Consider the following 72,089-nt stretch of genomic DNA (forward strand, 5'->3'; position numbering starts at 1 on the left):
GCCTGTAATCTCAGCTACTTGGAAGGCTGAGGCAAGAGAATCACTTGAATCCAGGAGGCAGAGGTTGCAGTGAGCTGAGATTGCACCACTGCACTCCAGCCCAGGCAGCAGAGCGTGATTCCATTTCAAAAATAATAAAATAAAATAAAATAAAAAGAAAGTTAAATTTCCAAAGCAAAGAAAAAATTCCATGTGATTATTTCTATCTTAAAAACAAGACATAAATTGTTTTCAGATATGAGACAAGTGAAAATTCCACTTAGTCTTGAAAAATTGGCAGTCTTTACAAATGTACCTAGCATCCCTAGCTTTCCCAAGTGACCCAAAGAGAATACCACAAATCTAATACCTCCCTTCCATAGGAACAGTTTCTTTAAAAAATCAGTAAAAGCAGTACATTTAACTAACTCTACCTGCAATGCACTATTTTTAGTAGGCTCATTTCTTATCAGTAGGCTGTTTTGTTTTCAGATAGGACCAGAGATTTCCAAATATTTAATTTTCATGTTTTCTTTATAATAGACTTATAATTTGCCTTGCTTTGGTCTGACCAAATAACTCTGCAATGCAGAACTTATTTGCTTCTTAAGTATTGGCTAGTATACTTTAAATTACATGCTCTTGTAATAAATTATGAGACCATGCTGTGTGTGCATGTTGCATGTGCATGGGTGCTTTTAAAATCAGGGTCCCTTCATGTTGTGTTTCTACATAATACCTCAATTAAATGGGATAAGTTGACTAAAACTGTTGAAAATCAGAGAGATATTTTTAAACAAATAAGACATTGAAACTTGTAAGTGATTTACGTTTATAGATTATCCAGTGCAAATGTGAACCTCTATGTAATTTTTCTGTTTTATAAGAAATAATTTCCACATTGGAAGGTGCCCTTTAAAAAAGACTTTCAAAATAGAAAAATGTAGAAATTTAGGCACTTAGCAAAATAGAGAAGTGCGTCCTGAAATTCAAAGGAAGAATCAGAAACATTTTCTTAGACTTTTTACACAGTGCTGGTTACCATGGTCATATCAATTCAAGGTTATTTAATGGCAAACAACATGAAAAATTGACACATGCAATAAAAAATTATAAACAATTCCAGAAATACTCTGGCACTCTTTAGTGAAGTCCTATTATAATCTGTTTGACTTCATTTTAACCTTCTACAGAATAACTGTAAGCATGTGTCTACCTACATCTGAGGGTAGCTTTTGGGATGCTCTAAAGACAGCTGATCTTAATAAAAGACTATGAAAACTCCTAAACTCTGTGATTATAAAAATTCTCCTCAATTCTGTTTAGATATGAATGAGGAAAAGGTAAAGGGCCAGTGCTATCATAATCATGGCATCATGGCAATAAGTTTTAATGTTAATTAATTTATTCATTTAATTAGTTCATCAATTTATTTATTTAATGTTGAGTACCTAGCAGGTAGTAAGTACCTTCTAAATACTACATCTTTAAATATTAATATGGCACTTTGCATAATCTTCAGAGGCTGATCTAGTGGAAGAAAAGATGTATGAAAAGTAACATAGATGATAAATGCCAAAAGAGAGATCTATCTGTACAAGGAGCCATGCAAACACGAAGAATGAATGGAGTTTGGCATGGGAGGAAGAGAGAAGGGGAGGACATGGCGGGATTTCCAGAGGAGGTGTCATTTAATCTGGACCTTCCTTATTCTGTGTAATAAAAGAGAAATAAAGGGCACTTAGAGAGAGAAGCTAATCTGAACAAAGTCATGGCATATCAATTTTTAGGTACAGCAAATATTTTGATATGACCGGAAGAGGTCAGATTAAGGAATATCAAGAAAAATAAGTTGGTTAGGGCTGGACTATAAGGTGATATATTTTGAGCTGCATTGAGGAATATGTTTTTGCTTATATGGGCAATCAGAAGCTATTAAATATTTAAAACAGAAAATACACATTGGTGCATATGTATTTTAGAAAAGTAAACAGAGTATATGTGTGGATTGAAAGTGTGAGACCTGGAAGCAAGAAATCTAGTCCGGAAAGACAAGTTCAGGTGGGTGATAGTGAGAGCCTAAGTTAGACACTGTTGTGTTAATAGAAAGAAAGGGAAGTTGTAGGGATTTCTTGGTGATCAACTGAACATGGCTGGGAAGAAGAGAGGCAACCATAGACAACTGTAGTTTCTAATACCATAGGGATACAAAGGTTTTCGTAAGTAAAGTCTATCATTTTTGTCTAAGAAAGTTATATGGGTAATTGAAAGAAAAATTGACTAGTAAAATTTTTGGTATGAAAGTAATTCAAGAAAAGCAGATGTTATTTATATTTTCATTTTAACCCATATTTTATTTGGCCAAAATCCCTTTTAAAAGAACTGAAACACAAAAGTTCATCCTTGTTTAAAGGGTTCCAACTTTCAAAGTAATGTAGAGGCTGAGTCTAGAATGGTGATGATGTTGTTGATACTGGAGACAGTCATTTTAATATTACTGTAGCAACTCAAATAAAAGGCCAAATATACTGCCAAGTATAAGAGTTTTGAAAGAATGAGTCTCTAAGAGAATAAAATTGAAAATATAGCTGATAACATACTGTAAATTAAGAACTAGAAACTAGGAAGAATGAATCTGGTGAAACCCCATCATTACATTTTATAATGCACAAGATGGTACATATTGGAGTGTTTGATGAATGCTGCAATATGAGTAAACTTAAAAAAAAAAAATTAGGGACAAGGATCTCACTGTTACCCAGGCTAGAGTGCAGTTGTGTGATCATAGCTCACTGCAGCCTCCAACTCGGGGACACAAGCAATCCTCTAGCCTCAACCTCTTGAGTATCTGAGACTACAGGTGCATGCCACTGTGTCCAGTTAAGTTTTTAAATTTTTTTAAAGATGGGGGTCTCGCTATAGTGCCTAGGCTGGTCTAGAACATCTGGTCTCAAGTGATCTTCCCATTTCAGTCTCCCAGAGCACTGAGATTACAGGTGTAATCACCATGCCTGGCCTGAGAAAACTCTAATTCAGAATTAAAACTTTATTCAATATTCTTAAAAATCCATACTAAGTAGAAATCTTCTAAATGTTGTATCACTCCCCAAACTAATACCACTGGCCATGTTTCTATTTTCCTAACTCTTCAATTAATGCCATCTTTCTGTAAGCTCCATCTTATCCCAGTTTCTATCATGAGTCCATCAAGGATGAGGTATTCTTACCATCTCAGCCTTTTTGTCTCCATTCTGGGGAGGGTTAGCACAACCACAGTATTTAAGCCAGCGACATGTGAGTCTGGGAGCCATCTCAGATTAGTCCCGTCAGCTGTGGACTAGATTCACATTCTGAATCAAGTGCCTCGGCAATGATTACTTGTGTTGCTCCCAGAATTGCAACTCTTCCTGCATTTTAAGGCTTATTTTCAGAAGTGAGCTTCTCATCTGGGTCCCTGTGTTCTCGTCATTCTCCCTTCTGGACTGCAGTGCTCCTTCCCAGAACATGGAGCTGTGTCCCTGAACTCTATTTTGGTGCCTGGAACTCTAATTCCCTGTGTGTAGACACCTGGGCAGCGACCAGCAGCTGCTGCCCCAAGATTACTTGGGCTCTGCCCATCTGCTAGAACCCTTAACTCCTTACTGGGTGCCAACTGCTTTTTTGAATTGTTCTTAATATGTTGGCACTCTCACTTCTCCTTGCCCTGCCACCCCAGGACTCCACATTGTTTATCTTCATGCCAGGTACAATCTTCATCCTTTGACTTGTTCCAGTTGATCAGGGATTTGCACCAGTCCTGGTCCCGGTTCCCTTACCCTCTTTACTTTCCTTGGTTTGCTATGTGGAGACTTCATAGTTTATCCTATAGCCAAAAAGAAAATGAGCAAGTACAAAAGAAAAGAGAGAGAGTGAGAACGAGAGCGAGAGCGAGAGAGAGAGAGAGTAGATGGCTTTTAATAAGTTTAAGCATATAATCTACTCTTCTTAATCCCACCCCACAGGACTAGGCCTGCAGTGACAGATTGCCAGGACGCACTCCTCTGACAAAATTGACCTTTTTTTCACAGTCCAAGATGCAGTGGAATTATGGGGCTGTGCGTGGAGCTTTTGTGAGCCCGGCTGCCACTCTTATCAAATGTGACAGGAAGGTCTGGCTCCTCATCCATGGCAAGGTGAGACATGTGGGCAGCAGTTGCTCCATAAAAACGTACTGGGAAGCTACCTTCTACTTATAATCCTGGTTTTGCTTCATGGGGAACAGGTCCTTTCCATTCTAATCTACTTAACACTTCTTTGAATGTTATTCAGGCCCAGTATGGAGAAACAGCAACATGGAAGTTGGTGGTGAGAATAGATGAAGCCCACTTATCTCTCAAATAAGGAGACAAAGACTTGATAGCTAAAAATTGATATACTTAGTTGGCAAAAAGATAGTACATATAGGCTTGATCGTCTCTTAAATATATAAAGATAAGTGGGAGTCCTTGGAGAACATTTTGCATTGTTCTGCCTTCTTCAATTAGCAGACAAATGTATATGACCAATCTGCTAACATAATGTTCTCTTGGGTTAATCCTTATCTAAATGTGAAAAGTTGTAATTATCAACAAAGCTGAAGGTCCCATTCATTGTTTTTAAATTACTTTTTAATTATATAATAAAACATGAATACATTATCTGTGTAAAAATTAAAATACGCATAAGGCTAAAGTGCTATCTGATCATCTCTATCCCATTACTTTTGAAACTGTACATTTATTTTTTGAGGTTAAGTATCTTTCCTCTTCACAATACTGCTTAGTGTATCCATTTGGTATTTTACAAAAAGTGTTTCTTAAGGACCTCTGGAAAGTTAAAAATCCTTCACGATTTTAAGTTTGTTATAGGTAACTCAATTTTGTTTGTTTTGTGATCCCGATAACTTGCTTATATGCAGCTCTGTGGGGGAAATGTCAGAAAGACAGAGGAAGAGGAGGTGACAGCTCACAGCTGGATGTTGTGTTTGGATTTCTCTCCAGAAGCAAAGGAATTCGTGGAGGTAGTGCCTTTGCTAAGAAAAGTACACAGCGACATTCAGTTGACAAAAATCTCAAGTTGACTATTGTATTAGATTTCTAGGGCTGCCTTAACAAAATACCACAAACTGGGTGGCTTAAAATAACAGAAATATAATCTACCTTCTGGAGGCTAGAAGTCCAAAGTCAAGGTGTTGGCAGGACTGTTCTCCCTCTGAAACCTGGAGGCAAATCTTTTCTAGTCTCTTTCTAGCTTCCGGTGTTTGTTGGTATCTTTGGTGTTCCTTGGCTTGTTGCATTACTCCAATCCCCCATCTTCACATGAGATTCTCCCTGTGTCTCTTCACATTGCTTTCTCTCTGGGCATGTTTGTGTTTGTGTCCAAATTTCCTCTTTTGACAAGGACATTAGTTATATTGAATTAGGGCCCATCTTAATGACCTCATCTTAGCTTGATCATAACTGCAACGATCTATTTTCAAATAAGGCCACATTCTGAAGTACTTGGGGTTTGGACTTCAACATATCTTTTGAGGGGTATACAATGCAACACGTAAAAACTAGAAAAACAAGTAAATCAGTTGGCTATAAAAATAAAGTATTTTTATCTAATAAGAGAACCTGAGAGAAAGCGGCCTTTAATTAATAATAAAACATTCTTTTCCAAAGAAGGGAAGCAATTCTGTTAAGTCTGCATGAAATTAATTAGGATTTTAACGGGATTCCAATCTCTTGAAAGTCGTATTAAGCATTATGTGATTGATACCTCAAAAGATTTAATGTTATGGAAAATGGAAAACCATTAAACTACATTATACAATAAAATCATTGTGAAGAGTTCCTATTCCATTACTCAGGTAAAAGTAACTTGTGAAGAGCTCAAATATGTCTTTGCTATAATGAATGTTCATTTGTTTTCTTCTGAAAAACTAAACTTAAGGGATGCTATTTTTATTTCAGAAGTTTACAGTAAATTATTAAGTATGTAATTTAGCCTGTGAATTGGTTTCTGAAAAATTTGTGTTTCAGCACAAACTAGACAACAAGATGAATGCACTGATATAAACCTGACAGATGTGAATGATGGATTTTGTGCATTGTCAATAAGTCCATTCCATCTTCTGGAGATATGGCACAGTACTCTGGTGTAAATGGCTAACTCCCACATTACATTTGGGTGTTGAGTTTACTATGAAGAAATCCTAACTGGCACACCAGCATTTGTTCTGGGTCCCATCAATTTCACAAGCTGTTTTTTTGTTTGTTTGTTTGTTTTGTTTTGTTTTTTTAGCAATGCTTTGTTCAGACTTCCTTTCCAAGGAGGCTGGTCACCTTGAACACACTAACTGATATTATATTGGCCTCTAGTTTACAAAAAACTGATTGCAAATATGTTCTTTGTCCACAACATGTGGGGTTTTCACACTGCCATACCACATGCCTAAATACAGAACCTAAGCCAGTTCTAACCTGCGTGTCCTATAGGATATGTAGCTTTCATTATGTGAAGTCATCCTTACTGGCCAAATCTGGAATTGTGTCCCACCTTTCTTAAATTCTTGCTCTCTTATACCTCTTGTATTTATTTTTGGTTACCTGGCCCATGCACTTAATCCTTCTTTTAAACCCTGAACACTCACTGTATATTGAATCAGAGCATTTAAGGGGTTAATTTGTCTTATACACCATTTCTGTGGGAAGATATCTGCTGCATTCCAAACAATTTATAGATAGACTTAAAATCACAGTCTGTGGCTATGTTTTAAATTTTTGAGACTTTGATTGGAAAGTCATTCAATGTGAACAAATGGATACATGATTATGTAAAGAAAGCATAATATGGCAACCAAAGAAACTTAAAGTTGATCTATCATAGTCATTTTAATTGGATTTTGTTCTATAGTAATTGGAAATAAATAGCAAACATCTGATTAAAGTGACTAAAAGTCTTTTACTTTGAAAAAAGAATTTGTGACTGGGCGCGGTGGCTCACGCCTGTAATCCCAGCACTTTGGGAGGCCGAGGTGGGCGGATCACCTGAGGTCAGGAGTTTGAGACCAGCCTGACCAAGATGGAGAAACCCTATCTCTACTAAAAATACAAAATTAGCCGGGCGTGGTGGCACATGCCTGAGGCTGAGGCAGGAGAATTGCTTGAACCTGGGAGGTGGAGGTTGCAGTGAGCCAAGATCGCGCCATTGCACTCCAGCCTGGGCAACAAGAGCAAAACTACACCTCAAAAAAAAAAAAGAAAAGAAAAAAAAGAAAGAAAAAGAAAAGAAAAAGAATTTGTTCACCTAATCTTGCAGAAAAAAAGAGAACCAAACATAAGAGAGGCTATTCTGATGTGTCTCTGAAGATTCCTGAATGCCCTTTCCCTTTTTTTCCTTTGAGCTAGGATACTACCTAGGATACTTCACTTAAGTGGGGCCTTCCTGGAAAGAGAAAGAGGGGCAAAAATCGTGACTTGCAGATACCTTCTTCCAGCTAAGTGGAGAAGATAAATGGTGGGAGATTCTTTAGAACAGTTATTTTGATGTCCAAAGGCAAGATCTTGGATATTTAGCCTAAAGCAACCCACTGGCATACTCCCACTTTTCCTCCACAGAGAATCCCCACTTCCTGAAATATTAGCAATTGATTCCTTTTGTTTACCAATATCCTAAGGAATCATTCTCATAGTATATATTAATTTACTTATCTTTGTTTCTTGAGTTAGATACAATACTCTGGAATTTTGGTGATAGGTGGGGTGCCAAGTCGGGAAATGATTAAGGATGAGTAAAAACTAGTTTTAGAACATCGACCATTTCAGATGCAGTCAGAGTAGGCTGGGATCCTCAGTAGCAAAAGCTGAAGGCATCCCAGTGGGCCACATGAGGTACTGGGTCCAAGAGAGGGAGTGAAACCCAGTTTAAGCATCTTGCTGTTCTATCTGGTCTGCACCTTCTCAAGTGAGAATTCAGTGCAATTGACCTTTGAGGAGAAGCAGAAGAAGGTGTGTCTAGTCTGAGAAAGGAAGTTTCCTGCCCTTTCCTTCACAGCAGGACTAGAGGAGCCATTCTCATGCCCATGCCTTCCAGATCTATTTCTTGATTTCCAGTATCTCTTACTAGACTCCCCTGTGACTCTGACATTATTTTCTCATGAAGGAACAGAATAGGGGAGTATTTTGCAGGAAATGGCTTCTGGGTGCTGAAAGAGTGAATATAGGATTGTTCCTCTTCCAGAGCCCTACAAGCTGCTTATACCTTGTGGTATACACATATACACATTATACACATGTGTATAATGTATAATATACACATGTGTATATTATACACATGTTATATATAACACGTTATAGCATGCTCTATATAACATATATGCATAACACGTATATGTTATATATACGTGTTATACACATGTATCATACACATGTATAATATACACATATACACATGTGTATAATGTATATGTGTATTATGTGTATACATTATATGTATACATATATACATTATACCTTGTGGATGATGGTACAGATTGCCAAGTTTAGTCAACTACAGAGATAAACAGAGAAATAAGAAAGGAAGGGGGAGGGGGGTGATGGCCAAAAAAACTACCATTGAGTACTATGCTCACCACCTGGGTAATAGTATCATCTGTATCCCAAACCTCAGCATCAAACAATATACCCATATAACAACCGTGCACATGTACTGGCTGAATCCAAATTTTTTTTTTAAAGATTTTTAAAAGAAAGTAATATAATTTAAATAATTTTTCTTCAAAGGAAAGAAAAGTTAAACCTGCCTCATCAGAACTTTAGATGTGCAAGTAAAAAATTTAAAAGAGATTTTAACGTCTACGAATCTAATTTTGAGCCCTTGTCTCCCTGAGTTGGTGGAAAGTTCAATTTGGAGTTCTGTAGTCTCTGAATTCTCATGAAGGGCCAAAACGTTAAGGAGGCCCTATTGGGCATTGATATGTTCTCCACTGGTTTTATCACCAAGATAACTTCTGTATCAGCCTGCATTTTCTTTCCACGGCTCGTGTTCCAATGATCTCAATTATGCTTGGGGCATAAAAATTGATAGTTCAATAAATAATTCTTCCATATTGTTGAAAACATTTTTAGGTGTTAGGTCTTTGAGGAGTACTGCTCCTCAAATATTAAAGACAGTGTAGTATTTACAATATTGTCTCAAGCTTTTCCTATAGATTACATTATAGATAATTGGAAAAGCAAATTCACTACATATGGTTTTTAGTTTCTCACTAAATTTACTGTCAGTCTTTTTGAATGGGAGTGGTAACAAATTTAGTCGCTCTTACATTTGATTGTAAGCCTCTGAAATACTGGAGAATGTTTAATATTTCTTTATCCTCAAATCAATAAAGCCTAATAAGTGTGATATTATGTTGAAATAACCTGCTATGGGCACCGGAGAAAGGAAGCCATAGCTCTGATCCCAGAACTCAGTACAAACTGCACCAGACCACCCCCAACCCATGTGTCATAAGGGATAGTAATGACCCTTATAATTGAAGATCTTGCTGTTGGGCCTGTAACTGAACCCCTGAAATTGTGTTTAAAATGCTGTATTTATTTGCATTTCTTTGGGGAATTCGTCAATAGCTTTTCTTAATATCTCAAAACTCCCATAAGAGCCCTATATAATTGCAACATTTTTCCAAGGGTCCCCCATGCTTAGTGGATTATCATGCCTGCTTATGTTACTCAGCACTCTTAAGTGTGAATTTATTCTCAGACAATGATCCTTATAAAACTGATGATTAAATTGGATGAAGCAGCATTATTTTTGCTAGCAGAATCTAGAGGTCTGAAAATGTGCTTGCAGTTCTTGCAGTTACTGAAATGAATTCTTCTGGATTCTGAGGTGATTTAGTGTTTTTGTCTAGAAAACAAGAATCACATATCGTTCATCTTTCTAAGCCATAAAAAAGAATTGTGATGCATAGCGATATTAAAATTCTATGAAAGAAACATATGACTGCAAAGTATTTCTGTTACCAAGGACTCAGAGTCACACCTCTGTTATTTTGCTTTTATGCCAAGGAGAACAAGGTCATTAAATGCAGTCGAGACCCACATATTGCATTCCCACTGGCTCAAGAGGATGCTGCCTGCAAAGAATGTAGAACAATTTAGTAAAACTGTTGAGAGCTAGCTGAAAAAGAATTTTAAAATGCAGAGGGTAATTTGACAAAATTGAAATCTTTTATAATAACACTGCAAAGATTAAAATAATTATAGCACAAGATAATTCTGTCACACTTTATCATTCTGTTCTTAACATCTGGAGATGTTATGAGGTAGATTTGGCATTCTACTATAATTTCTACCAGCATGTGCTATTATTTCTTTCCATCAACCCTGCAAGGCAAAGCTCACCCAAGTGCATTAAGTCATTCTCTGGCACATGATTTCTTTCAGTTATTTTAGAGCAGGAAATTTAATGGTACTCTAGCACTCTCCTGTGACCAGCTGAGCATAACACCTCCAGGCACTCTATGCCTTCTTCCCATAAGTAAGCTTAATGACATTAATTTGGCAAAACAATCTAAAATTCTTTATAATCTGTCTCTCTCCTCTTTACTCATGCTTGCATAGGTATATACACCCACATCTGACTGAGTTATAAAATGCTTTCTAGTTGAAGGCAAAATATTTTCCTTTCATATGACACTGGAATGATAATTACTGCACCGTTGGTCATTAAACCAATAATTCTATAGGGAAATACTGCGATGAATGAACAAATTCCTTCTAAGACTTTTAATCAAAATATCTTCAATGAATATGAGTATGTGTCGTAGTAAAGTTGTTATTGAATTGCACATGTACATTTAAGATATTTACTATAATGTGGCTGGTCTATTTTCAAATAACAACAAAACAAGATACAGAAAATGATGATTCATTATTCTGCCAAAGTTGTAGAGTGCTGAAATATGCAGCCTTAGATTTAAAAAAGCAATATTCTCAGGCATTCTGTAAATACTCAGTGAGCTGAAACTGGACCCAATTTCTTCCACACTTCCAATAGTCTGTTATCGTACTCAGATTTTATATTGCAAAAAAAAAAAAAAAAAAGAGAGACTCTGCTACTGTGGAAAGCAGCTTGGAGATTTCTCAAAGAACTTAAAATGATAACTACCATTTGACCCAGCAATCCTATTACTGGGTGTATATCCAAAAGAAAATAAATTGTTCTACCAAAAAAACACATACACTCACATGTTCATCATAGCACTATTCACAATAACAAGGACATGGAATCAACCTAGGTGCCCATCAGTGGTGGACTGGATAAAGAAAGGGTGGTACACACACACTATGGAATACTACTACACAGTCATAAAAAAGAATGAAATAATGTCCTTTGAAGCAACATGGAAAGAGCTGAAGGCCATTATCCTAAGTGAATTAACACAGAAACAGAAAACCACATACTACATATTCTCACCTATAAATGGAACCTAATATTGGGTACTCATGGACATAAAGAGAACAATAGAAACAGGAACTACTAGAAAAAGGAAGAAGGAATGGGGCTAGGGTTGAAAAACTCACTATTGGGTCACAGGATCATTTGTACCCCAAAACTCAGCATCACACAATTACCCAGCTAACAAACCTGCACATGTACCCTCTGAATCTAAGATAAAAATTGGAAAAAATATGGCTTTACAAAAGTACACCTAGATAGGAAGAATAAGTTTTAGCATTGTATAGCACTATGTGGTGACTGTAATTAACAAAAATTAATTGTGTATTTTCAACTAGCTAGAAGAATAAATTTTGAACACTCCCAACACAAGGAAATAATACATGCTTGAAGTGATGAATATACTAATTACCCTGATTTGAGATCGTTACGTATTGTATACCTGTGTCAAAATAGCACACTGTGCCCTGTAAATATGTATAATTATGTGTCAATTGAAAATAATAAAAGCAAAAAAAAAGTAAGCCAAAAGTGACTTTAGGTTAGTTAACATTTCATCAACTTTTCTATACTGACAAATCTAAAAATGTAAAATAAAAAATACATACATTTAGTCATCAAATTAGTCTGTCTCTTGTTTCTTTTCTAGGTAGGAATAGGAATGCCAAAAAGAGAAAAAAAATGATTAGTTTTCTTTTTATTATTTGGGTCCCTATAGAAATGAATAATTTCTATAGGGACTGCTTTAGCTTTTAAGCTAAAGCTTAACTGCTTTGGCTTTTAAGATATCACTCTTCACTTCTCCCCTCTCTAATTTCTCCATTACTACATTATTCCCATTGTGTCACTTAGCAACAAACACCTGCAATAATAATACCTGCCATGACCTAAAAGATGGAAATGTAACTGTTTTCGGCATTTTAAATGTACAGCTAAGTTTTCAATACTGTCTACCATGGCCATCTTCCTTAAATCCATCAGAATTAAATGTCTGCTGAACTCCACATTCATTCCTGATTTGTGCAATATTACTCACAAACATCTCACCTAGAATGCCTTCTCTCTGCTTATCTCATCTTAGCTATTTCTTATCCTCCTTCCTCTGGCTGATCAGATTCTCTCTTCCTGACAAAACCTTCCCTCAAAGTTCAATCCAAAGTGATTTTTCCATAGTGAATTTCATTGGTCTCTTTTCCTCTTTAGGTAATCCATCATATTCTGTATTATGATATTTAAGAGAATAGAGAATTTTATTCACCTGAATTTCAGAAGAGCTGTTCTTCTTACAATAAGTGATCAGAGCAGGGAAGTGAAAGCACATCTATGTGGACTCTGTTGGTGGGGAAGGGTGAGAAACTGTGAGTGTGAGGAGCAGAGGACAAGAGGCAGAGGAGAAGGAGAGTGATATGGTTTGGCTGTGTCCCCACCCAAATCTCATCTTGAATTGTCGCTCCCATAATTCCCATGCATTGTGGGAACGACCCAGTGGGTGATAATTGAATCATAGGGGCAGTTTTCCCCATACTGTTATGGTAGTGAATAAGTCTTAGTTCTGATGGTTTTTATAAGGGGAACCCCGTTTTGCTTGATTCTGATTCTCTTTTTGCCTGCTGCCATGGAAGACATGCCTTTCACCTTTTGCCATGATTGTGAGGTCTCCCCAGCCACATGGAACTGTGAGTCCACTAAACCTCTTTTTCTTTATAAATTACCCAGTCTCCAGTATGTCTTTATCAGCAGCATAAAAACAGACTAATACACACGGGATTAGGGAAATGTGGTGATGAGGGGACTTCATGGATAGAGAGGAGAGCTACCATGAAAGTGAAGTACTAGAGAGAATTAAACTATCAGAAGATATTTAGAAAATTGTGTTGAGAAAAGCAGTATGTTATCTAATTTTCTATACTATTTCTAGAAGAAAGACTACTAGAAGGGTATTATTTTTCAAGGTTATCAAAATGAAATATGAGGTGTTTTGAATACACTGAAACTAGACACAAAAAGATGTAGGTTTATAAATAAGACATAAGATTTATTAATAAATTTTAAATATTTTATTTGAAGGAATATTTAAATATTTTTATGAGTTTATGATGTCATTCTTATTTACACTCTTGAGAGGAGAAAATGTATATATTTTGTTATCTTAGAATATGTAGTCTACAGAATAGGACTAATAATGTAAGATTTTCCTTGAGTGCTTCTGTGGAGAGTCCAGAAAACTTTTTTGAATAAAAGGTTTCTCAATGTCAAAGTTACTTCAGAAATAGAGTTTTGTTATGCAAATTTTTAAACTATACTTAATGACTCAAGGAGATGTCAACCTACCACTTTTGACTCAAGGAGATGTCAACCTACCACTTTTTTTTTTTTTTTTTTTTTGAGTCATGCTCTGTCACCCAGGCTGGAGTGCAGAGGCCTGATCTCGGCTCACTGCAACCTCTGTCTCCCAGGTTCAAACTATTCTCCTGCCTCAGCCTCCCAAGTAGCTGGGATTACAGGTGCACACCACCACGCCTGGCTAATTTTTGTATTTTCAGTGGAGACAGGGTTTCAGCATGCTGGTCAGGCTTGTCTCGAACTCCTGACCTTGTGATCCGCCCACCTTGGCCTCCCAAAGTGCTGTGGTTACAGGCATGAGCCACCGCGCCAGCCTCAACCTAACACGTTTAAGTGTGTGTGCGTGCGTGTGTGTGTGTGTATTTTCCTGGCCTTAAAAGCTTAAGGGACAACTTAGTTAAAATATCCAAAAAAGAATTAGGAAGCATATAATCTGCTCCTTTAGAAGAAGAGTTAGAATAAAGAGAGGCAGTAGTTGATAACATCAGTTCTGAGTTCCTTATGACATTTTTATTTTAATTCCTTCATTCAAATACCAATGCTGCTGGAGTCTATTCTGAACACATTGTGCCTAAGATGGAAGAACGTTCCCCCAAAAATGCAACTAGAGCATCAAGATCCATTTTTATGCCCGAAAGCCAGACAGTGGAGTACAGTGGGTAGTTTCCTATGGTGGGTAATTTTGTGTAAGAAAAATAAAAATTTTTCCATCTTCTTTTGTCAATGAAACAGTGAGTCATGGTCTAGGAGTCTGAGGAATAAAAAGAAGTGGGAAGAGCCAGAATCTATTCCTGGACCCACCCCTGATTCATGGAGTATATTTGGACAAATCTCTAAATACTTCTCTGTTTTAGCATCGTTAGAACATTGATTTATTAATTCACTCATTCATGCATGCAACATTAGTGAGTAACTGTAAGGTGCCCACATATGAAGATGAAAAGCCATAGTTCCCGAAACACACAGTCTGGGAAGAGTCAGATATGTAAACAAGTCATTACAATTCCTTGTGATAGGAATATAATACATGTACTCAAGGTACCGTGATGGGACAAAGATGTATGTTGACTAGGACATGCTAGGGTAGGGTTCAGAGAAGAAGAAACATCTAAGTGGATCCTGAAAGGTAGGTTAAAGTTTATTAGAAGGGGTCGGGAAAAGAAGATCCCAAGTACAGGGAACAATATGTGCAAATGCATGAAAAAACATGAGAGAACATTGTGGGGGGTACTGTAAATAGTTTAATATGAAAGCATAAGGGGGGTGGGTGGGAGGCAATGGAGGATGAAACTGGGAAGAGAAAACAGTGACAAATATTGGAGGACCTTATATGCTATGCAAAGAGTTTGGTTGAATGCTTTAATCACGATAATAATATAATCTTATTTCTGTTTTTCAGGAAGATTGCTGGTCATATGACAGCTAGATGGCAAGGTGCAGCTAGAGTTAGGCAAGCCGTTTAGAAGTAAATTGCAATAATCCAGGCAGTTGATGATATGACCCTGCACCAGAACAATGGGAATGAAGAGGCTGAAGCAGATATTAATGATGTTAAGGAAGTAAAATGTAAAGGAAACCTGTAGAACCATTAGAAATTGAAGAAATAAGGGGAATCTGGGGGAATACCTCCCAGATTTCTTGCTCAGCTGACAGGTTACTCGCTTATGTCATCAATTTATTACTAGAAGAAAGATAATAATATTTATGTGTGTTGAACTTTAGGTGTGTAAGCAAAAAAATGTCTTGGGAAATTTCATTTTTCTTTCTCAATAGAATTTTCTTTTTCTTAAATTATATTTTAAGTTCTGGGGTACATGTGCAGAACATGCAGGTTTGTTACATAGGTTTACACGTGCCATGGTGGTTTGCTGCACCCATCAATCCGTCATCTACATTAGGTATTTCTCCTAATGCTATCGCTCCCCTAACCCCCAACCCCATGACAGGCCCTGGTGTGTGATGTTTCCCACCCTGTGTTCATGTGTTTTCATTGTTCAACTCCCACTTACGAGTGAGAACATGTGGTGTTTGTTTTTCTGTTCTTGTGTTAGTTTGCTGAGAATGATGTTATTTTCTAAAGATTAACCAGTACATTTTGTAGAGTCTGGAGTGAGTCCAATGAATTTTATATTTACTCACTTTTCTCTCATAGAAGGTTTACCAATGGTCTCTTTCTAAAACTTCCTTTCTGTTCACTTTTTTCCCTTTAATTTTGGTCTTACAGGAGATGACTGTGTGGCAATACAGAATTATTACTGAAAAATTTGGAGGATGACACCTACAAATAACTTCATAAGAAAACACTCTGGACTTTCACACTGCCATTAATTGTCGTTAATTTTTAAAAAGGAGTTACTTTTGATTGTTGTTGCTATACTAAAGAGGAAATGTCAGCACTATTTGCCCATAGTTATACAAATTCTTCTAAATGAATGGGTTTATCATGTTCAAAATGAGATGATGTATGATACTGACTTAGGTTTTTCATGATTAAAAATAATTAATCCTGGTCAAAGGCTATTATTTTTGTCCAAGGTAGAAAAGAAGAAAGGGAGGAGAGAGGGAAAGCTGAATAGTGAAAGAGAGAAATAACAAAAACCTCTCTAAATTATATATGAAAATTGAATGAGAGGTTTATATTCTAATATTATTATTATTTTCTGGGTATTTTTGTATTTCTTGTTTACCCTCGGGAAAAAAAGTTCTGATTTAACATTTTCTCTTTGAACATCTTTTGTCAGTAATCAAGCTGACTTGAGTTGATTGCTCCAAATAAAGTATTTCTGTCAATTTGGAATTAATTGTGAAAAGGCATGGGATGCCATAACACAATTCCATCCTTTAATATGACTACAAGAAAGAAAGCAAATCATGGCTAATTCAATCCATAATAAGCTGACCACATTTCCTAAAGGGCATTATATTTATATACTCCAGTGTGTATTACATATACTAAACTTTCAAAAATACCATCAGAAAGAGTTGTGTTTTTAGTCAAAAATTAAGCTAAAAATAAATATCTATTTTAAGACTTACCAGACAAAACATCTCTTTATATTTTCCAATTCCACATTCTTAAAGCATCAGCTTTCCTTTTTCTGCATCATTACATCAGTTTTTGAATGCAATCAAGCTTCCATTATTTAAGATCTGATTAGCAAATTCTATTACTCCTGTTCTCTGTTCACCTCCTTCATCTCGCCCTGAAGAACATCACTATGATTTGATGAAAAAGTAGAAAAATATGAAGTCAAATATTAATCAGTCTAATCTGCAATTTTAATAGTCCTGGAAAAATATTTGGTGTGGAGGACTTTGAAACTAAATATTAAGGTTAAGGGAAAAAAAAGGATAAAAGACAAAAAAAGAAACCAAAAAAAACCTGAAACCAAAAATTAAAACCACCACATCTGCCTTAATATAAGAACTTGAGTTATTGTTTGCTCACCATATGCGATCAGCATAGAGAGTTGGCTTTACCTAGTATGAGTGGAAAAGTATGTTTTTTATACGAAATTTTCTATTCAATAGAAGTTATTGTCCTTTAGCTTCTCTGCTTTTTAACATATCACACATAAGTGTAAATTCATTATGAAAATTATACATTGACCAAATAATGCAATTATTACAAAAACTAGTAAATTACTTATTTAATATTTATTTATTCTCTCTCCTATATCTTTCTCTTGTTTTTTTTCTTCCTTTCTGTCTACCTACCTGCTTTACTTCTTTTAAAAAATGTAAAGAATAATATTTTTCTAACATTTGTTTACTTCCAATGGATAAGGTTTAATTAATTTTAAGAACATATGGACACAGGAAGGGGAACATCACACACTGGGGCTGTTGGGGGTGGGGGTGGGGGGCGGCGGGGGCGGAGAGCATTAGGACAAATACCTAATCATGAGGGTCTTAAAACCTAGATGACGGGTTGATAGGTGCAGCAAACCACCATGGCACATGTATACGTAAGTAATAAACCTGCACGTTCTGCACATGTATCCCAGAACTTAAAGATAAATTTAAAAAAATGTAAAAACTTTAAAAAATGAACACAGTAAAATGCTATTAAATGTTGTAAGCAATGGAAGTAAATTCTGCTGGTAGGATAATTTCCAGTTATAACTAATCTAGACCTATAATATTTTGGTAGGTTTAATTGAATATAAATGTATTGAAACTTCAAGTTTTATAGTAATAGATTATTATATTTTTAACAGATTGTGTAATACCAGAAGTTGTAACATATAATTTAATTTTATAACTTATTTTTTATTCAATGCAATCAAAAAGATTTTTTAAATTGGCTTTTTACAGAGATTCTTTTAAGCCTCTCTTAAGTATAATTTTCCTGAAGATTCTATAGTACATTATAGTTTACTACAATATGTCTTATATGTTATTATATGGCTACAGTATATTATTTAAAACTAGATTTTTTTTCTATTCTGAAGTTAAAAAAATCAATTCAAATTATATATAACTAAATGGCTTTATCACTAAGTGATAAAGAGCATGTGGTGTTAGCTAGTTCAACATTATCAGGTGAAGAAAAGGGTGATAAAAATAATAGCTTTACTCAGAAAAGATTAATGAGAAAATGAGGTTACCCTGACAAAATGATTTGGATTGTCTCACACCTTTTAAAAAATGCATTTAATCATTTTTATCTGAGTCTATGTAATTTATAAAAGGAAACTAATTAGAATAGCTCTCCAAAATAACACTGTTAATGCCTCAGTGGTTTTTTCATATAATCAAAGTTGTATAAATATGTTTATGATGGAATCATCTATTTCTAAAGGTTTAAATGTTATAATGATAAAATTGTGTTTAGACTTGAAATCCGGTAAGCTAATTCAAGTTAAGAAAATACGATTTGTAAGAAAACTTAAAAGAAAAATATGATTTTTTTCATAAAAGCTGATGACAAAAAAATTATATTCAATTCCAGCAGGAAAAGCCCACCATTGCAGCAGGGCTTGAATAAACCCACTCTGTGGGTCGTCTATCCTATTTGTAATTGTTTTTGTTGCATTTGCTTTTGGGTTCATGAAATCTTTGCCTAAGCCAATGTCTAGAAGGGTTTTTCCAATGTTATCTTCTAGAATTATTATAGTTTCAGATCTTAGATTTAAGTCCTTGATACATCTTGAGTTGATTTTTTTGTGAGGTGAGAGATGAGGACCCAGTTTCATTCTCCTACATGTGTCTAGCCAATTATCCCAGGTGTCATTTCCCCACTTTATGTTTTTGTTTGCTTTGTCAAAGATCAGTTGGCTGTAAGTATTTGGGTTTATATCTGGGTTCTCTATTCTGTTCCATTGGTCTATGTGCCTGTTTTTATACCAGTACCATGCTGTTTTGGTGACTACGTCCTTATAATATTGTTTGAAATCAGGTAATTTTATGCCTCCAGATTTGTTATTTTTGCTTAGTCTTGCTTTGGCTATGCAGGCTCTTTTTTGGTTCCATATGAATTTTATAATTTTTTTTCTAATGCTGTGAAGAATGATGGTGGTATTTTGATGAGAATTGTGTTGAATTTGTAGATTGCTTTCAGCAGTATGGTCATCTTGACAATATTAATTCTACACATCCATGAGCATGGGATGTGTTCCCATTTGTTTGTGTCATCTATGATTTCTTTCAGGCGTGTTTTGTAGTTTTCCTTGAGAGGTCTTTCACCTCCTTGGTTAGGTATATTCCTAAGTATTTTTTTTTGCAGCTATTGTAAAAAGGGTTGATTTCTTGATTTGATTCTCAGCTTGGTCGCTATTGATGTATAGCAAAGCTACTGATTTGTATACATTAATTTTGTATCCAGGAACTTTGCTGAATTTATTTATTAGTTCTAGGAGCTTTCTGGAGGAGTCTTTAAGGTTTTTGAGGTACATGATTATATCATCAGCAAAAAAATGACAGTTTGACTTCCTTTTTACAGAGGAAATAAAGGGCATTTGGATGCCTTTTATTTCTTTCTCTTGTCTGGTTGTTCTGGCTAGGACTTCCAATACTATGTTGAAGAGGCATTGTGAGAGTGGGCATCCTTGTCTTTTTCCAGTTCACAGAGGGAATACTTTCAACTTTTCCCCATTCAGTATTATGTTGGCTGTGGGTTTGTCATAGGTGGCTTTTATTACATTGAGCTATGTCCCTTGTATGCCAAATTTGCTGAGGTTTTTATTCATAAAGTGATGCTGAATTTTGTTGAATGTTTTTTCTGCATCTATTGAGATGATCATGTGATTTTTGTTTTCAATTCTGTTTATGTGGTGTATCACATTTATTGACTTAAGCATGTTAAACCATCCCTGCACCCCTGGTATAAACCCACTTGATCATGGTGGATTATCTTTTTGTTATGTTGTTGGATTTGGTTAACTAATATTTTGTTAAGGATTTTAGCATCTATGTTCATCAATGATATTGGTCTATAGTTTCCTTTTTTAGTTATGTCCATTCCTGGTTTTTGGTATTAAGGTGATACTAGCTTTATAGAATGATTTAGGGTGGGTTCCTTCTTTCTTGATCTTGTGGAATAGTGTCAAAAGGATTGGAACCAATTCTTTGAATTTCTGGTAGAATTTTGCTGTGAATCCATCTGATCCTGGACTTTTTTTTGTTTGTAGTTTTTTAATTGCTATTTCAATCTTGCTGCTTATTATTGGTCTGTTCAGAGTATTTAATTCTTCATGATTTAAGCTACGAGGGTTGTATCTTTCCAGGAACTTATCCATCTCTTCTAGGTTTTCTAGTTTATGTACATAAATGTGTTCATAGTAGCTTCAAATGAACTTTTTGTATTTCTGTGGTGTCAGTTGTAATATCTCCTGTTTCATTTCTTATTGGATTTTCTTTCTTCTTTTATTGGTTAAACTTGATAATAGTCTATTACTTTTATTTATCTTTTCAAAGAATCAGATTTTTGTTTCATTTATCTTCAGTATAAGAACTGCTTAAAGAAGCTCTAAATCTTGAAACAAATCCTGGAAACACATCAGAACAGAACCTCTTTAAAGCATAAATCTTACAGGACCTATAAAACAAAAATATGATTTAAAAAACAAAAACAAAAAGCAAAAAACAAAGGTACACAGTCAACAAATAGTACAATGAATGGAATGGTACCTCACATCTCAATACTAACGTTGAATGTAAATGGCCTAAATGCTCCACTTAAAAGATACAGAACTGCAGAATAGATAATAATTCACCAACCAATTATCTGCTGCCTTCAAGAGACTCACCTAACACATAAGTACTCACGTAAACTTAAGGTAAAAGTGTGGAAAATAACATTTCATGCAAATGGACACCAAAAGCAGGCAGGAGTAGCTATTCTTATATCAGACAAAACAAACTATAAAAAACAGCAGTTAGTAAAGACAAAGAGGACATTATACAATGGTAAAAGGGCTTGTCCAACAGGAAAATATCACAATCCTAAATGTATATACACTACTCTGGAGTATATACTAACACTGGAGCTCCCCAATTTATAAAACAATTAGTAATAGACCTAAGCAATGAGATAGACAGCAACACAACAATAGTGGGGAACTTCAATACTTCACTGATAGCACTAGACAGGTCATCAAGACAGAAAGTCAACAAAGAAACAATGGATTTCAACTATACCTTGGAACAAACGGACGTAAGAGATACATACAGAACAGCCTATCCAACAACCATAGAATATCCATTTTATTCCACAGTGCATGGAACTTTCTCCAAGATAGACCATATTATATACCACAAAATGAGCCTCAATAAATTGTAAAAAATTGAAAGTATATCAGGCACTCTGTCAGACCACAGTGGAATAAAACTGGAAATTGACTCCAAAAGGAAGATTCAAAACCATGCAAATTCATGGAAATTAAATAATTTGCTCCTGAATGGTCATTGGGTCAAAAATGAAATCAAGATGGAAATTTAAAAATTCTTCAACTAGTCGCAATAGTGACACAACATATCAAAACCTCTGGGATAGAGCAAAGGGAGTGCTAAGAGGAAAATTCACAGCCCTAAATGACTACATCAAAAAGACTGAAAGAGCACAGACAGACAATCTAAGGGCACACCTCAAGGAACTAGAAAACGAGAACAAAGCAAACCCAAACCCAGCAGAAGAAAGGAAATAACGAAGATCAGAAGAGAACCAGGTAAAATTGAATTCTTCATTACAATACTTATTATTTAAGTTCTTTATAGATTCTGGATATTAGACCTTTGTCAGATGCAGAGTTTGTGAATATTTTCTCCCATTCTGTAGGTTGTCTGTTTTTGTTGTTGGTAATTTCTTTTGTTTTGCTGTGGAAAGCAGTTTGGAGATTTCTCAAAGAACTTAGAATTACCATCCAACCCAGGAATCCCATTGATGGGTATATATTCAAAAGAAAACAAATTGTTCTAGCAAAAAGACACAAGCATCTATATGTTCATTGCAGCATATTCACAATAGCAAAGACATGGAATCAACCTAGGTGCCTAGCAGTGGTGGATTGAAAAAAGAAATGTGGTACATATACATCACAGAATACTATACAGCCATAAGAATGAAGTCATTGTGCTTTGCAGCAACATGGATGGAGCTGGAGGCCATTATCCTAAGTGAATTAACACAAGAAAAGATGACTAAATACCACATGTTCTCACATAAATAGGAGTTAAACATCGAATATACATAGACATAAAGATGGGAACAGCAGATACTGGGGACTGCTAAACAGGGAAGGAAAAGCGGGGGGCATGGACTAAAAAACTATGTACTGGGTACTATTCTCAGTACCGGGTGATGGATCCTTTGAAATCCAAATCTTAGCATCACACAATATACCCTTGTAACAAACCTGCACATGTACCCTTTAATCTATAATAAAAGTTGAAATTAACAAAAATAATTATTGTTAATAAGAATAACAAAAACAATTGACAAAATTTCTGAAAACAGACAAACAAGAAATTTCCCTTTCTCTCCAAGACTTGACTTAAATGACATGGAAAATACAAACAGAAGAAACCTGTTGTCAGTAGACGCTCAGAACAATATGCCATCCACATACCACAGACATTAAAGAATATTGTCTCTATATAAGATAAGGTAGATGGGACAAGATAATTAAGGGTAAGAAAACAGTGTGTTTCCTGGGGAAGGAGACAGGGGATCATCACTGAAAATGTGTAACTTTTCCTAATTTGAGTGATAAAGGATGGAGAAAAGTACAGGCCAGGAGATAGATGAGAGTTGCTAATTTCCAGGGAGAGGCCTATAGACAGCAAATAAAAACCCATGGGAGGCAAATTTCTTTCTCAAGAGTCTAATCACTGACCTGAGGGGCCTTTCTAATATGGCAGGCATCACTACCCCACGGGAGGTGAGGGAGCGCAAGGTTGTTTCCTGCATGCAAACACTGAACCAAGCAAACAAACTCTTATGCCTTTCCCCCCTATAAGGGAAATAATGGATGCAACTTCAGGCCTTGGCTGTCACCCACAGGCTTCTAGATCATGTACAGAAAACAGAAACTTACAGAAAGGAGCATAAAATTAGAGAATAATAAGAGTTTACAAGAAAGATTTCTCACACATTTGGGAAAATGCCCTGACTCACCTTGGTCTCTCCTCAAACAGAGTGAGAAAAATTATTGTGCCACAGCTAGCTTGTACTGGCTTCGAAGAGCCAATTGTTGTTAGCTTTTTAGGAATAGTGCAAGCCTCTTTTTGTCATTTCAGCAGTTTGAAGTCAGCTATTATGCAGTTGCAAAGTACAGTAACAACCAAAATGAAAAATTCTCTACAGAGGCTCAAGAGTAGATTTGAGCAGGCAGAAGAATCATCAATCTTGAAGATGGATAAAAAAGATTAGGCAGTCTGAAAAACAGAAAGAAAATGAAGAAATATGAGAAAACATGCTCAGATGATTTTGAGACAACATTGAATGCCCCAACATATGTGTAATGGGAGTACCAAAGGGGAGGCAAGAGGGAAAAGGGCAAAAAAAAAAAAAAATACTTGAAGAAGTAATGCCATTTACAATTTTGTTAAAAGAATTAAGTAAATAGGAATAAACTTAGGGAAAGAAGTGCACAGCCTTTATACTAAAAATTACAAAACTTTGTTGAATGAAATTAAATAGCTAAAGTAATGGAAACACATCCTATGTTTATGGATCAGAATACTTTACTATTGCTAAAATAGCAATACTTCCCAAATTAATTGGCACATTTAACATAATCGCAATCAAAATTTCCAGAAATTGAGAAGTTGATTATAAAATGTACTAAAAAGCAAAGGACCTGGAATAGCCAAAATGATCTAGAAAGAACAAAGTTGATGGACTCACACTTCCCAATTCCTAAACTTACTACGAAGCTAGAGTAATCAAGACAGTGTGGCTGGATGCAGTGGCTCACACCTGTAATCCCAGCATTTTGGGAGGCTGAGGCAGGTCAATCACTTGAGGCCAAGAGTTTGAGACCAGCCTGGCCAACATAGTGAAACCCCATCTTTACTAAAAATACAAAACTTAGCTCAGCATGGTGGCCCATGCATGTAATCCCAGCTACTTGGGTGGCTGATGTGGGAGAGTCACCTGAGCCTGAAAAGTTGAGGCTGCAGTGAGCTGAGATTGTGCCACTGCACTCCAGCCTGGACGACAAAGAGAGACACTGTCTCAAAAATAAATACATAAATAAAAAAGAGAGTATGGCTCTTGTGTTCATATGGACATATAGATCAATGAAATAGAACCAGGACTCTAGAAGTGAACCTTTATATTTGTCATCAATTGCTTTTTGACAAGGGTGCCAAGACAACTGAATGGACACAAATAGGCTTTTTAACAAATGGTTCTGGGACAACTGGATAACTACATGCAAAAGAATTAAATTGGGCCCCCTACTTTACTCACACCATATGCAAAAATTAACTCAACATGGATTATAGAACTAAATATAAGAGCCAAAACTATAAAACTCTGAGGAGAAAACATAAGAGTAAATCTTAGGACCTTGGATTAAGCAATTTTTCTTAGGCATGACACCTAAAATATAAATAACAAAAAAATAGATAAATTGAACTTTATCAAAATTAAGAACTTCTGTGCCTCAAAGCACACTATCAAGAATATGAAAAGACAACCCATACAATGGGAAAAATATTTGCAAGTCATATACATAATAAGAGTCTAGCATTCAGTATATACATATATAAAGAACTCTACAATTCAATAGAAAAAAACCCAATTTTAAAATTGACAAAGCATTTGAAAATATTTTTCCAAATAAGATATACAACTGGCCAATAGGCATAGGAAAAAAATGCGCAATATCTTTACTCACTAAAGAAATGAAAATCAAAACCACAGTGGGATGCCATTTCACACCCACTAAAATGGCTAAAATCAAAAAAAACAGACAATAACCAGTGTTGATGAAGATGTGGAGAAATTGCAACCCTCATGCATTGCTAGTGGGATTGTGAAAATGTTGCAGCCACTTTAGAAAATACAGTTTGGCAGTTTCTCAAAATGGTAAACATAGATTTATCATTAGTCCAAGCAAATGTATTCTTAAATGTTTACTCAAGAGAAATGAAAACATGTTAATAACTAAACTTGTACATTAACATATATGATATTAATCATAATATCCAATAAGTGAAAACAACCCAAATGTCCATCAAATGATGAGCGGATTTTTATAAATGCATCTTATTTGTACAATAGTGTATTATTTGGCAATAAAAATAGGGAAATGGTATTACATGCTATTGCACGAATGAATCTTGATACATCAAGCCAGCCACAAAGGAACATATGTATTATTGCATTTATATGTAACGTACAAAGTAGGCAAATCTATAGAGACAGAATAGTGGATTACTTGGTTGCTTAAGTCTTGGAGGTGCCAGGGTGGGGAATGCCTCCTAATGGACAAAAGGTTTTTTTGGATGTTGTTGAAAATGTTTTCAAGTTAGATTGTGATGATGATTATTGTACAACTCAGTGAATATACTAAAAACCATTTAATTGTACACTTTAAATGGATGAATTTTATGGTATGTGAAGTAGATCTCAGTAAAGGTATTTTTTTAAAAAATAAGTGAAGAAAGAACATTTTTCTGAAGAGAATTTTAGTGGTGATATTGAAAATACGACAACTGATGTTACAGGCACTGATTATTGAAAGAGAAGATGGCCTCAGACCTGAGCTGGAACCCGGAGGCCCCCTGCTGGCATAGCCATTCACTATTTTGGAACAGGTAGGTTTTCCAGGGGTTAGGGACAGAAGCAATTTGCCAGTGCACACAAGTATAGGCCCACAATCCTCAAGCTAAGTTTTTTAGGGCCAGATGTGTTTCAGAATTCAAAATTTTTCAGATCTTATAAAGAAACCATGGCTACTATATTCAACTACCAAGTTATAGAAAGTACAGGGGCCCAAGGAACAGCTTAAACTTTACCATGAATAGTCAATCAGCAAAATTTAGGCTGTGGGACAATCTATAAGACAAATGCCTGGATGTGTTTAATAAATACCTTATGAAGTTAAAACAAAAAAGATGGAGAGAAAACTATTGTTTTAAAAAGACTTGAGATAAATTAACCAATGACAATTAAATGAACCCACACACTCCCAGCCTCCCAGGGACCTCTCTCCATAAGCCATCCTCTATCTCTCTCTTACTTTCAAGTTCTCTCTCCAATTAGATCCTTTCCATCAGCAATTAACATGCTCAAAGCTTTTCAATCTTTAAAAAGCACTCTTCACTACATCTCATCCTGACATCTTATTAGTTGCTAGGTTTCTTAGTCTGTTTTCTGTCCTTTTTAACATAATATCTGAAACTAGATAATTTGCAAAGAAATGGAATTTATTTCTTACAATTCTGGAGGCCTGGGGACACTAGGTTAAGGGGTACATCTCGTGAAGGTCTTTCTGCTGGTGAAGACTCTCTGTTGTGTCCTGAAGTAGCACAGAGCATCACATGGTGAGAGGATTGAGCATTATAACATGCTCACTCAGGTTTTTTTCTCTTATTAAAAAGCCACCAGTTCCCCTCCCATAATAACCCATTTGTCTATTAACCCATTAGTCTATTAATCCATTAATGGATTAATCCATTTATGATCCAATACCTGTTAAGGGCTCCACCTCTCAGTACTGTTAAGTTTCAACATGAGTTTTGGAGGGGACATTTAAACCATAGCACTACATCTCGGCATCTCTTTCATGCGAATGTCTCTTTATCTCCATCTTTACTGCGCTTCACTTAGTTTGGACTGCTATGGTTTTTACCTGAATATACAGTTTCTATACAGATTTCCTGTCTTTTGGTCTTGCTCCCTGCTATGAGCTGAAGAGTGTCCCCTCAAAATTCATATGTTGAAACCCTAACCACTAAAAAGATGGTATTTAAAAGTAGGGCCTTTGAGAGGTAATTGGGTTTAGATGAGGTAATGGGATTAGTACCCTTATAAGAAGAGGAAGAGAGACCAGAATTCGCTCTTTCTCTCTTCATCATCCAAGGACACAGCAAGAAGGCCACCATCTGCAATCCAGGAAGAAAGCTCTAGCCAGGAACTGAATCAGTAGGCACCTTGCTCTTGAACTCAGCCTTCAGAACTATGAAAAATAAATGTCTGTCGATCATAGTCTCTCCTACATTAAACACATCATTGATTTTCCACTCTCACAAAAATAAAAAAACAACAAGTTTAAATTCTTTTGCCTAGTAGACTCCTATTGTGGCTTAGATGAGCTCTCCAACCACTGGCACTCGTGCCAATTGCCTTCCTAATATTTCATATTCAGTCTCACTCCTGACCTTTACATCTACTGATTACCCAAGACTCCCAACTTTAACTCATTCTTCAGCTCTCAATTTAAATGTCACCTCCTCTGCAAGATTGTTCTGCCTTCACCACCCAAGACTGTCCTCCCAAAATGCTTTGTGTTTACTAATTCAAGGCATGTTCACAATCTATTAAAATAAACTATCTCAGAGAAGAATCATGCAGTATTTAATCTAAATGAATTAAACACATTGACATTTCATAAAACAAGCAAGCCAATAAACAAACAGTCTCCATCCCTCCCTCAACAAAACCAGAAATTCAAAAAAGTAAATTATTATTTGTATGACCTACCCTTTAATTGGTAGAGAACTATTTTATCTGGTGGGTAATTGTTATGTTTCAATGCTAAGAAAAGACAAAACAAACTAAATTAGGCTTACTGATAGTGGGTACAGGATAAACACAATAATGACTGCAATAATGACTACTACACTTTAAAAAATAAATTAAGGGGTCTTCAAAGAGATCTATTCAATACTACCTATCATTCCACATCTTTCTTGCTAAAGGAATTCTGGTTAGGAAATCATGAGTTTCACATTGAAATCTCTAGCCTTAGACAGCAACTCTTATACACCTAATCCAATTATAATTCTTTTCCCTTTGGAAGAGACTGGTTTGAGCACGAATATGTGATGCAACACTTACCAATAATATGTAAAGAAAGTCTGAGAAGCATTATGGAAATTTCCAGCTCTTGAGAGCAGGCGATAACTCAAATTTTGGTTCAACACAAAAACTTTATTCTAGCTTTCTCACTTTCCCCTCTTTCTCATGTATATCTTGTAAGTAACCAATTTCATTAGTTTGCTGACTATGCTTTCTATGTTTCTTTTTGCCCAAATGAGCAGATGCATGTATATTCTCTTAGTCTTTCTCATACAAATGTAGCAATCATACTTACTCTTTTACACTTTGCATGCTCTCATTTAATATTTGTAGCAATCACTCTAAATCAGTTCAATGAAGATCTTCCTCTTTGTTTCTTCATAGCTATATGATATGCCATTGTATACTATGTATATTATACCACAGTTTATTCAACCACTCTCTTATTTATGTCAGTTAGATCCCTTCTAACATTTTATAATACAAATCATACCGCAACAGATAACTTTATACATATATATGTTTTTATTGCTGGAGGGTGTATCCTTAGGGTAAGTTCCTAAAAGTGGTCAAAACATAATGTTTATGTAATTTGGTTAGACATTGTTAAATTTCCTTCCAAAAAGTTAGTATGTGATTAATTTCTGTCAGCAGTAAATTAGCATACCTAAGCGTTACAAACAATGCATTGTCTTACTTTTTTTTTTTTTTTGCCATTGTGATGGGTAAAAGATGGAAGATAAAAAACATTATAGAGATGGAGACAGAGCAAGATAACCAAATAGAAGCCTCCACTAATTGTCCTGACAGGAACACCAGATATAACAACATTTACACACAAAAGCACCTTCATGAGAATCAAAAATCAGGTGAGTGATCACAGAACCTAGTATTAATTTTATATCACTGAAAGAGGCACAAAAGAGGTTGAAAGACAGTCTTAAACCATTGACACCACTGCTCCTCCATTCCTTAGCAGTGGCTGCGTGGCACACAGAATTTGAGTTCTTGGAGGAAGGAGAATGCAATGATTATGGGACTTTGCATTGGAACTCAGTGCTGCCCTTCACTGCAGAAAGGAACCCAGGCAAAACTCAGCTGACACACATACAGGGAGTATTTAAATTAGCTCTAGCCAGAAAGGAACTGTCCATCCCAGTGGTTGGAACTTGAGTTCTCACAAGCCTCACCACCATAGATTAAAATGCTCTGGGGCCATAAATAAACTTAAAGGGCAGTCCAGGCAGCAAGGACTGCACTCTTAGATAAGTCCTGGTACTGTGCTGGGTTTGGAGCCAGTGGACTTGGGGGGCGCATGACTTAGGAAGATGACAGCCAGTGGGAGCAAGGGAGTGCTTATGCCACCCCTCCCCCAACCCCAGGCAGCACAGCTCCCAGCTCCAAAAGGGACTCCTTCCTTCTGCTTGAGGACAGGACGAGGGTGAGTAAAGAAGACTTTGCCTTGCAACTTGAATACAAGCTCAGCCACAGCAGGATAGGGCACCAGACAGAGCCATGAGGCCCCCATTCAAGGCCCTAGCTCCTAGATGACATTTCAAGACACACTCTGGGCCAGAAGGGAAGCTGCTGCTGTAAAGGGAAGAACTAGTCTTGGCAGGATGCATTACCTACTGACTAAAGAACCCTTGGGCCCTGACAATCAGCAGCACTAATGAGGTAGTACACGCCACGGGTTTTGGGTGAGATTCTGAGATGTACTGGCTTCAGATATGACCCAGGACATTCCCAGCTGTGGTGGCTATGAGGAAAGACTCCTTCTGCTTGAGAAAAACAGGAAAACGTAGATGGGACTTTGTCTTGCAGCTTAGGCACCAATTCAGCTGCTGTAGGGTAGAGCATCAAGGAGGCTCTTGGAGTTCCTGATTCCTGGCCTTGGCTCTTGGGTGGCATTTCTGGACTTGCTATGGCTAGAAGGGAATCCGCTTCCCTGAAAGGTGAGTCCCAGGCCTGGCAGCACTTACCACTACCCGACTTAAGAGCTCTTGGGCCTTAAGTGAACATAAACAGTAGCCTGCAGTAATCCCATGGGCCTGTGGTAGTGGTGGCCATGAGGAGAGACTCCTCTGCCTGGGGAAAGAGGAGACAATAGTAGAAAGAACTTTGTCCTGTGGTTTTGGTGCTAGTTCAGCCACAGTCGAATAGAGCACCAGGTAGATTTCTAATTTCCTAACTTTGGGCCCTGGCTCCCCAGTGGCATCTCTGGACCAGCCTGGGTCTGGGGGAACTTGTTGCCATTAAAGGAAAGACACAAACCTGGCTGGATTTGCCACCTACTGATTGTAGAGCCTTGGAGCCCTGAGTAAACATAGGCGGTAGCCAGATAGGGGTTAGAGCAGGCCTTGGCTGAGAGCCAGTGTTGTGCTGGTTTCAGGTCTGACCCAGCAGTCCTTGTGATGTGACCATGGGGGTGCTTGTGTTACCCCTACCACAGCTCCAGGCTGCTCAGCACAGAGAGAGAAACTCCCTTTGTTTGGGAGAAAGTAAGGGACGAGAACAAGTGTCTCTTCATGGCAATCGGAGAATTTTTCCAGATCTTATCGAACACCACCAAAGCAATACCTCTACAAGTCTGAAAGAGTCATATCACTACTGGGCTTAGGGTGCCCCCTAATGCAGATCTGGCTATAGTGACCAAAAACTTAGATCACAACACCCAAGTCCCTTCAAATGCCTAAAAAGCCTTCCCAAGAAGGATGAGGAAAAGAAGTCCATACTGTGAAGAGAAGAATAGAACCTAACTCTTCCATGCCCAAACACTAATTAAATCCACATACATCAAGACTATTCAGGAAAACATGGCCTCACCAAACTAAATAAGGCACTAGAGACCAATGCTGATGACCCAGAATATGTGACCTTTCAGACAGATGATCCAAATAGCTGTTTTGAGGAAGCTCAATGAAATTCAAGATAATACAGAGAAGGAATTCAAAATTCTATCAGATAAATTTAACACAGAGATTAAAATAATTAAATATAATCAAGCAGAAAAATGCAATTTCCATATTGAATAATGCATTAGAGTGTCTTAATAGCAGAATGAATCAAGCAGAAGAAAAAATTAGTGAGCCTAGAGATAGACTATTTGAAAATACACAGTCAGAAGAGACAAAAGAAAAAAGAATAAGAAGGGTCTACAAAATCTGTAAAATAGCACCAAAAGGGCAAATCTAAGAGTGATGGCCTTAAAGAAAAGGTAGAGAAAAAGACAGGGATATAAAGTATATTAAAAAATATAATATCAGAGAAGTTCTCAAACCTAGAGAAAGATATCAATATTCAAGTACAAGAAGGTTATAGAACACCAAGCAGATTTAATCCAAAGGAGACTACCTGAAGACATTTAATAATCAAACTCCCAAAGGTCAAGAATAAAGAAAGGATCCTAAAGGTAACAAGAGAAAAGAGATAACATACAAGAGAACTCTAAAACATCTGGCAGCAGGGTTTTCAGTGGAAACCTACAGGCCAGGAGAGAGTGACATGACATATTTAAAATGCTGAAGGAAAGAACTTTTACCCTAGAATAGTACATCCAGTGAAAATATTCTTCAGCCATGAAAGAGAAATAGGCTTGCCCAGGCAAACAAAAGGTTAGGGATTTCATCAATACCTCTGTCCTACAAAAAGTTAAAGGAGTTCTTCAATCTGAAAATACAAAGAATGTTAATGAGCAATAAGAAAACATCTTTACATACAAAACTCACTGGTAGTACTAAGTACATAGAAAAACACAGACAATTATAACACTGTAATTGTGGTGTGTAAACTGCTCATATCTTAAACAGAAAAAATAAAAGATGAACCAATAAAAAATAATAACTACAACTTTGCAAGACATAGTCCAATAAGATATAAATAGAAACAACAAAAGTTAAAAAGTGGGGGGTGTCAGGACAAAGTTGAAGTTTACAGTTTATATTAGTTTTCCCTTTGCTTGTTTGTTAGTTTATGCAATCGGTGTTAAGTTATCATCAGCTGAAAATAATGGGTTATAAGACATTATTAGCAAGCCTCACGGTAACCTTAAATCAAAAAACATACAATGGATACACAACAAATAAAAAGCAAGATATTAAAACATAATACCAGAAAAAAGTCATCTTCACCAAAAGGAAGGCAGGAAGAAAAGAAAGAAGGATGAGAAGACCACAAAACAACAAGAAAACAAATAAGAAAATGGGAAGTGTTAAGTCCTTACTTATTAATAATAACGTTTAATGAAAATGGACTAAACCCTCAATAAAAAGACAGAGTGGCTAAATGGATAAAAAGACAAAACCCAATGATCTGTTGCCTCTAAGAAACACACTTCACCTATAAAGACATACATAGACTGAAATTAAAGGGGTGGAAAAAGATATTCTATACAAATGCAAATAGAAACAATAAAAGAGCAGAAATAGCTATACTTAGACAAACAGATTTCAAGACAAAAAGTATAAAAATAGACAAAGAAGGCCATTATATAATGATAAAAGTGTCATTTCAGCAACAGGATATAACAATTGTAAATATATATGTACCCAAAACTGGAGCAACCAGATATATAAAGCAAGTATTATTAGAACAAATGAGAGAAATAGACTACAATACAATAACAGATGGAGATTTCAACACCTCACTTTCAGCAATGGACAGATCGTTCAGACAGAAAATCAACAAAGAAACAACAGACTTAATCTTCCCTATAGATCAAATGGATTTCATAGATATTTACAGAAAACTCCATTCAATGGCTGAAGAACACACATATTTTTTCCTCAACCCATGGATCATTTACAAGCGTAGACCATATGTTAGGCCACAAAACACATCTTAAAACAGTCAAAAAATTGAAATCATATCAAGTATCTGACCACATTGGAATAGAACTAGAAGTAAATAACAAGAGGAATTTTGGAAACTGTACAAACAGATGGAAATTAAACAATATGCTCCTGAATGACCAGTGGGCCAATGAAGAAATTCAGAGGAAACCTGAAAATGTTCTTGAAATGATAATGTAAATACAACATACCAAACCCTATGAGATACAACAAAAACATCACTGAGATGGAAGTTTATAGCTGTAAGCACCTACATCAAAAAAAGAAAAGCTCCACACAAGTAACCTAATGACGCATCTTAAAGAAATATAAAAGCAAGAACAAATTGAAGCCAAAACTAGAAGAAAAGAAATAACAAATATTAGAGCAGAAATAAATGAAATTGAAATGAATAAAATAGTACAAAAGACTAATGAAATGAAAAGTTTTTTTTTTTTTGAAAAGACAAAATTGACAAACCTTTAGCTAAACTAAATAAGAAAAAAAAAGAGAAAACCAAATAAATAAAATCAGGGTTGAAAAGGGTGACATTATACCTGATACCCCAGAAATTCAATGGATCGTTACAGGTTACTAAGAGCAATTATATGCCAATAAATTGGAAGAAATAGATAAGTTTCTATACACATTCAAACTACGGAGGTTGAGCCACAAAGAAATCCAAAACCTGGACAGACCAATAATAATGAGATTGAAGCCATAATAATAATAAAAAAAAAGTCTCCCTGCAAAGAAAAGCCAGATACCCCATGGTTTCATGGCAGAATTTAAATCTTTATTTAAAGAAGAAATAATACCAATTCTACTCAAGCTATTCCAAAAAATGGAGGAGTAGAAAATACTTCCAAACTCATTCTCTCAGCCAGTATTACCTGATACCAAAAACAAAGACACATCAAAAAAAGAAAACTACAAGCCATTATCCCTGATGAACACTGATGCAAAAATTCTCAACAAAATACTAAAAAATTAAATTCGACCACCTGTTTAAAAAGATCAGCATGACCAAGTGGGATTTATCTCAGGGATGGAAGGATGATTTGACACAAACAAATCAATCATTGTGATATATCACATCAACAGAATGGACAAAAACCATATGATAATTTCAACTGGTGCTGAAAAAGCATTTGATAAAACTCAATATCCAGTTATAATAAAAACATTTAAAAAACTGGCTTACGGAAGGAACAGACCTCAACGCAATAAAAGCCATACATGACAGACTTATAGCTAGAATTATACTGAATGGGGAAAAAACTGAAAGCCTTTCCTCTAAAATCTGGAACAAGAAAAGGATGTCTGCTTTTACCACTGTTATTCAACATACTACTGAAATTTCTAGCTAGAGCAATCAGACAAAGGAAATAAATAAAGGGTATCCAAATTGGAAAAGAAGTCATATTATCTTTGTTTGCAGATAATACAATCTTATATTTGGAAAATTCTAAAGAGTCCACCAAAAAAACTGTTACAACTAAGAAATAAATTCAGTAAAGCTGCAAGATACAAAATCAACATACAAAAATTAGTGGCATTTCTATACGCCAACAGCATGCAATCTGAAAAAGAAATCAAAAAAGTAATCTCATTTACAATAGCTACAAACAAACTTAAAGACCTAGAAATTAGCCTAACCAAGGAAGTGGAATATTTCTACAATTAAAACCATAAAACACTGAAGCCAGAAATGAAAAAAGGACACAAAAAGTGGAAATATAGTCCATGTTCATGAATTGGAAGAATCAACATTTTTAAAATCTCCAAACTATACACGAAGCAATCTACAGATTCAATGCAACCCCTACCACATTCTTCACACAATGTGGATGATGAGATTATTCACAGAGTGAATAATCTATCAATGACACTCTTCACGAAAATATAAAAACAATTCTAAAATTTACATGAAATTACAAAAAACCCAGAATAGCCCAAGCCATCCTTTTTAAAAAGAACGACACTGAAGGAATCGCATTACCTGACTTCAAGCCATACTACAGCGGTATAGTAACCAAAACAGCATGGTATTGGCATAAAAACAGACACACAGACCAATTGAACAGAATAAAAAAACCCAGGAATAAATTCATACATCTACAGTGTATTTTTTGACAAAGGTGCCAAGAGCATACATTAGAGAAAGGACAGTCTCTTCAATAAATGGTGCTGGGAAAACTGGATATCCATATGCAGAAGAATGAAACTAGACACCCATCTCCTGCCATACACAAAAATCAAATAAAAATGGATTAAAGACTTAAATCTAGAACCTCAAACTATGAAACTGCTAAAAGAAAGCATTGAGGAAATTCTCCAGGTCATTGGTCTGAGCAAAGAGTTCTTGAGTAATACCCACAAGCACAGGCAACCAAAGCCAAAATGGATAAATGAGATCACATCAAGTTAAGAAGCTTTTGCACTGCAATGGAAAAAACAAGGTGAATTGACTCTCCTTAGAATGGGAGAAAATATTTGCAAACTACCTATCTGACAAGGGACTAATAACCAGAATAAATAAGGAGTTCAAACAACTCAATAGGAAAAAAAATCTAATAATGTGATAAAAAAAAATTGGGCAAAAGATTTGAATAGACATTTTTCAAAAGAAGACATACAAATGGCAATCAGGTATATGAAAATGTGCCTAACATCATTAATCATCAGAGAAATGCACATCAAGACTACAATGAGATATCATCTCACCAGTTAAAATGCTTTCTATACAAATGACAGGCAATAACAAATACTAGCATGGATGTGGAGAAAAGGGAATCCTTGTACACTGTTGCTGGGAATATCAACTAGTACAACCACTATGGAGAATAGTTTGGAGGTTCTTCAAAAAGTAAAAATATAGCTGCCATGTGGTTCTGCAATCCCATTGCTAGGTATATCCCCAAAGAAATGAAACCAGTATATCTAAGAGATATCTGCACTTCTAGGTTTCTTGCAGCATCATTTACAATAGCCGAGATTTGGAAGCAAACTTTGAGTCCATCAACGGATGAATGGATAAAGAAAATGTGGTACATATACACAAAGGAGTACTATTTATTCATTAAAAAGGATGAGATTCTTCATTTGCAACAACATGAATGGTACTGGAAGTCATTATGTTAAGTGAAATAAGCCAGGTACAGCAAGACAAATTTCACGTGTTCTCGCTTATTTATGGGAGCTAAACATTAAAACAATTGAACTCATGAAGATAGAGAGTATAAAGATGGTTACCAGAGGCTTGGAAGAGTAGTAGGGGTTGGGGGGAAACGTGGGAATGGTTAATGAGTACAAAAGATAGAAAGAATGAATAAGATCTACTATTTGATATTACAACAGGGTGACTATGGTGAATAACTTCATTGTACATTTAAAAATAATTAAGATTATTAATGGATATTTTGTCACACACAAAAAATTAATGCTTGAGGGGACATATACGCCATTTACCCTGATGTGATTATTACATGTTGCATGCCTATATCAAAATATTTTAGGTACTCCATAAATATATACACCTACTATGTACCCACAGAAATTAAAAATAAATTTTTTAAAAAATATAAAGAATAAAGAAAATTTAAGAAAAAGAAAAAAATACAGTGTAACTTAATTTTTTTCCAATTATGAGTGATGTTGATCATTTCTTTATATTTAAGAGCCATTATTATTATTATTGTGTGACTATATTTGTGCCCATTTTTGTGTTGGAATTTTTGCCCTTTTACAAACATACAAATATAAAAAAGTGTATATTACAAAATATACTGAGCAGCTATGCAATATAGCATATACAAAATATACTACTATACTAGTATACAAAATATACTATGCAACTATATAAAATAATATAAAATATACTAGAGATTGAAGCCAAAATAAAAAAGTCTCGCAGCAAAGAAAAGCCAGAGACCCCATGGTTTCACAGCAGAATGTAAATCTTTATTTAAAGAAGAAATAATACCAATTCTACTCAAGCTATTCCAAAAAATGGAGGAGTAGAAAATACTTCCAAACTCATTCTCTCAGCCAGTATTACCCCGATACCAAAAACAAAGACACATCAAAAAAAGAAAACTACAAGCCATTATCCCTTATGAACACTAATGCAAAAATTCTCAAAAACATACTAAAAAAATTAAATTCAACAATCTGTTTAAAAAGATCATCATGACCAAGTGGGATTTATCTCAGGGATAGAAGAGTGATTCAACACAAACAAATCAATCACTGCTTTCATGCTGCAACAGCGGAACTTAATTTTTTGCGACAGAGACCACGTGGCCTGTAAGGCCTAAAATACTTGCTAATGGCCGGGTGCGGTGGCTCACGCCTGTAATCCCAGCACTTTGGGAGGCCAAGGCAGGAGGATCACGAGGTCAGGAGATCGAGACCATTCTAACGCGGTGAAACCCCATCTCTACTGAAAATACAAAAAAATTAGCCGGCCTAGTGGCAGACGCCTGTAGTCCCAGCTACTCAGGAGGCTGAGGCAGGAGGATGACGTGAACCCGGGAGGCGGAGCTTGCAGTGAGCCGAGATTGCGCCACTGCACTCCAGCCTGGGCGACAGAGCAAGACTCCGTCTCAAAACAAAACAAAACAAAAAAATTTGCTAACTAGTGTTTTCCAGAAAAAATTAAAAACTACTGTTCTACATGATACCAACCATAGCCAAACTTCAGGAGTTCCAGTGAGGAGTTCATTCTTCACCAGCTGTCTGATGTTTTACATTGCTAAAGTTACACAATTCAGTTTTCATCCTCAGTGATATCAAAGAAAGCAACTGGATATTTAAAGTGCTGATTTAAGTAGTGATATTTATGTCTGTGTACAGAAATTAGCATTTAAAAAGTCATATCTTTTTATTGAATCATAAGCTTCTTTATTGGATTTAAAAAAAAAAACCGTAAACTGATTTTTATTGAACATACAAGAGTGCATTTATATTTCTGGGCCTGGCTTTCCCAGTGAGCAAAGAAAACAAGTTGAACACCAGGGTCGCTCCCCGTATTGCCATGTTTAAAAGAGCATTAAACTAAGAAAGACTATTAACAAATGACTTGGAAGGTTATTAGAATTTTTATCCTCTATAATAAAAGTCGATCTTCTCAAGTGTTTATTTTGAGATTCAATTTCAAACGGTTTTATATAAATACTCTAGAAAGCCTGTTGGTTTCTTGGTGAAAACATTATTGTTATCACTAGAGGGAGCTGCTTTTACATAAAATTAATGTATGTAGGAATGTACCCCGAAAAAGACAAAAGCACTTTGTGGTTCACGTTAAGAAAAAGAACAAAATTCTTTTCAAAATATTTTTTCTGCTAATAAATTGTACTTGTCAAGGAATTATAAACTGAAAGTTTTCTTCAGAATACTGTAATCTCTGTTCCCAAGAGAATTTTTGATACTCTAAATGTGATAGTGGAATAAACATTCTATGGAGGTATTACTTAATTTTCATATAGTAGTATTGATGTTTGTAGTCTTTTCATTGTTCTTTAAATTTATCCTACTTTAATTTTCTTTAAAATGGAATTTTGTCATTGTATAGTTTAAACAATATGCTAAGCAGAGTTCCAGAGTACAGAATAAGATTTTGACTAAATTGTCTATTTATTTAATATAAAAGATATTAACATTCCGGTGTTACTTTGAAATGCCTGATTTTCAGTGAGTGCTAAAATGAAAAGAACCATTAAGTATTTGCTTTAACTTAAATACTTTCTTACATGTAAGTACTATCGTATTGGTAGCTGTCTCAAATTTATGTAAGTAAATTTACATAAATGTACGTAGGTCACATGCAGAGTAAACTTACATAAGAACCAGATATTCAGCCAATGGCCAATAGCTGTGGCTAACTGGGAACTTACTAAATTCACTGTGTTTCCTTGAGAATTTTTAGTTGGAACTCTAACAACTAAGTTTTAAAATAGGGCTAATTCATCTCTCTACGCTTTCTCTGATGCATGGATATCAATGCTTATAAATTATTTATAAATCTCCTTTCAAGTTGAGCAAACCTCTAATTTCAAAACAGGATTGAAATTGATAGAACATGTTTGACCAGGTGAATGGAGTTTTAATCAGTAAATTATTTCAGACAGTGAGGAACTGGCCTTTGTTAACTCATTGACCCATTTAAACCTCTGCCCACCACATACACACAAATTCTTCTTGCCAAATTCAATGATCTACATCAATTTTTTAAAAATTCAGATTATGCCCTTGCTTGATAGTATTTTTATGCTACTAAACGAAAAGATGTTTGGCATTTCTTGTATGTCATAACTTTTCACCTTTAGTCAAGTTTTTAAATTCACAATCTTGAGTAAATATCTGTGTAGCTGTTCTTGAACCAACTAAAGAAAACTAAAAATATTACTAAGTTAATGAATGTTCATTAGTTGCTCATTAGTTATAATTGGACCTATCAATAATGAAGTAGAAAAAAGGGTAAGGATTTGATTTAAAAGACAATTGTTTTTCTTTCAAAGAAAGAACCAACTGGAAAACAAATCAAAGCTGACGATGGCTTTTGTTTCCTACCTATTCTGGTCTCAGTAACCAGCAGTAAACAATGAGGTTTGTTGTTGTGTCTGCTAAGAAGAATATGAACAGCTATTACAAGCCACCATAAATTGTTCAGTGGGTTTTCTCTGTAGAACTTGTTGATTTGAATCATAATGGGGTTTCAAGCAACTTGATAAACCTTTGTCAAGATTTTTAAGTGGAAGAAAAAAAATGGTGAAATGTACAACTTGTAGAAATTGTTTTTCCTAGTGTGGTCCCAAATGGCGCCATCCTTTCACTCTCCCATTGTGCTCTAATGAAGAAGGGACATAGAGGTCATTGAGGTCAACGGCGAATCAGCAAGAGCTGACAAGATGTGATTCTTGGCACTTAGAATGGCTAAATGCTACCAACTCCTCCAGACTATTTTCCAAATATTTTGGATTTTACAAAGACCAAAGACTTTGACCAAACTGTTTCTCTCTCCACTCCATTTTTAGCTCTAAATTTATACTTATAAAGCAAACTCAAACAAGGACTTCTGAATAACACATTGTTAAGCAGTTTGAAGTGGTATGGAACCTATCCTCAAATTATATGTAGGCCTCTCAGCCCTTAGAACTGGAAGCTGGGAAGTTGATCACTATTTTCACTTTATAGTTGGGAGACAGTGAGGTTAAGGAGACCCAACCAAGTTAAATTCAGGCTTTTTTTTAACTTGTTGTCCCTGAATGGAGTTTTGGAGGTCTTTGAAATCTTAGAAATGCTATGTAAATTTTTATGTTATGTATATGTGTGGATATTGCTGGTATATAATGTTCATGATTTTACCAGAGTCTCAAAGGGTCCACAAAAACTTAATATGTTGAAAGCAATTAAAAAAAAACAAAAACAAATTATCTTCTGGAAAATGTAAGCTTCTCCACTTAATCTTCACAGCAATTCTGTAGATTGGCTGTTACAGCCAATGGTTAATACAGATTCTAGAAACAGCCTGCCAAGATTCCAGTTTCAGTTCTGCCACTTATTAGCTGTACGAACTGACTTTCTGTACCTCAGTTTCCTCATATGCAAAATGAAATAATAGTAGTACGTATTCCATAGGGTTATGATGAGGAATAAATGAGGTAATATTTGTAAAGTACCTATTCCTTGCTGCAAGATAAATGGTGAGTGTGTGTGTGTGTGTGTGTGAAAAACACTAAATATTAATCCCCAGGGTTTAGATGATGAAACTATCTTAAGAGATTTGCCTAAAATCACATTGCTTGTAAGGGGAAGAAATAAGTCTAAAATTCAGAGGGGTTGTTTTGTTTTCTTTTGTTTCCATTTAAATCCTGCTAATCATTGGCCCTAATCAGTTCTGTGTGTGTGGTCTCTTAGCTTCCATTTCCTCTCTATTCCACCACCCCACCACCCTGCCCAATGTTGTCCTTTTTTTTTTTTTTTTTTTTTAGAGATGGGGTCTTGCTCTGTTGCCCAGGCTGGAGTGCAGTGGCGTGATCTCAGCTCACTGCAACCTCCGCCTCCCAGGTTCTAGCAATTCTCCTGCCTCAGACTCCTGAGTAGCTGGGACTACAGGCACCCGCCGCCAGGCCCAGCTAATTTTTTGTATTTCAGTAGAGACAGGGTTTCACCGTGTTGCCCAGGGTGGTCTCGAACTCCTGAGCTCAGGCAATCCACCCACCTCAGCCTCCCAAAATGCTAGGATTGCAGACGTGAGCCACCATGCCTGGCCCCAATGTTGTACTTTTAAAATCATTTTGTATGCATCTTCCACTGCACTTTGCTCTCAAAACTTCAAAATCTCCCTGTTACCTGGTTTGAATCAAACTTTAATTTAAAACAAGGAATTGTTGGAGCACTAATCTATGAGAGGTGGTGAATTACTAATGCAGTATTAAAATACAATTTATTTACCCAAACTGCTCTCCTAGAGAGTAATTTAAAATGAGATAAAGAGAAGTTCACCCACTCCTTCCCTCCTACTGCATGTGCAGTCACACACACACACACACACACACACGCACACGCACAGACACACACACACACACACACACCCCTCAGACAAACTCAAATCGAATTGCTCCGGCTAATTTTAGTGCTTTTTTTTTGGTAAAAGGAGTATCTAAATTTGTGGCAAATTCAATTGTTCTGGACAAGAGAGGAGAGATTGATCCCTATCACCAAATATATAGGGCTTCTTTGTCCCTTCTCTACAGAGCAGTTAAGCTGCAAGACCCTGAAATTATTGACCAAATACTAAAAGAATAAATATTTGAAGGGGTACCAATTATTAACTTACCCAACATGACCAGCTTAGAATCCTTTCTGAGTACCCTCAAGTTTTTATCTAGCCCCGATTCAGATCACAGGTTATAAAACCTTTACCATACAATTCTGTCTCACCTGGAGTACCTCATTACTTGGAATAGAAGTCATGTCAGTGGCTGGGCGCAGTGGCTCACGCCTGTAATCCCAGCACTTTGGGAGGCCAAGGTGGGTGGATCACAAGGTCAGGAGTTCAAGACCAGCCTGACCAATGTGGTGAAACCCCGTCTCTACTAAAGATACAAAAATTAGCCAGGTGTGGTGGCGTGTGCCTGTAATCCCAGCTACTGGGAAGGCTGAGGCAGGAGAATCATTTGAACCCTGGACATGGAGGTTGCAGTGAGCTGTAATCACACCACTGCTTTCCAGCCTGGGTGACAGGGCGAGACTCCGTCTCAAAAAAAAAAAAAAAAAAAAGTCATGTCAGCATTTCAGTCCATTAGGTTCTTTATGTCTCCTAGTCCTCATTCTTCCTCATCCAAGTTACCACAAATGAGGAGAATGGTTTCCTTTTCTATGACTACCAAATGCATTACGTAGTAGTGGAAATTACATTGGTAAAATCATCACCAATAAATGTAGTTTTGAATCCTGTTTCCTCACTTGTTTGCCACAATACCTAGAGAAATTTAAATAGATTTCCCTGAGCTTCATTGTCTTCTTCATCTATCAAACTGCAAAATAGCATCTATTTCAAGGGTTGATATAAGGGTAAAATAAAATACCATACAAAAAATACCTTGGCATAGAGCAGCTGCTCAATAAATGCTAATTTGTTTCATTAAATTGTAGCTAAAAATTTATTGTATAAATATAATTTGTTATATTCTTGAGTGTTTTACAGTTTGCAGAGAGAGACTTTACATACATCACTGCATTTGCTCCTCATGATGATTCTGTGAAACAAAAGCTATGATCATTATCCTACCAATATAGAAATGGTGTATGATAATGATTAAATGGTTTGCCCTCAACTACACAATTTCAGAGCTGGGACTGAAAAACATATCATTTTAAAAATTTTGTCAATATTTAAATTTATTTTTCATTCATTATCAGTGCCCCTTTTTTGTTTGTTTACTTTCAAAATATTTTTTAATTAGCTTTAATTATAAGAAGTATTAATACATACATTATCATGGTTAAGCAAAAAGCTACAAAATAAATGCATATATAGGTCATCCCCTTCCTAAGACTCTCCAAAGAGGCTTCTTTTATTTTTAAAAATAATTTCAACTTTTAGTTTCAATGGGTACATGTGCAAGTTTGTAACACGGGAATATTTCATGATGCTGAGGTTTGGGATACAGAGGATCCTGTCACCAGGTATGGAGCATAGTACCCAACAGGTAGTTTTTCAGACCTTGCTCCTATCCCTCTCTACCACCTCTAGTAGTCCCCAGTGTTTATTGCTCCCATGTTTACCTCCATGTGTGTTCAATGTTTAGCTTCCACTTTTAAGTGAGAACATGCGGTATTTGGTTTTGTTTTTGTGTTAATTCACTTAGAATAATGGCTGCCAGCTGCATCCATGTTGTCACAAAGGACATAATTTCATTTTTTATAGCGTGTAGTATTCCATGGTGTATATGTGCCACCCTTTCTTTATCCAATCCACCATTGATGGGCACCTAGGATGATTTCTGCTAGTGCACGTGTCTTTCTAGAAGTACGATTTATTTCCTTTAAATATATATAATAATCTCATTATTATATATAATCTCTCTCTCTCTCTCTGTCATATAAATCTCTCTCTCTCTCTCTCTCTCTCTCTATATATATATATATAGAGAGAGAGAGAGAGAGAGAGAGTGCTAGGTCAAATGGTAATTCTAAGTTCTTTGAGAAATCTCCAAACTGCTTTTTACAGGGACTGAACTAATTTACATTCCAACCAAACAGTGTATAAACATTTCCTTTTTTCTGCAACCCAGCCAGCGTCTGTTATTTTTTCACTTTTTAATAATAGCCATTCTGACTGCTGTGAGGCAATATCTCGTTGTGGCTATTATTGGCATTTCTCTGATGATTAGTGATGATAAGCATTTTTTATACATTTGTTGGTTGCTTGTATATGTTCTTTTGAGAAATGTCCATTCATGTTCTTTGCCCATTTTTTAATGAGGTTATTTGTTTTCTGGTTGTTGATGTAAGTTTCTTATAGATTACGGATATTAGACCTTTCTCAGATGCATAGTTTGCAAATAATTCCTCCCATTCTGTGTGTTGTCTGTTTACTTTGTTGATAGTTTCTTTTGCCATGAAAAAGCTTTTTAGTTTAACCAGTTCCCATTTGTCAATTTTTGGTTTTGTTGCAATTACTTTTGAGGACTTGATTTAAAATAGTTTCCCATTCTCTATACCATATTAACACTTGAGAAAGTTTTACTGGATTAAACAGTGTTTTTGTTGTTGTTGTTTTCTTTCTTCTGTTTGTTTGTTTCTTGAGACAGAATCTCACTCTGTTGCCCAGGCTGGAGTGCAGTGGCACAATCTTGGCTCACTGCTACCCCTGTCTCCCAGGTCCGAGCAATTCTCATGCCTCAATCTCCTCAGTAGCTGAGACTGCAGGCATGCATGACCACACTTGGCTAATTTCTGTATTTTTAATAGAGATTGGGTTTCACCATGGTGGCCAGGCTTGTCTTTAGGTGATCTCAGGTGGGAGGCCTGCCTAAACAGTGGTTTTAAACCTAGTTTTGCCCTAAGTCACTCAACACCTGCAATTCTTAGTTTCCCCATCTGTTAAATAAAAAGGCAGAACTAGACCACATTTTAGTCCCATTCCAGATTTTAAACTGTTGGCTATAGAGTTCTAATATGAAACTAAAACTAGATAAAAACTTTCCCCATTTCCATGGCATCTGAAATATTGGGCTGAATCATTTTTTTCACTTAGTATTAAAAAAACTCATGGATGATACTTTCTTAATCATAGGTTATTTCCTAAATTGTGTTTCCCTAAGTATAACTGAGTGAACCTCACATAATGGTGTGAGAATGTGTGGCAGTGTGATATAATGATATCAAAAAGATTCATGAAGTTTTCCCAAATGTTTTGCTTTCTATTCCCCTAAAATTTTTTTGTTTCAATTAAAAATGGAGGAGTGAAAATTGGAACTGCCAAAATCTAATGTCATAAATTATTGTACATACGTAGTCACTCATAAAACTTTGATGCTTAATACTTTCTCTCCAACTGATAATTGCTTCCTGCTGTTTGCAAGAATTAATGTGAATAAAGCATAAAGTATTGCCTTTTCCACATGATGGCTTTGGCTTCTCTCTTTCCACACAACCTTCTAAAAGAAAGGTTATAGAACATGTTCTAAAACAAACACTGAACTCTGAGTGTCCTCTTTCCTTCCTTGGATAATGGCATCAGTGGATATTGGCAGGTTATGTTTCAGGGTCTTTGGGGTGTCACTTTTCTGGCCTGAAACTTCTGGCTGGTGGTGCCTTTGCCTGAGTTTTTCTGAGGCCCACTGGGCTGGTTCTGCCCACTCGGCCTGGCAGGCTATGCTTGGCTCACACTACTGACCTGGATCCCACATCTGCCAAGGGCAAGTTAAATGTGGAGCAACAAGGGGTATGTGAGTGAGTTTGGGGTTTGGCCACTGCACAGTCAGTCACACAGGCTGCTGCAGCAGAGCAGGAAGCTCCAGGTGCCGGTATGGGTGCCAGGTCTCTGCAAGGCTGTGGCTGGACCAGGTGCACCACAAGCAGCTTCTCCAGAGGGCACCTGGGAATTGCACTGGCACCCAGAAGCTTGGAGACTCCAGGCACTGCAGGACCCCAAAGAGGGAGTCACAGCCCTGGCTTGGGAGCTCCCAGGTCTGGGCTCCCTAAAGGGCTGCAGCTCTTCTCTCTTCTCTTTCCCTGCAATGTGGCAAGCAAGGGGCATGTTTCAGCCATTTGTGTAATACTCTTTTAGCTCTGCCATTTGGCGGATCCCTAGTTCTTGTCCTGCAACCAAGAAGAACGAGGTACACAGACAAGTGGAGGGCGAGCAAGATGAAGAGGAGCTTTATTGAGCAATAAAACAGCTCACAGGAGAGAATCCCAATGGATAGCTCCTTTCTGCGGCCAGGGTGTCCCGACATGTGTTCATCTCCTAGCAGAGAGGAGACCCTGGAGTGGGTTGCTCCTCTCTGCTGCTGGTCATCCCAATGTCTCCTGCTATCAACAGAGAGGGTAGCTCCTCTCTGCAGCTGCTCATCTGTCATCTGCTCAGCTCTGGCTGAGCCTGGGCTTTTATGGGCTTCAGAGGGGATGAAGTGCATGCCAGTTGGCCCATAGGTGGCCATAGGTGGCCCAGAAAAGGCACTACAAGTTCCCACTTCAGTCCTTGGGAGTGGCGTCTTGGCCCCGAGCCTTCAGACCCTCCCTGGCCTTCAGGCCTCACTGAGGACCCACCCCTTCCACCCAGGAATCTGTCTGTGTCCTGCTGCCATTTATGGCACCCAAGCTCAGCCCCAACTTTGCTCCAAGATCTGAGTGGGCTCCAAAGGCAGGGACAAACCAGGCAGCAAGAGCAGGCACTTCTGAACCTGCAAGGGCAGGGGACGGGTAATGCCCTGTGAGTGCAGAGATGGCCAGCTCTGAAGCCACAGCTTAGGTGGCTGTAGCTGCGCTGGGGAGGGTGGGGCTCCTGCCTGCACCCTGGATCAGGAGGCCTGGATCCACAGCCATGACTTGGGTGGCTGCAGCTGCACCTGGGAGGGTGTGTCTCTGGGCTGCTCCCTGGAGCAGGAGGCCCAGAACCACAGCCATGACTTGAGCGGCTGTAGCCCCACCTGGGAGGGTGGGACTCCTGCCTGCTCTGTGGAGCCAGAGGCCCAGGGCACGCCTCCCTGCTGCGGCTGGTTTGATGGCAGTGGCAGCTCCATAGGGCCTCCACTGCCATCAGTTAGAAAACTTGGATCACTCTGAATTGTCCCACTACCTCACCTCACCCCCAATTTGACTTGACTCTAAAACATCTCTTGAACTTGATGGTGTCTCTGCACTGTCAATGTCTCGGTCTCTTGCTTGGGCTACGACTTGATTTCTGTCAGATCTTTGTGCCGCCAGGCTTTCTCACACCTCCCTTTTTTCAAATGATCTTTCCTGAAAAACAAATTAGTTGTTTCCCTTTATGATCTAAAGTCCTTAATTGCTTTCTTCCTCTGAATTATTGCCTTTGAAATAATGACCAAACTTCTTAGCAAGTAGTGTCTTCATGATTTGGTTTTAGGGCCCTTCTCAGTTTTATATCTAGACCTCATTTTTATATAACTTGTAGACCTATCATTCATACAAAATTATTTCGAGGGGTCTATGTCTTTGTATGTTTTTCTTTTTCTCTATTTCTGTAAAGCACTCCCTGACTGACAACTGATGCTCATCCTTTCACTGCAGCTAGAGTATAAGTTACTCTGAGAAGATTCTTCTGGCCTTCCTTGATACTTGTGTAGAATTAAGTATCCTGTCTCTAGGATACCATTGGTTTTGTGCATATGTCTTTTATGGAATTTCTGTTGAACTTTAATTAATTATTTGCCTATCTATAATTCTCCTTATACTTGGAGATCTGTTAGGTTGTTAATAGACATATATTGAATGAATAACAAATGCCAAAGTTTAGTATTGACCGCAAATATATATTACTGATCCCTAAATCAAAGAACATCAACAATGTTGGTGACTTAAATTAGTTCCTATGACAGAAACAAACGATGATGGGAACGTTAATTAATAATATGGAACACAAACTGAAAAAAGTTTTGTGCATCACTAATGGCCAGCTAACTGCTTTAGACAGTAAGTGCTACGAATTCAGGAACAGAGCCTGTTTGGACTGGAGAGATCTGGTAAAGATTTCTGAAGGAGTAACTTAAGCTAAACCTTAGAAAGTATTTTGGATTTAAGAGGTAAAGAGGAAAGGAGAAAGCATTGGGAAAAGGGGAAAAGTCTAATCAAAGTCACAGAGGCAGAAGAGGATAAAGAGAGTTCATAGAAGAGTGAGTTGGCAAATTTGACACATTACGCTAGGTTAAAAAAATAGAATGTGGCCACAGTATGCATGGATTTGTATGTCATACTGAGAATCACACACCATATCTGGAAAATAGGGGTAAGTTCTGAAATGCATTTGGGAGGAGAATTTTAAAATATAAGTTGTGCTACTGGAAGAAAATATTTTGATAGGGATACCACCAGAAGGCTCCTGCAGCAGCATTTTAGAGCCTGACCTAAAGTGAAGTCACTGAAAGCGTATTTAAAAAGACTGTAGGAGGCCGGGCGTGGCGGCTCACACCTGTAATCCCAGCACTTTGGGAGGCCGAGGCGGACGGATCACGAGGCCAGGAGATCGAGACCACCCTGGCTGGTGAAACCCCGTCTCTATTAAAAATACAAAAAAATTAGCTGGGCGTGGTGGCGGGCGCCTGTAGACCCACCTACTCAGGAGGCTGAGGCAGGAGAATGGCGTGAACCCGGGAGGCAGAGCTTGCCGTAGCTGAGATCGCACCACTGCACTCCAGCCTGGGCGACAGAGTGAGACTCCGTCTCAAAAAAAAAAAAAACTGTAGGAGAACTGACAGAGTTAGTGTTTCATTAGACATGGACTATTGGTTAAAGATAAAAAAACAGTATTAAACTTAAATGATCAAGTAATAGTGGTAATATTAAAAATAGTATTACTGAATACTACTATGTGTCAAATACTTCATATATACATTTAAAAATTTTTTAGCTTTTATTTTAGGTTTTGGGGGTACATGTGAAGGTATGTTACATAGGTAAATATGTGTTATGGGAATTTGTTGTACATATTATTTCATCACCCAGGTATTAAGCCCAGTACCCAATAGTTATCTTTTCTGCTCCTCTCCCTCTTGCCACCTTCCACCCTCAAGTAGACCCCAGTGTCTTTTGTTTTCTTCTTTGTGTCCATAACTTCTTATCATTTAGCTTCCACTTATAAGTAAGAACACGTGGTATCTGGTTTTCTGTTACTGAGTTAGTTTGCTAAGGATAATATCCTCCAGTTCCATCCATGTTCCCATAAAATACATGATCTCATTACTTTTTATGACTGCATTGTATTCTGTGGTGTACACATACCAATTTTCTTTATCCAGTCTGTCACTAGTGGGCATTTATGTTGATTCCATGTCTTTGCTATTGTGACTAGTGCCGCAATGAACATACACATGTGTGTATCTTTATAATAGAATGATTTGCATTTGTGTGAGTAAAGGGATTGCTGGGTCAAATGCTAGTTCTGCTTTTAGCTCTTTGAGGAATCGCCATACTGCTTTCCAGAGTGGTTGTACTAGTTTACACTCCCATCAACAATGTATAAGTGTACCCTTTTCTCTGTAACCTCACTAGCAATTGTTATCTTTCAGCTTTTTAATAATAGCAATTCTGACTGGTGTGGATGGTATCTTGTGGTTTTGACTTGTATTTCTCTAAAGATCTGTGATAATGAGCTTTTATTCATATGCTTCTTGGCCGCATGCATGTCTTCTTTTGAGAAGTGTATATTCGTGTCCTTAGCCTGCTTTTTAATGGAATTGTTTTTCTACTGTAAATTTGTTTAGCAATTTGTTTAGATGCTGAATATTAGACCTTTGTCAGATGCATAGTTTGCAAATATTTTCCCCAATTCTTCTGCAGGTTGTGTTTACTTCGTTGATAGTTTCCTTCACTGTGCAGAAGCTCTTTAGTTTAATTAGATCACACTTGTCAATTTTTGTTTTTGTTACAATTGCTTTTAGTGTCTTTGCCATGAAATCTTTGCCCATTCCTATGTCTAAGATGGTATTGCCTAGGTGATCTTGTGGGGTTTTTATAGCTTTTGGATTTACATTTAAGTCTTTAATTTATCTTGAGTTGATTTTTATGTATGGTGTAAGGAAGGGGTCCAGCTTCAATCTTTTATGTATGACCAGCCAGTTATCCCAGCACTATTTACTGAATAGGGGGTATTTTCCCCATTCCTTGTTTTTGTCAGTTTTGTGGAAGATCAGATGGTTGTAGATGTGCAGCCTTATTTCTGGGCTCTCTATTCTGTTCCATTGGTCCATGTGCCTGTTTTTGTATCAGTACCATTCTGTTTTGGTTACCGATTATAGGGTTAGCCCTATAGAATATTTTGGGTATATTTAATTGAGGCATTTAGCCCATTTACATTCAAGGTTAGTATTGATATGTGTGGATTTAATCCTGTCATTGTGCTATTAGCTGGTTATTGTGTTGGCTTGTTTGTGTGGTTGCTTTACAGTGACACTGGTATGTGTGTTTAAGTGTGTTTTTGTATTAGCTGGTATTGGTCTGTCCTTTCTATATTTAGTGCCACTTTCAAGATCTCTTGTACAGCAGGTCTGGTGGTAATGAATTTTCTCAATATTTGCTTATCTGAAAAAGATTTTATCTTTCCTTTATTTAGGAAGCTTAGTTTGGCTGGATATAAAATTCTTGGTTGAGAATTTTTTTCTTTAAGAATATTGAATATAGGCCCCCAGTCTATTCTGGCTTGTACGGTTTCAACTGATAGATCCACTGTTAGCCTGATGGGGTTGCCTTTGTTGGTGATGTGCCCTTTCTTTCTAGCTGCCTTTAACATTCTTTCATTTTGACCTTGGAAAATCTGATGATTATATCTTGGGGATGATCTTCTTGTGTAGAATCTGTCAGGAGTTCTCTGTATTTTCAGAATTTCACTGTTAGCTTCTCTAGCAAAACTGTGGGAAGTTTTCATGAATGATACTCAATATGTTTTCCAAGTTGTTTACTTCCCCCCACCACCTCACCCCTTTCAGGGATGCCATTGATTCCTAGAGTTGGCCTCTTTACATAATCCCATGCTTCTCAGAGGTTTTGTTTATTCCTTTTTATTCTTTTTTTTTAAATCTGTCTTATTTCAGAGAACCAGTCTTCAAGTTCTAAGATTCTTTCCTCAGCTTGGTTTATTCTGCTGTTAATATTGTGATTGCACTGTGAAATTCTTGTATTGTGTTATCCAGCTCTGTCAGACCCATTAGGTTCTTTTTTATATCAGTAATTTTGTCCCTCAGCTCCTGTATCACTTTATTGTGATTCTTATTTTCCTTGGATTCAGTTTTGCCATCTTCCTGAATCTCAGTGGTCTTTGTTCCTGTCCATATTCTGAATTATATTTCTCTCATTCAAGTCACTTTAGCCTGATTAAGATCTCTTGTTGGAAAATGGGTGCAGTCACTTGGCTAGTTGAGTTACCAGAGTTCTTGCATTGGTTCTTTCTCATATCTGTACGTGAGTGTTTCTTTAACTGCACTGTAGATTGAGTACAGTCAATAGATTTCCTTTCTGGAGGTTTTCACTGGGCCCAGGCTTTGTGCAGTGTCTTTATTTGAAGCTGACTTCTTGTCTCTGGTTTCATAGGGGGTTCTATTAGTGAGGTATTTTTGGTGTTGAAGCTTTGGAGTGTGATCTAGCAGGTGGCACATAGGCTTACTGATCAGTTGGTAGACTCTTGTTTGGTTTTGTGGCTCCCCTAGGTTTCTTCACAGTTGCAGCTGTGTTCCCTCTTAATGCTCTGAAACTGTGGGTTTGTCTCCCTCTTGAGTGTTGGCTATAGATTCTAACTTGGCACTTCTGGGATACCCACTGCAGCTGTGGAGCAATCTCATGTTTATGTTTCTTTCCCAACTTGGAGGTAGCAGAGCAAGGGATCTTAGTAGTGGTTGTGGCTTAGGGTCACTTGTTTGTCTCCTGGGGGCTCCACCCAGAAAGATGTAGGTCAGGAATCACTCAGTGTAATCAGCCCAGGATGGAGGGTCTGTGCTGTGGGCCCAAGCCAGTGTTCCCTGTATGGTGACAAGCAGTGGGCGTGTGTGGGACCCATGGAATACAGACTGGCCTCCTCTCCTTGGGTCAACTGCAGCTTGTTGGAGGTGTGGATAAGGCACTTGGGTTTTTGCTCCTTCGTTAGCCTGAGGGTGGCAAGGGCAGTTCCACTGCAGAGGCAGGGGCAGAAAAGCTTTCTTGCCCCTGTAGGGTCTTTCCAGAATGCTGTCGAGTTACTACTGACTTCATAGCTCTGGTGAAGGGTGGCTGGAGGCCCAGGCCTGGAGGACCTGCCCAATGAGGAGATATGGGAATGGGCATCCATGTAAGTCCGGCCACTTTTCCGTATAGCTGCTGCGGTATGCTTGGGGACCTCTTCAGTGCCTAGTTGCCTCAAATTCTCCAGTACCTGGAGGTAGCACCAGTGAAGGCTGAGAAACAGCAAAGATGGCAGCCCATTCCTCCCTTTGGGAGAGAGGTATGGGCCTGTTGCTGTCCCAAAAGCACCTGTAGGAGGTGGCTGGGGACCTTGATTAAGATGTCCCACCCAGTGAGGGAAAATGGGATTGGGGTCCTGCTTAAAAAACCAGTCTGGCCATGTTTTGGTAAAGCACCTGTGGTGTGCTGGGGGTCCACTTCAGCCCCCAGTTGCCTCAAACACTCTGAAGCCCAAAGGCTGGAATGGCTGAGTCGCCCAGACAGCAAATATGATGGCCTACTCTTCTCCCTGAAAGCTCTGTCCCAGAGAGGTTAAAAATCTGTCAGCCAGAGAACACCAATGAGTGTGGCTGGAGGCCCTGGTTTAGAGGTCCCACCCAGTAAGGAGGAACAAAATTGTGCACTTACTTAAAGCAGCACTCTGGCCACATTTTGGTAGAGCAGCTATGCTGTTCTGAGGAATCCCTTCCAACCTCAATCAGATCAGATTCTCCAAAGGCTGAAGGCTGGAGTGGCTAAGGCACCCACACAGCAAAGATGGCAGCCCACCCCTTCCCTTGGGAGCTCCTTCTTAAGCAGGTGCAGTGCTGCTACCAGTGGCTAGCTGGAATTCCATTCCAGTGGGTCTTATCTTGTGAGCTGCCATGGAAGTGGGGCCTGCAGGCAGATGCTGCTCAGCCCCCTGGATTCAGCCTCTTTCCTAGGGGTATGTACAGGGGTCTAACCCCCCCACTTTGTGGGAGCCGCAACTATCTTTGCTGGAAAGCCCAATTATCTAAGCCTCCAGGTTCTCCAAGCACGCTCTGCTAAAACTCCACGTAGCTCTGTCTATCAGACTGAAGGCTCTGGTGTAGTGGGTTTACAAGGAGATCTCCATACCTGAGGGCTGCAAAGATCTGTGGGAGAAGTGTGGTTTCCCAGGGTCACACGTTCACTCACTGCTTCCCTTGATGGCGGCCGTTCCCCTGGCTTCATGTTGCTCCCAGGTGGGCCGTTGTCCTCTGTTGCTTTTCTTTGTTTTCTGTGGATCAAGTTGTTTCCTTGATTAGTTCCAGTGTGGCTACCTGGATGTTTCAGTTGAAGGTGTTGTATTTATTTGCCCTTTCCATTCCTCTCCATGAGAGCCACACATACTAGCTGCTTCTTCTTGGCCACCATGGCCACTTTCCCCTAAATTTTTAAAGTTTATCTTCTAAGAATATTTTTAAGAATGGTTTCAGGGTCATAGCAAAGTTGAGGAAGGTGCAGATATTTCCCATATACCCCTGTCCCAGCAAATGCCTGGGCTCCCTTATTTTAACATCCTTCAACGGAGTAGTACATTTTTAAAATTGATAAGCCTACATTGACACATCGTAATCACCCAAAGTCCATAGTTTACATTAGGGTTAACTCTTGGTTGTACATTCTATGGGTTTACAAAATTGTGTAATGACATTTATCCACCATTAGAGTATTATACGGAGTATTTCCATTATCCTAGAAATCCTCTGTAGTTTGCCTATTCATCCCTACCCATTCCTTAACCCTTGACAACCACTGATCTTCCTACTGTCTCCATCAGTTTGACTCGTCCCAGAATGTCATATAGTTAGAATCATAGCATGTAGCCCTTTCAGATTAGTTTATTTCACGTAGGAATATGCATTCAAGTTCCTCCATGTCTTGTCATGGCTTGATAGCTCATATCTTTTTAGCACTGTATAGTATTTCATTCTCTGAATGTACCATATTTTATTTATTCATTCACCTACTGAATAACATCCTGGATGCTTCCAAGGTTTGGCAATTATGAAGAAAGTTGCTATAAACATGTTATTCACGTGCAAGTTTTTGTGTGGACATAACTTTTCAACACCTATAGTTAAACACCAGGGAATGTGATTGCAGACTAGTATGGTAAGAATATGCTTAGTTTTGTAAGAAACTGCCAAGCTGCCCTTCAAAGTGGCTCTACCACTATGCATTCCCACCAGCAATGAATGAGAGCTCCTCTTGTTTGACATCTTCACCAGCATTTGATGTTGTCAGTGTTCTGGACTTTGGCCATCTAATAGGTACATAGTAGCATGTTATTATTGTATTAACTTACATTTCCCTGATAACATATGATGTGGAACATCTTTTTATATGCTTATTTGCCATCATTATATATTCTTTGGTGAGGTATCTATTCAGGGATTTGGTCCATTAATTGGGATTTTGTTTTCTTATTTTTGATTTTCAAGAATTTTTTGTATATTTTAGATAACAGGTTTACTTTTTATCAGATGTATGGTTTTTTTGCAAACATTTTCTCCCAGTCTATGGCCTCTCTTCTCATTACCTTGATGTCATCTTTTGCACAGAAGTTGTTTGTAATTTTAATGAAGTTAAGCTTATCGATTAGTTTGTTAATGGTTGGTACCTTTGGTATTGCATCTAAAAAGTCATGGCCATATCCAAGTTCATCTAGACTTTCAGCTACATTATCTTCTAGGTGTTTTATAGTTTTGCATTTTATATTTAAGCCTATAATCCATTTTGAGTTAATTTTTGTGAATAGTGTAAAGTCTATGTCTAGAGTCATATTTTTTATATGTGGATGTCCAGTTGTTTCAGCACCATATGTTGGGAGAAACATCTTTGCTCCATTATATTGCCTTTGCTCCTTTATCAAAGATCAGTGAACTACATTTATGTGGGTATATTCCTGGGCTCCCTATTCTTTTTCATTGCCATCTATTCATCTATTATTTCACCAGTACCATACTGTCTTGATTACTGCATCTTTGTAGTAAGTCCTGAAGTCATGTAGGTAGTACCAGTCTTTCAATTTTGTTCTTCTCCTTCAATATCGTGTTAACTATCCTGCATCATTTCTGTCTCCAGAAACACTTTAGAATTATTTTGTCAATACCCAAAAAATAACTTGCTGAGATTTTATTTGGGATTATGTTGAATCTATAATAAAATTGGGAAGAACTGACATCTTGACAACATTAAGTCTTCCCATTTATGAACATGAAATATCTCTCCATTTATTTAGTTCTTTGATATCTCATCAGTATTTATAGCTTTTCTCATACAGATCTTATGAACATTTTGTTAGACTCATCCTAAGTGTTTCATTTTTGGGGGTGACAATATAAATAGTATTGTATTTTTTATTTTAAATTCAACTTGTTCATTGCTGATATATAGAATATCTGTTTAATTTTGTATTAAACTTGTGTCCTGCAACAGTGCTATAATTGCTTATTATATCCTGGAGTGTTTTTATGGATTCTTTGATATTTTCTAAATAGACAGTTATGTCATCTGCAAAAAAGGACTGTTTCATGTCTTCCTTTCCAATCTATATACATTTTATTTTCTTTTTTTCCTATTGCATTGGTGAATACATCCAGAACTATATTGAAAATGATTCATAAGAAGGGACATCCTTGTCTTGTTCTTGAACTTACTGGGTAAACTTTGACTATCTCACCATTAAGTGTGATGTTAGCTGTAGACTTTTTGTATATACTTTCTCTCAAATTGAGAAAGAACCTCTCTATTCATAGTTGCTGAGATTTTAAAATCATGAATGGGTGTTAGATTTTTGTCAAATGTTTTTTTCATGCATCTTTTTATATGATCAGGTATTTTTTTCTTTTTTAGCCTGTTCATGTAATGAATTTTCTAATACTAAGCCAGACTCACATACCTAGGATAAATCTTACTTGGTCATGTTGTTCAGCTATTTTTATACATTCTTGAATTTGATTTGCGTGTATCTTGTTGAGAATTTTTGCATCTACATTCATTACAGACATAGGTCTGTAGTTGCCTTTTCTTTTTTTGTCTGATTTGGGTACTAGGGTAGTACTGGCCTCTTAGATTGATTCAGGAAGTATTTGCTCTACTTCTACCTTCCAAAAGAAATTGTAGATTATTGATGTAATTTCTTCCATAAATGATAGAATTGATAGAATTTGGTAGATTTGCTAATGAACTCATCTGGACCTGGTAATTTCTGTTTTGGAAGGTTATTAATCATTGATTTGATTTCCTCAGTAGATATAGGTCTACTCAGATTGTCTATTTCTTCTTGTGAGAGTTTCGACAAACTGTGTCTTCCAAGAAATTGTTCAATTTCATTTAGCTTATCATATTTATGTGCATAGAGTTGTTCATAGTATTTTCTTGTTATTCTTTAATGTCCATAGCATGGGTGAAATTGCTTACCTTGTCATCTGGGTATTTCCAGGGCAACAACAGGCTGTGCTGCTTAGCCAATTCAGGCAGAAGCAGGACTGCTGCATTGGGAGCTCTAGCAGGTGTTGCTCACCTGGCCACCAGTGGCAGGGGTGGATGGGGATGCCCACCCTGCCATCCAGATGCTTCCTGGGAAAATAGGAGGCTGCAGCCACTGGCTGAGTTCCCACAGAAGCAGGAACACCGAGTCAGAAGTTCTAGTAGGCATTGCTCACATGGCTGCCAGTGGTTGGAGTAGGCAGGGTCACATATTCTGACATCTTGGTGTTTCCCAGGACAGCAGGAAACTGTGCTCTGTAGTTGAGTTCACACAGAAGTGAGGCTGCTGGGCCAGAAGCTCTAGCAAGCTTGCCTGCCTAGCTATCAATGGCATGGATAGGTGAGGTCATGTGCCCCACTGTCAGAGTGATTCTCAGATAACAAGAGATGTACCCTCCTGCTGAGTTCCCACAGAAGCAGGACCACTGGGCCAGAAGCTGTAGAAGGCATTGCCTGTCTGGCTATCAGTGGCAGGGTTGGTTGGGGTTGCCCACCATGCCATCTGGGTGCTTCCTGGGTGATATGGTTTGGCTCTGTGTCCACACCCAAATCTCACCTTGAATTGTAATTATCCCTATGAGCTAAAGGTGGGACCAGGTGGAGGTAATGGGATTACGGGGGTGCTTTCCTCCATCTTATTCTCGTTGTTAATGACTGAGTCTCACAAGATCTGATGGTTTTATAAGTGTCTGGCATTTCCCCTGCTTGCACTCATTCTCTCCCTGCCAGCCTGTGAAGAGGTACCTTCCGCCATGATTGTAAGTTTGCTGAGCCTCCCCAGCCATGTGGAACTGTGAGTCAATTAAACCTCTTTATGTTAGAAATTACCCAGTCCCTGTTATTTCTTCAAAGCAGCATGAGAATGGAGTAACACAGTAAATTAGTATCACAAGTGGGGTGCTACTATAAGGATACCTGAAAATGTGGAAGCGACTTTGGAACTGGGTAACAGGCAGGTCAGAAGGACAGGGCTCAGAAGAAGACAGGAAAATGTGGGAAACTTTGGAAATTCCTAGGGACTTGGAGGGCTCAGAAGACAGGAAGATGTGAGAAAGTTTGGAAGTTCCCGGAGTCTTGTTGAATGGCTTTAACCGAAATGCTAATAATGATATGGACGATGAAGTCCAGGCTGAGGTGGTCTCAGATGAATATGAGGAACTTGCTGAGAAATGAAATATATGTGACTCTTGCTATGCTTTAACAAAGAGAATGGTGGCATTTTATCCTTGCCCTAGAGATCTGCAGAACTTTGAACTTGAGAGAGGTGATTTAGGGCATCTGGCAGAAGGAATTTCTAAGCAGCAAAACATTCAAGAGAAAGTAGAACTTAAAAGTTTGAAAAATTAACAGCCTGAAGATGCAATAGAAAAGAAAAATCCATTTTCCAGGGAGAAATTCAAGCTGGCTTCAGAAATCTGCATAAGTAACAAGGAGCCAAATTTTAATCATCAAAAACATGAGGAAAATATCTCCAGGGCATGTTTGAGACCTTCACAGCATCCCCTCCCATCACAAGCCCAGAGGCCTAGGAGGGAAAAATGGTTTTGTGGGCTGGATCCAGGGCCCTCCTGTTGTGTGCAGCTCAGGACTTGGTGCCCTGCATCCCAGTTGCTCCAGCCATGGCTAAAAGGGGCCAAGATACAACTCAGGTCATTGCTTCAGAGGGTACAAGCCCCAAGCCTTGGCAGATTCCACATGGTGTTGGTCCTACAGGTGCATAAAAGTCAAGAATTGAGGTTTGGGAACCTCCACATAGATGTCAGAGGATACATAGAAACACCTGCATGTCCAGGCAGAAGTTTGCTGCAGGGGCACAGCCCTCATGGAGAACCTCTGCTAGGGCAGTGCAGAAAGGAAATGTGGGACTGGAGCCCCCACATAGAGTCCCCACAGGAGCAACGCCTAGTGGATCTGTGAGAAGAGGGCCATTGTCCTCCAGACCCCACAATGGCAAAGCCACAGACAGCCTGCACTGGTGCCTGGAAAAGCCACAGACACTCAAAACCTGCCTGTGAAAGCAGCTGGGAGGGGAGCTGTACCCTGCAAAGCCACAGGAGCAGAGCTGTCCGAGGCCGTGGGAGTCCCCTCTTGTATCAGTGTTACCTGGATGTGATACGTGAAGTCAAAGGAGATTATTTTGTAACTTTAAGTTTGAATGACTGCTTTGTTGGGTTTTGAACTTGTATGTGGCCTGTAGACCCTTTGTTCTGACAATTTCTCCCATTTGAACAGGTGTATTTACCTAAGGCCTGTACTCACATTGTATCTAGAAAGTAACTAACTTACTTTTGATTTTACAGGCTCCTAGGCAGAAGGGACCTGCTTTATCTCAGATGAGACTTTGAACTTTGACTTTTGAGTTAGTGCTGGAGTGAATTAAGACTTTGGGAGACTGTTGGAATGGTATGATTTTGTTTTGAACTGTGTGGACATGAGATTTGGGAGGGGCCAGGAGCCGAATGGCTCTGTGTCCCCACCCAAATCTCATCTTGAATTGTGATAATTTCCACGTGTCAAGAGCTGGAGCAGGTGGAGGTAATTGGATCATGAGGGTGATTTCCCCCATGTCATTCTTGTGGTAGTGAGAGTTCTCACTAGATACGATGGTTTTATAAGCGTCTTGCATTTCCCCTACCCGCATTATCTCTCCTGCCACCCTGTAAAGAGATGCCTTCTGCTATAGTTGTAAATTTCCTGAGGCTCCCCCATCCATGTGGAATTGTGAGTCAATTAAGCCTTTTTCCCTCATAAATTACCCAGTGTCAGGTATTTCTTCATAGCAGCATGAGAACAGATTAATACAGTGGGACAACAGGAGACTGCACTTGTCAGCTGAATTACACGGAAGTGTGACTGCTGGGGGAAGAGCTGTAGCAGGCATTGCCTGTCTGGCTACTGGTGTCAAGGTCAGGTAAGGTAGTGCACTCTGTTGTCTGGGTGTTTCCTGGGGCAACAGGAAGCTACACCCCCCAGCTGCATTCACACAGAACTGGAACCACTGGGCTGGAAGTTCTAGCAAGTGTTGCCCTCCTGGATATCAGTGGCAGGGTGGGTGGAGTCACATGCTCTGCCATTGGAGTGTTTCTTGGGACATCAGGAGACTGTGCCCTCCAGCTGAGTTCACAGAAAAGGGAGACTGCTTAGCTGGAAGCTCTAGCAGCATCGCCCACCCAGCTACCAGTTGGGGAGCAAGTGAAGTGGCTGGCTGAGTTCAGGATGAAGCAGGGCACTGGATCAGAAGCTGGCACCAAGCCCTGTCCAGCAAGGATGGGAGTGGTGGAGCAATCTTACTGCTCCCAGACACCGCAGTAAATTGGTACCACAACTGTGGCCTCTATTGGTGCTGGAGCTGGTCTGCTCTGGATCCCAAGGTTTGTAAAGGTCCCCTTGGACTCAAGAGTTGCCCTCGAAAAACATCCAGATTCCTCTCTGTCTCAGTCTAGAAGCATGGTGGGAATGTGTGTGGGGGGCTGTAGGGAGATATAACATATAGATATAAATGATCTTGGCTCTTGATCCACTCAATTTCTTTTAGTTGGTACATTCAGGCCATTGGCATTCAAAGTAATTATTGACATAATTGTATTAATATCTACCATATTTCTTACTATGTTATATTTGTTACCCCTAGTTTATTGCTCCTATTTTTTGTCTTCTACTCTTTTTCTGCCATTGGTGGTTTTAATCGAGCATTTTATATAATTTGATTTTCTTTCCTTTCTTAGTATATCGGTTATACTTCTTTTTTTTCAGTTAGAACACACTTTATTCTTTTTTAATTTATTTTTATTCAATAGGTTTTAGGTGAACAGGTGGTGTTTGGTTACATAAATAAGTTCTTAGGTGGTGATTTCTGATATTTTGATGCACCTATTACCTGAGCAGTGTACACTGTACACAATGCGTAGTCTTTTATCCCTCACACCCCTCCCACTCTTTCCCCTGAGTCTCCAAAGTCCATTGTATTAGTCTTATGTCTTTGTGTCCTCAAAGCTTAGTCCCCAATTATGAGTGAGAACATATGATTTTTTGTTTTCCATTCCTGAATTACTTCACTTAGAATAATAGTTTCCAGTTCTACCCAGGTTGTTGTGAATTCCATTGTTTTGTTCCTTTTATCCGCTTATTGGTTGATGGGTATTTAGGCTGGTTTCATATTTTTTCAATTGCAAATTGTGCTGCTATAAACATGCATATGCAAGTATTTTTATTTTATTTTATGACTTCCTTTCCTCTAGATAGATACCTAGTAGTGGAATTGATGAATCAAATGATAGGCCTACTTTTAGTTCCTTAAGGAATCTCCACACTGTTTTCCACAGTGGTTGTACTAGTTACATTCCTACCAAAAGTGTTCCCTTTTCACCACATCCCTGCTAACATCTTTTTTTTTTTATTTTTTGGTTATGAACAGTCTTGCAGTATTGTGGTTTTTGATTTGCATTTTCCTGATCATTAGCAATGTTGAGCATTTTCCACATGCTTGTTGGCCATTTGTATATCTTCTCTTAAGAATTGTCTATTCATGTCCTTTGCCCACTTTTGGATGGCATTGTTTGTTTTTTCTTGTGATTTGTTTGAGTTCTTCATAGATTCTGGGTATTAGTCCTTTGTTGGATATATAGGATGTGAAAATTGTGTCCCATTTTGTGGGTTGTCTGTTAACTCTGCTGATTACTTCTTTTGCTGTGCAGAAGCTTTTTAGTTTAAGTCCCACCTATTTATCATTGTTTTGTTTCATTGGCTTTTGGGTTCCTGATCATTAAGTCTTTGCCTAAGCCAATGTCTAGAAGGGATTGTCCAATGTTATCTCCTAGAATTTTTATGGTTTCAGGTCTGAGATCTAAGTCTTTGATTCATCTTGAGTTGGATTTTTGCAGTTATACTTCTTTTTAAAGAACTCTTTTTACTAGTTGCCCCAGAGTTTGCAATAACATTTATAAATAATCCAAATCCACTCTTAAATAAACACTACACAGGTAGTAAGACTACCTTATAATAAAATAATCCTAATTTCTCCCTCCTGTCTCATGTATCATTGCTATCATTCATTTCACTTGTATATAACATGCATAATATATAAAAAACCATACATAATAAAATACATTGTTTCTATTATATTTTGAACAAACCATTGTCTGTTAGATCAATTAAGAATAAGAAAATAAAAGCTTTTAATGTAACCTTCATGTATTCCCTCTTTGCTCTTCTTTTCTTTATAAAAATCTGAGTTTCTGACCCAGATTATTTCTCTCCTTTCTAAATAACTTATTTTTAACATTTCTTGGGCAGATAATTGACAACAAATTTCAAATTTCATCTTTTTTTTGTCTGAGATGTTTTTATTTTTCTTAACTTTTGAAGAATAATTTCACAGGGTACAGAATTCTAGGTCGGGTTTTTTTTTCTCTCTCAACACTTTAAGTATTTTATTTCACTCTCTTCTTGCTTGCATCATTTCTGAAGAAAAGTTAGATATACTTCTTATTTACTTTTTTCTACAGGTAAGGTGTTTTGTTCCTCTGGCCCCTTTCAGGATTTTTCTTCTTTGATTTTCTGTAGTTTAAAAATAATATGTCTGGGCGTAGTTTTTCTGGCACATATCCTACTTGGTGTTCCTGAGCTTCCTGGGTCTGCGGTTTAGTGTCTGACACTGATTTGGGGAAATTCTCAGTCACTACTTTTTCAAATGCAATCATACACCACATAATGATGTTTTGGTCAATAATGGACCACATATACAGCTCTGATACCATAAGGTTATACTACATTTTTACCATATTTTTTCTAAGTTTATATGCACAAATACACTGTACTCTGTGTTATCATTGCCTACAGTATCCAGTACAGTAACATGCTGTACAGATTTGTAGCCTAGTAGCAATAGGCCATACAATATAATCTAGGTGTGTAGCGAATACCATCTAGATTTGTGTAAGTACACAGTACAATGTTTACACAATAATGAAATTGTCTAAAAATGCATTTCTTAGAAGGTATCTCCATTGCTAAGTGATACATGGCTGTGTTTCTTTTTTTTCTCTTTTTTTATCCTATGGTATTCTCATTACACATATGTAACATCTTTTGTAGTTGTTCCACAGTCCTTGAATATTCTGTTCTCTTTCAGTCTTTGTTTTTGTTTTCTTTTCAATTTAGAGGTTTCTATTGATATATTCTCAAGCTCAGAGATTCTTTCCTCAGCTATCTCCAATCTACCACTAAACCCATGAAAGCAGCTTCTCATTCCTGTTACAGTTTTTTAAATTGTTAGCACTTCTTTTTCCTTCTTTCGTAGGATTTCTGTCTCTTCTTACATTGTCCATCTGTTCATCTACGTTGTCTACTTATCCGTTAGAGCCCTTAGCATTCTAATCATTGTTGTCTTAAATTCCTGGCCCAATAATTTCAACATTTCTACCATGTCCAATGCTAATACTTGCTCTGTTTCTCCAGATTGTGTTTTTTGCCTTTTGGTATGCCTCGCAATTTTTTACTGATGGGTGGACATGATATACTGGTAAAAGAACTCCTATTAATAGGCCTTTAGTAATGTAGTGGTACGGTGGTGGGGGGTGAGTGGTGTTTTATAGTCCTGTGATTAGACTTCCGTCTTTTAGTGAGCCTGTGACTCTGGACAGTGGACTTCATAAGTGCTCCTCAATTATTCCACCCCCTTAGAGGGAACAACAGATGGCTAAAGTAGGCTGAAGTTGGGTGTTTTCTTTTCTCCAAGTCAGTTAGGCTCTGATAAAACTGCAGCAGTTTAGCTCCAGATAAATAGTTCTCCTGAGGGCAGTGCTTGTTAATAAGAGTGGTGTGCTCTGGCATGTTTTGAAATTGTGAAATTGTTTCTTTTCACCTCTGCCCTGCCATAGTAAAAGGAGATTTTGTCTCCAATATTAACTATGAGAACTTGGTTGAGCTCTAGAAGTAAAACTCACAAAAGTGTAAGGGCCCTTCTATGGTTGCATCTCCTTGGAGTTATTTTTAATTTTCAGTCTTGTCCACACTTCGCCTGCAGCGATTCATCAGTTACAGTTCAGGTGTTCCTACTCTGGCACTAGTTTCTGTGACAGTTTCTGCTTGTGAGTCTGTGTTCTCATGAAGTATGGTTCCTTGTATTCACCTGTCTCTTCAATCTTCAAGCTTGTGGTTTGCCCTGTGTCCTCACCTCTTTTCCAGGTCCAAAAAAAGGCTGTCATTTTTTCAGTCTGTTTAGCTTTTTACTTGTTGTTTGGAAGAAGTGGCAACATCCAATCCCCTCACATTGTGTGTATACTACTTTTTTTTTTTTTGAGACAGAGTCGCACCTTGTCGCCCAGGCTGGAGTGCAGTGGCACGATCTACGCTCACTGCAAGCTCCGCCTCCCAGGTTCATGCCATTCTCCTGCCTCAGCTTCCAAAGTAGCTGGGACTACAGGCGCCCGTCACCACACCTGGCAGATTTTTTGCATTTTTAGTAGAGACGGGGTTTCACCATGTTAGCCAGGATGGTCGTATATTACTTTTAATCCCTACAAAAACTTCACGTATTGCCCCATATTTTTTAACCCATGAAGTGTGGCATTCAGGGAGGTTAAGTCAGTTGCTTTCACTTAGAACCTGATGTATTTCATCTATGACTGCATTCTTATCTTACTCTCTGTGTTTTGGTTGATAAGCTTCTCAGGACCAACAGAAACATAAAATCAAGAACAAAATAATCAAAACAAAACTATAAATACGGGACCATCTTCTAGAACTTTCAATATCACTGGAATACAGAATGAGGTTTGGCCAGACTTCTTATTGCTATTTGTTTTTAGATTAACCCCTCAAAGACCTAGTTTAGTTTTCACCTACTGGTCACTCCTGATGCAGCTCATTCTATTACTCAACAAGTATATTTTTTGGAAGATGCCTTTGTAAAACAAAGGAAGCCAAATAGAGCAGCCAATTCATAGAGGTTAATGATTGTTATTATTCAATGTGAATCCTCAATGTGGTTTCCAGTCAGAAATGCTTATTCCAGTGTTGAAAATGTGGGATTGAAGTTCAGAAAATAGACCAAGGGGACAAAATATAGCCTTTAGTATAGAGGATTTGCCGAAAGGATTGGAGCCAATGGAGGCTTCAAGGAACTGAAAAGGACAGGATAGAAGGTTAAAGCTGGAGCTGTATGTATCACTGGGGGCAGCCTAGAAAGAGAAGCTGTCAAAGGAACAGGAGCAGGAAAGGAAAGTAATGCAGAAACTACGGAGGTCTTCAATAATGAGGAAGTCAAAAGGGTCAATTTTTATAAAAAGGTCAAGGAGGATAAGAATTGAGAAAAGATGAATTAACTTCTCAATTAGGATATAAGAAGTAATCTTTGAGAATGTGACTTTGGCAGAGTCCCTAAGTTTTGCATCGTAATCATCCATTATTTTGTTCATTGGATTAAATAAAAAATTATTTCTAAACTTAAACTGTAAACTGGAAAAGAATCAGCACAAATCAATTCCTTTTGCCAGTATAAATCAACATTGGTTTAAAGAAAAACTGTAAAACAAGTAATGTTTAACTTTAGTCTTCATATCCCAATTCCTCTCTGCAAAGTGCCCTTCTTTCTCTGTAACTCTCAATGTAGCAACCTGTGCCCATTTCAAAAACTGTATATCTGCTTCATCCTTCATTATTCTTTTATTCATCCATTCATTCCTTTATTCATTGAGTAGATAAGCAGTCATAATGTCATTTCTGCATGTTACTTTCAACAATTCAATGAAAATATTTGTTAATGAAGTTAAATATCTTTTATCTCTGCCCAAAAAAGTGGGAGCCAAATGGCTAAACTTTCTTTGAAATGTCATAAAAATATGATGTTTTATTTCCCATAATGTAGTTTGAAAATAATAAAGTGGAAAGAAAACTTAGAAAACTCCAAGCAAAGAAGTTCTTTTCCAATAAAGAGTTTGTTTTTAGAGAACATTTATGGCTTTATCCTCAGGTTTCATCAGAGGTTGTGTTGGCCAAATTTATGACGTTGACATTTGTCATGGCATCAACAATCTCCCTTCTAATATTTAATCTATTGGTTGAACCAAAATGCTTCCTCATTCTTTCATCACCTATTAAAATCTATTCAGAAAATGGTCATATTAGTCATCTACACTTTATTTTAGCTGGAAGTCAACAAGAATATTTGCATTTTAAGTCTTCATTCCAACTCTTGAATAAAGAAGTCTTTCATCTTTAAGGAGTGTTAAGTATCATTAAGGAGATAGGAAACAAACCCCACTATTTTCAAATAAGCCTTCCAGAGCCCCCATTATTATGCCATCAGAAAGTCAGATATCCCAACTGCCTACTACTTTCCTCTATGATGGCATAATAGCGTTTATACAGTTGTTCTTGCTCACAGAAACAGTATAATGTAAAGTGGATACTTTCAGGAAAACTTTAAAAATAGTATAATCCTTCAGTAAGTCCTTTGAGAGCTCACTTGTTTTTAATCACTCATTTTGAATTGTGCGCAATGGTCTTAGTACACCAACCTGTCTTCTCTCAGCCTTTACATCTGAGAATTATTTCTTTTCAAGATGATGCTATAACCAAAGATTTTTTAAAATTACCTCGTAATTTTTTATTTGATGATAAAAATATGACCATTTTAGCTGTTATTCTGAAAAGCCCTTTCTGTGGAAGTAATCAAAGCCTGTTTTGGGCAAGGCCAAATCTTAAACATGTGCTCTTATAACTTTTAATTCTTCATAAATTTTTAGCACTAGATCCTGGAGATATCATCTATTGAAACCAAAAACATATTCTACTCTTTTTCATTCTCCCTAAAACAAATTGTTTAGCTACAACACAACATTTAACAAATATATACAACTTTTTTGAAATACTACTCTTAGTCTACAGTGCTTCATGTTTTATTCATTTTGCCGTATATTATTCTGAGAGATAATTTGGGTCCAATATGAAGTGTTTCAGAATCAACTTCCATGCAATCTTCCATGTTGATTTTGCTTTCTATTTTATTTTCTGTAATTACTATCAAAATGGAATATATAAATACATCAATGAAATCTTACAGATTAAGTGTTTTCATTTAACAAACATTTACTGATTATGTTCTTTGGTATAATGCTATGATGGATATTAGATGATGATATGCTTGTCTTCATAAAACTTGAAGCTATTAGAGATACAACAAAACAAGACAAAAAGTTAAAATTTATTAAGCACTTACTATGTGGAAGCCATTTTTATAAGGGTTCTACATGTCATCTCCTCTATATATTTAATCCTCACAACTCTGTGAGGCAGGGACTATAATCAATCCCATTCTACAGATGAGGAAACTGCAGGACAGAGCTATTAAGTTTCTTTGTCACCCAGGTAGTAAGTGGTAGAGTCAAAATTTTAACTCACGCAGTTTGGCTTCACAACCTGAGCTCTTAAATAAAACAATCACATAAACAACCATAAAATCACCACTAAGCTAAGTGTTTTAAAGCAGAGAGATCTGCTGCAACAAGAACATGTAACACTTGATCTGGAAGAATGGGAGACTGGTCAGCGACTTCTGACATCTTAAAGATAATTTGGAGTTGATAAGGCTCATCTTTTTACTAGTGGAGTATTCATTAGTAAAAGCCATTTCTTATTATTTCCCCCAATTCAGAGAGAAGGCAATGGAAGGTGGCGTTTAAATTGCCTAAAAGTGCTCAAGACACTCTTCTTAAAGCACAAACTATTTCTTCTGAGTTGGAAGGCTCTCTCTTCAAAAGCCCACTCCTACTTTTCCTTTTCAGAGAAGCTTATTGCTGTGAGTCTATAGGAAATCAATTTTTTAAAGTGATTCAAAAAGAGCACAGAATTTCTGGGTCCTTTCTGAGAGATACTTGGCCCCTGGAGGATTAAGTGTGCACCTCAGCAAGAAGGATGTATGTGGTTCAGTAGAAGGTGTCTACACCGAGCTGTGAAGCTATGCTGTTTAGCATCTTATATTATTGAAGCAAACACATCTAGCGATGTCGATGTAGATTATGTAATATCTTTTTAAGGAAATATTGGCAGCAATCTTAGATTATTTATTTAAAATCATTAAATCAATAGCTTTTAGGTTTTGTGAGATCTGAAAGGTTACTGGGAAGCTAAAATCTATTAACGACCGTAGAGCTAAGAGACCACTTTGTGTATTTACTAAGAATGTGTTCTCTATCAACCTCTTAAGATATTAAATAAAGATTAAATATATTCACATGTGAAAAGACAGTTTGAACTTGAGCACTTTTCTGATACATAAAAGTTTGATTTTGGAAATCTCTTTCTTGAAGAGTGTTAACATCTCAGACTCCCTCTGATCAGACAGTCAATCCTTGCTTTCTGTGTTTGCTCCCCAAAGAGGCTCTTGGCAGAAAAAGTGGGCACAGCACTTTATAGTTTAGGGAGTAGTTGCACGATCTTCATTATCTCAGTCCTCACAACAACTGCATCACAAGGGAAAAGCAAGCATGTTGTGCTGATTGATGTTATTTCCTCCTCCTCCTCTTCTTGTTCTTGTTGTTCTTGTTCTTCTATTATTATTATTATCTTCATTATACAAATTGGGAAACTCAGACACAGTTAAGTGGTCTGACCAAGATTACAATTCCAAGTAGAGAAGTATGCCTTAATACTTAGGTCTTCTGCCTGTAAATACTATACAATCCTCACTATCAAATAATAAACAGTCACAGCACACTGGCTCAAGTAGGAGGTCAGCTTGTATTCAGCCTCTGCCCAATTAGCAGCTCACCAAAGTACATATGTGTGGAATCCACAGCTTGCAGAGCAACAGCCTAGTGGGGAGAGGGACAGGTAAATTAGTGAGGACAATGCAGTGTAGTGAGTGCTGTGATGGAGGCATCCAGGGCAGGAGGAGGAAGGTCATTTACATCAGCAGGAGATTGGTTAGGGAAAGCTTTGCAGAAAAGGTGATTACAATGTATTGCGCCTGATGGCTTTTAACAATGTTGCAAAAATTATTGTTTTTAAAAAAGAAAATAGTAGCTCTAACCTAGTCAGGTACTAGAGTGCTTTGAATAAACCCTGTGCCTGGCAGGTGGTCACAGCAGGAACAAGGGAGGTGGGGGTCACGTGATTGGAGGGCAAAGCCAAGTTTAGCCACTGATGGTTATCCCTGCTATCTCAATAATCCACCCCTTAAAGTCTTTTAATTTAAAGTAAAGAAACAGGAAATACCTGGAAAGAGACAGAGAGAGGCTGATAGCATGGCCGAATAATAAACAGAATCCAAGACTCTGAAGTCTACCAGGTAGTCTCCTCACCTACCCCTCTCCAGAAGAGACAGGAAAGAGAAGGAAATTCAGTGGATTAGAGTGACACATTGGCTTCAGAACCTCTTTCAGTTCCTTAACTTTCCCTCCCTGCGGATTCTTCTCCTGCCTGCTTCTAGCATTTCAAAAGCTCTGCTGTTAACGTCTATTGTAATCTTCTGACTCCACCCAAAGCCACACAATCCTCATAACATAGGTAGTAAACTAAGGAAAACCATTTAGAAATGCTTCTATTGCATTTCTGGATGGCAGGTCCTCTACTCTTGTCTTCTTGATGTCTTCACATTTTATTCCCAGTAACTAGTCACAGAAGACATGTCATTTATTAGAGTAACTCCTGGACTCTATTCACTGAGCTCTTAAGCTGTACTTTTGGACCAACCAAAGGAACTGTTATCTGACGTCCAGAATTTGGGGAGAATGTTAGCAAGTATATAAATCCTCAAATGCTTCCTTGAAGTATGTTATCACATAAAGATGCTAATAAGTTTTCTAAAAATTGTTAAAATGGGGCTATGGTGGCAGAATTTTCTCTGGTTTCTGGGAGCCACTGCTGCTTCACTCATTCTTACACTTGCAGAGCACTTGTATGTGACAGACACTGTGGGTACAAGAGTAACCCTCAAGGAGCTTACAGCTTAGTGAAGATGCAGACAAGTGGACAAACTCCTTCAGCATATCAACCTCATCATTTTATAGGTAATGCCAGAAGGACAAATTGATGTAGATTATTAAACACAGAAATGGGAAAGCACATTTTTTTCTTCTTGATTTCTTATGGATTGTTGGCCACAAAACTAGCATGTGAGTACTATTGCAGAAAATTTACTGAGGCTTTACGTGGGATGTCAGAAGAGGTGTGAAGGATTTCAATAATATCTATAGTCGGTATTTCTATTTGTATTTACTTAGAATTACAAATAATCATATAAGCAAGGAAAGTTTGAACAGTACCCTTTATTGTGAGGAAAGGAAGAAAAATGTACAAAAAGACCAAAGGCATATTGCATAGATTAAGCATATTGAGGATTAAGTACATTTATGTAACTCCTACTTTTGTGTTTTCCTCCGTCATAGGCAATCTCTAAAATATCCCCCAATATCACCGTTTCATTGTCCTCACAACCTTGTGAGTGGTACTCATACTTCTTTTTGAGTGTGGGCTGGGCTTGAGTCTTTCTCTGCTTTCTTGCTTTGAGGGAAGCCAGCTGCTATGCTGTCAAGTGCCCGGTGAAGAGACCCCTGTGATAAGGAACTGAGAGAGTCCCTAGCCAATAGCCAGCAAGACACTAAGGCCCTCTGTCCAACAACCCATAAGAAATCAAATCTTGGCAACAATCACATGAGTGAGCTGGGAAGCAGATCCTCCCTTAGCTGAGCCCTGAGCTGACTGCAATCCCAAATGACATGAATGACACCTTGATTGCATCCTCATTAGAGGCCCTGAGCCAGAAGATCCAGCTAAGCTGTACTCAGATTGCTGCTCCATGAAAACTGTCTGATAATAAATATTTATGGTCTCAAATCACTATGGTTTGGGGCCAATTTGTTGTGGAACAATATATGTAAGGCTCCCTCTCTTCAAAAATAAGGAAACTTTTAATTGGATCTTGAAAGAAATAAAAAGTTGGTTTCTCAAGTCTACGAGCATGTGGAGATGATTTATCTTGTCATAATTGTCCTTGCTTCTTCGGTTTTCCTTCTACATACTTTACTACCAACTCTCCTAATTCCTTCTTTCCACCAACCATGGGAGATATGTATGAAGTAGTGAGTAGTGCAAAGCATGCATGGGAGCTTTGGAAGCTTTGAGATATGCACAAATTCTTCAGGGCAAGACCCAGGAGTGGACAAGATCTGGGGTGGAGGCATGGGCTAAGCCTGCAAAAGCCTCTTTCTGTCTACTTCCTCCAGAGCAATTCCATTTTTATTATTTCACAAACTGAGATTCTGCATAAAATTTAATTTGAAAAAAGCATCTCAATTAAAAAGAAAGTTTGAAATGCTTAAAAAGCACTTGTCTAGCACGTGTGCTTTCTAGACAAAGGACTAGGAGACAAAAAGCACGATTGCACAGCTCTCTGAGGTTCAGTTTCCTCACCTCTCTCCTGGAGATTAAATGACCCACCTACACCCATCACAGGGTTGTGGGGAGGTTTCTCTGTGAGGAATGAGAATCCCCTCTGTCCTTGTGGCCTGGACACTCTAGCCCAGATACCCCTCAGGGCTTCTTCTCCCATTCTGTACTCAAACTGCAGGTCTCCCTGAGGTTCTACAAATATCAGTCCAGCTACATAGGTTTAAGGAACAGCTGCCACTCTTCCTCCTCACTCCCACACTCCAGCACACTCACATTATTACTTTGACTTATCCCTGAAGAATTTGTGGTGAGGTTCACATGCCAACCCAGTGTCACAACTCCCCTACCCTGTTGGTGTCTGGAGAGCTTCCAGACCCATGGCTGAGGAAAATAGAACTGAGAGGCAAAGAAGAAACAAAGTTACCCAGTTATATTTCCAAGATAGCAAACATGAAGCTTTGTTTTATTACACAGTTTGAATTCCAGAATTGGATTTGAGAAGTGGTTTGTGAATAATTTTATATGAAATAAAACTAAAGAATGACAAATGGTGTTAATTGCTCTTCCTGGTATTAAAAAAAAGATTCAGAAAGATCATTTTAGATGAAACTTGCCAAACTTTTGAAAATGAGTTGAAATAATTTAAGATCAAATAATGCGTTTTCTAAGTGTTTCTGTCTGTATGAGTAGTATAAATTACTAACCCAAAATTTTAAAGTAGAATTTTGTAACAAACATTTTTAGAGTCAAAAACTATAGTATGTATTTTTCTCTCTGATGATTTCTTCCTTCTTAGAGAACGGAAAATCTGATAGCTGCCTTTTCGTCTCTTTCTACATACCTTGTTTTCAAGGTGAAGCTCATTAGCACATAGCATAAGCTGAATTCTGATTTTCTAGCTGCAGAGGATGATCTGAATGATGATGAGGATTAGCTCATTCTTGAGTAGGTGTGATCAGTGGATCCCTGAGAACTGCCTCCTCAGTCAACCATTGTTAAATTCATCCTTTCCCTCATAGCAGGACTGAGGCTCAGCGAGCAGTACCAGTTTAGGAATGCTCATTGTTTACAGTCAGTGTGCATTCTAATTGGGCTGGTATATGTTCACATTGATGTTGCTCATGTCTTCCTGGTTGTTAAATATTTACATGGCCCTGAATTTTCTTTGGGGTACAAGTTGTTTAGGAGACACTTAAGACTGATGATAT

This window comes from Pongo abelii, chromosome 2, assembly GCF_028885655.2.
Source record: "Pongo abelii isolate AG06213 chromosome 2, NHGRI_mPonAbe1-v2.0_pri, whole genome shotgun sequence".
Taxonomy (NCBI): domain Eukaryota; kingdom Metazoa; phylum Chordata; class Mammalia; order Primates; family Hominidae; genus Pongo; species Pongo abelii.